Source organism: Spermophilus citellus, assembly GCF_964194105.1.
Source record: "Spermophilus citellus genome assembly, chromosome: 12".
Lineage (NCBI taxonomy): Eukaryota > Metazoa > Chordata > Mammalia > Rodentia > Sciuridae > Spermophilus > Spermophilus citellus.
The window spans coordinates 112,411,835-112,483,923 of NC_138198.1; the positions used below are offsets into that span (position 1 = coordinate 112,411,835).

The 72,089-nt window shown below is 40.8% G+C and overlaps 1 long non-coding RNA gene across 1 annotated transcript; it reads right to left on the reverse strand.

Moving 5' to 3' along the window:
* Positions 1-3,382: 3,382 nt before the first annotated feature.
* Positions 3,383-59,550, reverse strand: LOC308631872. Its single transcript, XR_014018362.1, has 5 exons — positions 59,213-59,550; positions 55,617-55,685; positions 51,051-51,224; positions 5,317-5,394; positions 3,383-4,686 (listed from the first exon to the last, which is right to left on the reverse strand). It is a non-coding gene; the product is annotated as an uncharacterized lncRNA (long non-coding RNA).
* Positions 59,551-72,089: the final 12,539 nt, after the last annotated feature.

Below are 72,089 nucleotides of genomic sequence, written 5' to 3' on the forward strand. Positions count from 1 at the left end.
TTAGAGAACACATCTAACCACATGAAATCTGGATAAAAACAGCACTGCTTATAGCAACTCCAGAGAATTAAAGGAATCACCCCTGCAATGCATTTTGTTTTCATGTATCTAACTGGTTAATTTGGACCATTTGTATTTGAAAACTGTAAAGAAGCAAACTTGGAATATTCCAGCTCGAATCTGTAACTGGATAACAGTTCTGGATACATCACCATCAGCCTTCCCAGAAAAAAAAAAAATGCCACGAAGACCCAGAAGATGAAACATCACAACAAGAAGAAAAGTGGGATGTGCAAACTCGGGCCAGAGTCCTTGAGAAAGTTCTACTAATTAAGACATAGATCAAAGCAGATTGGAAAACTTACTTTGTCACTCAGCAGTTCTGTGCCTGTTGAAAATACATACCCCTTGCCTACCAAGGTTCAGGAACACAACTTCTGCTCCAATCACAAAATTGGCAGCTGACTTTCCACTAGAGGAGTGCTTCGTTTTTAGGTTATCAATGTTTTGTCTCAGACCCTTGCCCCAGTCCATACCACTCTATGTATTTTCATCCAAAAACAGAAATGGTAATATTAGTAATGACAACAGCAGGTATTATTTAAAATTTACTACATGCTGGGCTAAGTGTTTTCCAAGCCTCCTCTGATTTAAACCTAGAAACACTCCATGTTAATAGTGCTGTTGCTATCTTCATTAGGAAAATGAAGTTACAAAGACATGAAATGATTTGACAGAATCACAAACCTTGTGGAAATAGAACTCAGATTATGAGGCTCTCAAGCAAGTAACTACTAGATCACACCATAGCCGTAATAAGCTATTTGTCAAGAAATACAGAGAAACTGAAGAGTAGCATTTACCATCATAAGAGATACTATTCTTCTAAATCATGTGCTGCAAAAGGGCAGGAAAAAGCAGAGAAATGAGAGCTCTGGTGACAGTTATGTGTTGGACATTTTCATTTTTGTACATTCCATCTTTTCAGAATGTCAGAGCCAGGAAATATGGAAAGAAATTTCCATCTCAGTCTTGAACAGTCACCTGTATATGAAATCTCACTAGACTTCTGAGAAAGAGACATAACCAGCACCAAAGAGTGAGACCAAGAGTAACCCAAGTATCCCTCCTAGATGATGACCCAACAAAAAGAAAAAGAAAATGTGAAGAATGTGTAAGTTGAGGGGCTGGGGTTGTGCCTGTTGAAAATATGTAGAGCACATGCTTAGCATGTGTGAGGCACTAGGTTCAAGTCTCAGCACCATACATAAATAAATGAATAAAACAAATGTCTATCAACATCTAAAAATTTTTTTTAAAAAATAGGTGAGTTGAATGGGAATGGGAAGGAACATGATTATGAAAAGTCAGAAGATGGAAAGACTTCTGAAAAAACATTTATTATGAAAACTAGAATCTGGAAAGATGGCCTGGGATTCTCATTTAAACAGAGAACCCTGTAACCTCCTTGAGGCAGAGGGAACCTCATTAAGAGGTAAGTAGGTGAAAAGTCAACAGGATAGTGATAGTGATATAAACATGCAATATATAAAACCTTATCCTGCGGATCCTATTTTTTTTTATGAGTTCATGTGTCTGCTATTATTTTTCACTGATTTTCTTGGAATGTGGTGAGATGTTTGACCAACATACATTTCTTTTCTTCTCTAGAGGAAGGTTTTCTTAATTATCACTTTGAATATTGTGTTTATATACTATGTTTATATATTATGTTTATATACTATATATCATGATATTGTCAGTTGGAAGATATTTCAGGAGAGTTAGAAAAGCAATAATGGTATATAAAACTACTACAGTAAAGGCAATATAAAGCATACTTGACATTGCAAGAAATTATTCAATAATATAAAGCCCAAAGTTCAGTAATTCTAGTATTCAAACAAAAATTAAAATGATGAGAGAAAATATAAAATATAAAAAATACATAATGGAGGTCAGACTTTAAAAATGGTCCTGTTGGGCTGGGGATGTGGCTCAAGCGGTAGCACGCTCGCCTGGCATGCGTGCGGCCCGGGTTCCATCCTCAGCACCACATACAAACAAGATGTTGTGTCCACCGAAAACTAAAAATAAATAAATAAATAAATATTTAAAAATTCTTTCTCTCTCTCCCTCTCTCTCTCTCTCTCACTCTCTCTTTAAAAAAAAAATGGTCCTGTTTTTGTTATTATTTTGGAAGGTGCCAGTTTAGTTTTTGATGTTTACATCCTCTTATCAATTTCCTACAACCTGTAAATGAAAAGACAAATTGACCTCCTATTGGAGGAGAAACTGCATTTCTAGACTTCCTATTGGTACTTGGATCCACCTACCTTAGCATATACATTTCCCGTCCCCTAGCTCTCTCTCTCTGTTTCCAAAGTTTGTCTTTCCCGTCCATAGCAGGCTTGATTCCATTTCTGATACTTTCCCTAAGTCTTCTGGCATCAATGATGCCCTCACAGCAGCGGGAGAGATGTGAATAGGTAAGAAACTCCAGTGCATCTTGTTGCACCCAATAAAAACATAGAATATAAAACACAATATTCAAAATGATAGTTAAGAAAACCTTCCTCTAGAGAAGAAAAGAAATATATGTTGATCAAACATCTCACCACACTCCAAGAAAATCCATGGGGAAAAAAAATAGCATGAACTCCTAAAAAAAAAAAAAAAAATAGGACCACCAGGATAAAGTTTTACAAACTACATGTTTATAAACAACAACAACAACAAATCAGTTTACACGCAGGATAAAATTCTGGCTGATGTTATAGTCTTTAATACTAAATGTTTAAAAAAGAATAATAATGAAACAATGAGTGCTGCATTTTGAAGAGGACAAAGTATAAAGCAAGAAAATTATACCCAGGGAAGTTATCTTTCCAAGTAATGAAATAGAAAGGATGTCTTTGAGAGGAAAGCATGATATATCGCTTATGTGCCCTTCCAGGGTGCTGGGGATCTGGAGATCATGCAAGCTAGGCCTACATCCCCAGTTCTGTGTGCCCTTCTTCCAAGATTACAATTAAAGTCAGAAACTCATAACAAAGAAGTCATGTCATAAAAGGACTACTAGACTGTCTAATGGGCTGTAGTTCAGAGAACCACCCCTGCACTAATGACCTAGAAGAATTGTTGGAGGCTATGGGAAATGTCTCTCCTTCACCATGGAAAGTCTTAAAATTTTTATAAGGATAGGTTGGGGATGTACCTCAGTGGCAGAGCCTCTGCTTAGCATGCAAAAGGCTGTGGGTTCCATATCCAGTTAGAAAAAAAAATTATAATGAATGTTTACTCTCAATTATTCAAAAAGATCATTGTGGAAAAGAAATCTCAGAAGTCCAAATAAATATATGTACCACTATGGAAAAAAAAATCCCTACCCACTTACATGTTAAAAGACTTGTGGAGAGATTTTGTGATCATGTTTAGTGGACATATCGTAAATAGAATATTTTTCCTTTTTTTACTCACCATATTTCCTTGAAGGAGTTCATATTATTTAATAAAAACTGAACTACTGCAAAGAGAAGAGAACATGTCCAGAATTCATCTCACTTCAGCTAAGGGATCAATATCTTTGGCTTCCCTCTGCGGGCATAGAGCTTTCCAAGTATCTATTTTGGAGAAGTAGGACACAGCTTCTGGCTGGTTACATTCTCTGCACACTGGCTGGTGTGCTAAGGGGGTGACTAGAAGTTCTCGATGGCCCCAGTTCAAAAATGCAATGACTCTTCTGGTTCAGGAAGCTTGGCCAAAGAAGCCAGCCAGTCCCCAAGGCCAGGCTTGCCCTGGGAGGTAAATCTCATCAGCCAGGGTACCGTTCAAATGCATGCTTCCCTGGATTTTATAAGTATTTTTGTTTTTTCTGATTACAAAGGTAGTCCATGCTTATCTCCAAAAATTTGGAGAACTCAAAATATAAAGGGGGAAATGGGAAATTTCCTACAATGGGGATTCCGAGTAATTTTTCATTTCTGAGACTGCTGGGAGGCAAGTCATTTAAAGGCAGGACACCGCCACATCCTAGTGGCTGCCACAGTTTCCATGGCTCCACTTTGGAAAGGAGACAGACCCACTTAAGCAAGCTGACATACGAGGACTTGAGGACTCCTCACCCGGGCTGTCCACACACTCCAAGTGCGAACACAATCAATAAGATAACACCCACGGGAGCGCTTGATAAACTCTCGAGGATTACACGCATGTTACTCGTAATTATTCTCAGGAGCAAATGGGTTGATATCTCGGTATTGTCATGATTACACAAAGGGGAGCTGCATTCCAAGGAACATTTTCTACATTTCCTGCCATGGGAGGCGGTGCTGCCATTTCGGCTTTTCTTTGTTTGACAGGCTGCTCTCTGGCATCTCATCTCCCACAAGGATCTGGCAGGGCCCGTGGTTGATCCTGGCAGACACATACATCATTTCAGGAATCCGCTGTTCTGTTCGCAGTGCCGCACGTTTATGGATGGCGTTCAGATCCGCTTTGACCCCAAATAAGAACACATCTTCAGATGCTTCCTGTTAACCATGGTTGATATTGCTGGACCCCCAGGAGGCTGCCGCAAGAGCCCCACATTGTCACAAGCAGACAATGTGCTGCTTCCTTATTGTCAGGAGCATCATTTGCCCAGTCGGTCTGTGAACGGCCGCGTTAGTGAAGCTTGAAAAAGAGCTGAAGAGGGAACATTGTAGGTTGTCAGGGTGGAAGTTGACAGGGCACCAGACGTTCTGACGGCTCCCTCTCCTCAGGCTCATGTCCCCTCAGACAAGGCTATTAGGCTGCTATCCCTTGTTCTCCAGGCTTTCCTAAAGGGCTCCCTCCTGTCGCTGCAGCCACTTGCCTGGCCATTCCTTCCTGGTCTCCCTTTTCATTCCTCCTGTGTCAAAGGGTCTCAGCTTCAGCTGCAGGAGAGCCATGCTCTTATCTGATGGTTTCCCAGTGTATCCACAGCTGAGAATGTTTGGAACTGATTAGATACTCACTAAATATTTTCAAATGAGTTAGTGAATGAATGAGTGAGTGAACGAATTGCTGATAAACCCTCTGTTTCCCCAATTCAATGTTTCCACATTTCATTCTCATGCCCAGAGCCTCCCATTGTTACTAGGATATTCCACTGAATAGGATTCATGGATCCACTTGTAACTCGAGTCCCAAGGATTCCCACCTCCCTTTACAGGGCTGCCTAAAATTCTGTGGCCCATAGATGACCTGTCTTGAGATCAATTCTTATCTGAGTGTTCACCTCCAGACTCCGATATTCTTTAAAATCCCTTATAAACGGGACGTGGTGGTACATACCTATAATCCCTGCTACTTGGGAGGCTGAGGCAGGAAGATCCCAAGTTTGAGGCTCAACCTGGACAGCTTAGCAAAACCCTGTTGCAAAATAGGAAATAAACAATTTTAAAATTGCTGGGGATATTGCACCCCTGGGTTCAATCCCTAGTACTTGAAGAAGAAAAAAAAACTTGTGATCCCAAGAATTATAGCATTTAGGCAGGCAGTGTTTGCCCAACCTTAATCAGGGGAAGCTGTACATCAATTCCAAACACTTTGACCTTCTGGGAAATCTCCCCAATATTTCTCCTGCATTAGAAAACCAAAATCTTTCTGCAGAATGGGATCATGTAAAATCACCAGTTTCAGAAGACCACTATCACTTGAGGGTAAACCAGGTTATTTTCTGAGCCTGGATTCCCCTTTGCTGAGGCTGGTGTAGTGATATCAGACAGATTACGTGAAGAAATGAACCAGAAAGGGTCTAGGATCACAGCTGCACCACAAGACTCATTGAAGAGGAGAGTCAAATTGATATCCTAACAACTCCCATGTCCCAGGCACATTTATGTTCTCATCCAGGGAACAGGAAGTAGAAAATCACAGTAGGGATACAGGCATGCAGGAGCTGCCCTGAGAGAGGAGCCGGGGGAGTGGTGGTGGAAAGCGGCCTGTAACGAAGATGAAAACCGGCCATGGAGCCCAGTGTGAGGCCTACAGCAAGAGAGACAGTGACTGGACATAACAACTCGTTTTCCACCCTCCGGAGCAGGCTCAGAGGCAGCTCAGGCCTCTGTACATAGAGAGCTTCCAGAGGGCCAGGTCTTGGGGAAGAATTTGAAGGAACCTCTGTAGCCTCCTTGAATTTAGTGCCAGGGGCACCTTGCTTGCCTCATCTTGGGCCCTGCCCTTTCCAGTGGGCACCAACCTCAAAGAATGATAAAAAAAAAAAAACACCTTCCTCCATGTCCTTTATGTCCTGGCTCATCATCAGCTCTAAAACCATCTCAACCCACACTGTGGGCATCCGTGTGCTACAGACCAAAACTCACAGTTAGGTGTGACTGGCAGAGTGCTGTTGCCATCTTTGTATTCAAAACACCAAAGCAATGCTGTTTTATACCAATTAATGTTTTACTACCTCTGTGCAGGGGGAGAATCTGTCCTGTATTTTCAGCCTTCCTGAGAGGGCTAAAAAGAAAGAAATACGCTAACCTAGCAATAAACCACCGATCTAATTACCTGGGAAATTCACACAAAAAAATGCACCTGGCTTGGGCGTTACACCTGAGTGTCTGCAATCAGCCAGATCACAACAGACTTTAAAACTAATGAATCAGGGCTATCAGCAAGAGAAGCAATCTCACCGAAGAGCACAGCTCTCAGCCAAAAAAAAAAACACTCAATATATTGAGGACCCAGTAACCACCAAGTTTGTCAATGGGAAAAGAAACAGAAAAATTTAATATCCTTTCCATTTCTTTCTTTATGGAGTTCTTTTTTTCTTCTTTGATAATTGAAACTTATCAAAAGGCCAAACTGTGATGAATTTGAATATCAGACATGCTTAAATTGGAAAGAATCTTCCACATTGTCAAGTGTATAGATTTTATTTTAAGAGTTTTGGAAACTGGGGCCCAGAAAAGGGTGTGTTCCTGCTCCAGCGGAAGGCTCAGGTGAGCCAAGACAGGAGCTCTGGAATCCCAGACCAGCAATCTTCCAGCACCCTGACAGGCCCCACCTGCTTCACACTCCTGCATTAGGAGGTTTAAGTCAATACATTTTTCTCTGCAGAAGTTCACTATAAATTGAAAACCAAATCATTTGCCATAAATAAAAGGCAACCTTAAACATAAGCAGAAAGAAAGTGAAACATGTTAAATTCTAAGTCAGAAGGCCTGAGAACACTTCTGCTTAAGCATTGATACTAAGCACCTACAATGTCGTTCGTAACAGCAGAAGCACTGAAAGACCACTAAAAAGACCTTTGTCTCTGTTTGTGACTCTGCCATTCGTGGCTGGGCTCGTGTACCACCCACCATGCAGTCACACTCTGGGAATCCCTGCGGTACCCCCTAATACCAGCCAGGAGGCTCTGCTCCTCCAAGTACCCAATAGAATCTCAGAAGAGGTGGCTTTGACAGTGGACTACGTGTCACTTTGGCAGTGCGTTTCAGTCAGCTTTTTAGCTGCTGTGACTAAAAGAGCCAACCAGAACTATCATGTAGGAGGAAACGTTTCAGGAAGCAGAAAGAAGGACTCCACTAGCCAAATACAAATATGTACCCAAAGCCTCTCCCCCAATGCCCCACCTCCTCCAGCCACACCCCACCTGCCTCCAGTCCCCACAGTTAATCCCATCAGGGATTAATTCTCTGATTCGTTAAGGATCTCATGACCTGATCATTTCCCCTCTGAACCTTCTCACATTGTCTCACACATGAACTTTGGGGGACACCTCATATACAAACAGTAACGCAGTGGCTACACGCTCTTCCCCATCACCTAGTATGGAAAATTGAGAACTGTCAGTGTGAATTGTTGAGAAGGATCTCTGAGGTCCAGGTTCTCATAAGGAAGCACTTAACCATAAATAACTAGTTTGTGCCAGGTGGGACATATACTCATCCAATCTTTCAGTAACCTTAGAAGACAAGGTTCATCAGCTCTATTTCACTTATGAATAAAGAGAGGCTCAGAGAGGCTAAGCAACCTATCTCAAGTCACAGGGCCACTTGCAGATTTCAACCTGGAACTTTTTTGACAACTCTGGGTACATGTTTAGATCATCTGGGAGCTTTTTCCAATGGCCAGTGTCAGAGCTTCACTCACATTGATTTCAATTTTGTCTGATACGGAGGCTATCATAGCATTTCCTTCTAAGCTTTCTGGGGGGTTGTATGCACCACCAGCTTTGAGGGACTCTTGCTGTATAATCTTCATGCTGGTTGTTATTACCTTGCCACTTTAGTTTTGTTTTTGTTTTTTAAATCTGGTTTACCTCTATTTCCTTTGTCACTTCCTAGTGATATTTCAATGAGCAGGGAAGCACAAATCTATACGAAATTAGATCCTGCCCACCCCAGGGGAGCCTCCAGCCTCCCCTGGGGAGAATGGGGAGCCCCAGGCCCAAGCCTCCTTCTGCTCTGATTTAGCAGGGACCTTAGACAAAGCCTTCCACCCTGATTCCTCATCTGCAACACGAAAGCACTTAGACTTAGGGATGTTTAAGCTCCCTTCCAGCTCCAAGTTCCTGTGATCAGCTTCCAAACACTGAGAGTTGGCTGCAAAGCCCTGTGGATGTACAGTCCCTCTGCTTTTCCAGTTGGTTTGCTTTCTTCTTCCCTCAGATCCATTTCTACTTAAGGAGCTCTGGCTTGAGTGTGCCCTGCCTGTCTTCCCTGGTCCTCTTGGCCTGCTTCTAAGTCCCTAGCTTGGTTTTTGCCATAGGAACTCTTTTTTCCCCCTCTCTCTACAAATTTGCTTCTACTTTTTTTTTTTAATTCAACTCCAGTTCCCTCCAAGTTACAAGAACTCTCAATATACCCAAGTGTCCCTCCTTGGATCTTAATTGGGCACAATAATTTTTCTTAAAGCTCCTCCCAAAGTGAGCATCAAGGCCCAGTGCATAGGGATGGGGGAAGACAATACAGGAAAAAGGAAAATTCAGTTCATTACAAGATGAATGTCATTTTCATGTTCACCCTAGAAGGGGAAGAGGAGCTAGCATTCAAGCTTCTGTATGTGCAGGTAAACACACACACACACACACACACACACACACACACACACACACACACATTTTTTTCCAAATACATTTCCAAATTTTAAAATACTTCCAATATCTGTGTTCTGAATCTATTTTCTCCTATAAAGTATTTAAGATAGAAGAGTCTTTCAGAACGTGGATCATCTCACTTCATGGAATTCTGGACTTATTTTGTTTGGGTATTTATATTTTGTTTCTTGGGACATTCAGTCCCCAAGCTACATTGCCATGGAACATTTCAGAGAAACTCAAAACACAGCTTAATACCTGCTCCTGATCTATGGTTCCACGGAGTCTACGTGTTTGGATGATGAGGAGTTCCAATGGTCTAAGCCAATGCAGGGGTTGGTGGGAGCCAACCCCTGGTCCAATGGGCTCCCGTCCCTTGGGGTCCACTTTGTCTCAGCTTGGACTCCCAAGACTTTTGCCACTGGCCCTGAATTTCCTCTAATTGCAACAGGCCTTGGAAAATTTGTAACATTAAATCTGAGGCTGATTATTCCACAATGACACTCAGAATTTTCTAGGGCATGACAGGCTTCATGAATCGTTTGAACAACACCATGTCCCACAGGAAGAAAGACAATTTCCAGGATGTGCCAGGACAGAGTATGGGGGGGCATCTGACAGTTTTTCTGAAGGAAACAATTCTGTTGATTGGAACAGTGTTTTGCAAATGCCTACTTCGTTTTCATAGGTCGCAGCTTTTTAAAATCTCCTAACATCCGTTTTACATTTATCCTTGTTGATGTTGCTTTTTTTAAGTGGAACTAATAATCAAGCCTTTTAGGGCAAGTTTATTGTTGAGGATACAACTGTTCCCCATCCAAGTCCACATAAGTACCTTCCCACTATTAGGTGGAGAGAAAAGTTTTCGGTGCCTTTCATTATTCCTCCTCTGTCATAAAGCCATTGGTGTGTTTTTGATTTCCCGGGAGAAAAGAGAGTGTGTTTATGGTTTTGACTTTATTTTTAGACTTCGCTCTTCAATTCTTCTTCTAACAGTGTATATTGTTATAGCAATCTCAAGTTCTAATTTATTTATTGTTAAAATGCTAATTATGCATTTGCCTTGTTTTTGTTGAAACTAGGTACAAAGTTAAACTCAGAATGTTTCCGAATAGCCCATTGAGCTCCAAATGCAAAACCAAGTCTTGCCAGGGAGCAGGACAGGAGCCTGGTCTGGATCTCTCTTGCAGGGAACCACTTGGGGAGGACGTCACTAGCCATTTCAACCAGCACCAGACTTCCTCTGGGGGCTGTTTTTAGCAACAAGGTGGAACCGCCAACCCCTAGGAACCACAGGGGGAGCATGAGGGCCTCAGTGATGGCCCACCTTCAGAGGACAACAGCAACCACCATTAGGGAAAAGACAGGAAGTAGTTGGCATTTTTTGACACTGGGTGTGATGAGAGAGGCTCTTGAAGACACCCTGACCACTGTGTCACTAGCTGACCACTACAGAAAGCCCACCATGAAAGCACAATGCCAGAGCAGAATGGAACTCACAGGACCACTCAGCCCTGATCCTTAGCTTACACTTGAGGAAACTGAAGCCCACAAATGGAAATTGACAGGCACAAACACATAGCAAGTTTGGCTGGATTAAAGCCCTGACCTCACGACTTTCAGGACAATTCTCTTTCCAAAAGTGAGCCCCAAAGCTTCATCTGCATGTGGCAGCAAAGAACCCTACATCCTTCCCAGCTAGCTATGAGATAATAAGAAAAACACTCAGCCCTTGTTAACCCCTTACCACACACCTTGTTCTGTGCAGAGTGCTTTACCCACATTGTGCTGAATTCTCATCAGAACCCTGTAAGGTAGGCACCATTGCAGATAACTGTGAAGCAGAGATCTAACTGGTCCAAGGTCCTATGACTGGGAGACAGCAGATCCAGGCTGACCTCTGGGGTCTTCTGTTCCCAGAACCCTTCGTCTAACCGACGACTTTGGTCTGTCTCCTCTGCTACTTTGCTCATCACTTTGATTCTGACATTTCCACAGTGTGGCCTCCCTGGCCACAGAACTCCAACAATGGGTCTTGGCAGTGAGCACATATCCCCAGATCTCAGAAAGGTGGGCCTCTCCCCAGTTCCAGGAAGTAAATAATGACTGATCTATCAACTCACAGTGATCCCATTCCCCTTACAGTGACTATCACAGGATAGATGTGTGATACTGTCTGGCCAATGAGCAGTAGCAGGATAATTCTCAAGGCTCCGTTTACTGTCTAAAAGACAGAGGTTTCAGGAGATATGATTTTTAACTTTTGTCCCTCAGTTTCTGCTTAGGACTGCTTGAGGAATCACCTCCAAGAGGTAATACCTGGAGCTCAAGCAGCCACATTGTAATGATAAGGTGACAACCACCAGAGTAGGAAAAAAATATACTGACATGGCTCTTATGGTTTGGATATAAAGTGTCCCCTACAGTTCCCATGTTAATGTAGGAACGTTCAGAGGTAAAATGGTTAGATTATGAAAGCTATAACCTAATTAGTGGATTAATCCATTTGGTCAATTAGTAATTTGAAAGGACTGAGTGGTAACTGTTGGTAGGTGGCGCTTGAATGGAGGAAGTAGGTCACTGGGGTCATGCCTCTAGAGTTCATGTTTTGTCCTTGGCACTTTGATCTCTCTTCTATGCTTCCTGTCTGTCATGAATTGAGCAGTCTTGTCAACTGTGCCCTTCCACCAGGATGTTCTGCCTCACCTTGGGCCCAGAACTGGGGAGTCACTGACCATGGACTGAACCACTGAAATCATTAGCCAAAATAAACTTTTACTCCAAGTTGTTTTTGTCAGTCCTTTTGGTCACAGTGACTGAAAGCTGACTAACACAAGGACTGTTGGAAAACTCACGACTCCTGGATGACTGAGGCATTGCTGAGCCATTGCACCAACCCAAAAGTGCCTATCTTCTAGTCGTCATTTTCCAAAGTCAAATATTTATTGATCAGTCCACCCTTAATCAGATTCTCTGTTCCTGAAAACCAGAAGCATTCCTGACTGATGTGAGGTTCAGAGATGCGTCAATTGAGAGCCATGTTCAGTCTCACCTTCGTAAAATGTGTACTAGCTGGAACCATGCCAGGGTTTCATGCTCAGCACCAATGATCGTGCATCTTGAAGTATTTTTCATACACTAATCTATAGTCATTTGGAGTATGAACTTTTTTATGAAGAAAAATAAGCCAGGCACAATGGCGCACACCTATAATCCCAGTGGCTCAGAAGGCTGAGGCAGGAGGATTGCAAGTCCAAGCCAGCCTCAGCAACTCAGCAAGACCCTCAGCAACTTAGCAAGACCCTGTCTCAAAATAAAATATCAAAAAAGGGCTGGGGATATTTCTCAGTGATTAAGCACCCTGGGTTCAATCCATGGAAGGAAGGAAGGGAGGGAGGGAGGAAGGAAGGAAGGAAGGAAGGAAGGAAGGAAGGAAGGAAGGAAGGAAGGGAGGGAGGGAGGGAAGGGAAGGGAAGGAAATCCTGATTCTTTGAGTATAAAATTCAGACATTGGAGCACATACCCCACATGTCAACTAAAAAAAACTAATCATTCTGGTTCTATGGTGGGTTGGTAAATTACAAGATGACTCGGTACTCAACAGCAAATTGGTTAGTATTCACAAAGACCTCAAGTTTCATCCTTCAAGCCCAACCTAAGCCACATACACCAGGTACACCTTTGTCTGCAGATCACCCAGAAAGAAAAAGGCATTGCCAGCTGATCTCTACAGAGGCACATCCATGCAATGCTTCTCTGCCCAAATCTGCAATTTTTTTTTCTTCTACCTCTTTATAAGCATATCTGAAAATTTACAAATTTTGAACACACCCAGAACTGCGAGGGCCCATTTTCTCTGCTCTCCTCAGGGGAGAGACAAGGGTCTGAGCAGAGCATCTAACTCAAATACTATAAGACAATTATATTGTACTTCTTCAGCTGGTTTCTCCTCCATGAGCACAGGCTAAAGAGAAAGTACATCATCCTTGTTATCTGGACTTCTTGTATTCATCAGTCTTTGGGGAGAAAAATAGACAAGAGATGAGACAACTTGTAGTCTAAAGCCCACTACAAAGAGACTCACCGAAAAGGCTGTTTCTGACTCATTTCTGCATCCTCAGTATCTAGAATGGTACCCAGGACAAAGAAGTTGCCCAATAAATGTGTGTGAATAAGCATATGAACAGAGTTTATTATTACTAGTGATCTTTTTTTATTTTCTTCATCAATACTTATAATATAAAGGTAGATTCAGCTTTTCAGCTTTCATTTGGGATAATTGTAGATGACAAAATATGGTCTCTAATAAAATCTGGTATTCTGGTCCAGTTTTTAAGGTCTGAGCTATGAAAATACCACCACACGTAGAACTATGTTGAAATGACATCTTATTTTCACCATATTTCTTAAAAGACCTGGAATGAAAACTTAAATCGGGGCTCTCAACCTTGTTAGGGAGGGAATTAGTAGGTGTCTTTTGAATGCAGTCTGGAGTGAGAACATCACATTGAAGACGCACCCACAGCGCTGGGATGTCTTTAAACAGCCCTTAGACAAAAGCACCTGATGTTTCCATCAGGCATTGTATTTGTCAGAGTGGATGATTGGGGTAGCACTGACAGAAATTTTATCACATTTAACATTTGTTCATTTCACACTTCGGGCTTTCTCTCGATGGCAGAATTTGTTTCATTGGCATTTGTCATATCTCGGCTATCTTCTTTCACCACTTTGTGGATGGTGGCTTTTTTAGGCGACTTTTTCTGAGCTCAGGTTTTTCTTTTTCTTTCTTTCTTTCTTTTTTTTTTCTTTTCCTAGGATGCCAATCCAAGCTGGTATTTCAAAATGCCAACACCGTTGGCCCTGCTGGAAACCGATTAAACAATTTCTATGCCTAACAGCTCTTTTCAAGTTGCTGAGTTTTTGATTTTCATTTCTTAAGGCTAAATTTTCACACACACAAAAATTGCCCACTCTTTGCATGCAAATGAAGCAGTTTAGAAATGGAAATTCAAGCACAGTGAGCCCTGCATTAATTTACAAATCCATGGCATATTTAAAATATTTTTTTCAAATTGCTTCACACGTTTTGGGTGTGTGACACATCGCCATTTAACTTAGTCAAAGTTATTTTGCTGATAAACTTTAGATAACTCCAGAGAAGGAATCTCTGTGAGAACTCTGGTTTTTGTTCCATTATTTTCTTTTCATCAAAATAAAATGCAATCAACTTGGGTGGGCTAGAGCTCTCCAAAGGCAGGACTTCCTGGCCCAGGTGAGAAGCTTGACTGAAAGGAAGAAGAAAGTGAAATTGGTGTCCCTGTGAACCCATGTGTGGTCCCTTCTGGTTCTTGTAGGGAAAGAACCCAACACGCTTTCTCACCTCCAAAGATGAAGGTAAGTGGCATCTTCAGCAAAGGATGCCCTTGCTTTCTGCCGGGTGCCTGCAAAGAAACAGGTCTGAACTGTGGTTCTCTGTAGTCACACCAATAGTAAAGTTGCTGTAGCCTGAGCCGCCCTGGTCCACCAGAGTCTCATGATGGTGCAGAGATGGGTGCTGTAAGTCAAGAACCAAATTTCTCTTGAGCTATCTTCGGCCCTCTAAGAGCCAGTGACCTTAACTTTTGTGTCTGTGTTAACATTCTGGTGACTGATAGGTAAACTTTTCAGAATGTACCATTAAGCTTAGCACATCACCAACCCCAAAGCTAAGATGCTATAAGGTCCATGCAAAACCCATAGAAGAGATTCCTGCCTTGCTGCATCAGGCCTTCCTGATGCTGGCACCAACAGATTGAGTAAAGGCATTGATTTATGAATTTCTCTTGTTCTGTGTTCATTTAACCTCTTCCACTGTGGAACATGTCATTCAGGGTAACTTGAATCTGTGTTCCCAGGGCACAGTCACTCTTCTGTGGCTCAAAATAAACTATTTCCTTAAAGCAGCATTGTTATTTTATGTCAACAAAGGAAAGGACACTGCCTTATCCTTTCACTTTCTTAGACTGTGTGTACGCCAGTTCATTTGGAACTGACATTCTTGAGGATTTTTTTCCTTTTTTTTAAGGAAATCTTCCATTTATCAATCATCCTGGTCATGGTCAACTCTGGTTCCACTCAGGCTTGAAAACAATAATGTGCCCCACCAGATAGAAGACTATTTTAAAATCATCATAAATAAGACTGTGGTGTTGGAGCAGGAGTAGACCAATGGTCCATGGAGCAGAATTCTCCCTGAGAAGACCCACACGTATATAAATAACCTGACGTTGCAACAAGCAGAAAAGGGAAAGACACTTTAGGAATGAGGATGATGGGTTAGCAAGAAGCAAAAGCAAGGAAGGAAGAAATAAAGGGGGAGAAGAGGAGAGAAGAAGAAGGGAGGAAGGGAAAGAAGGAGATAAGATAAGTGTCCAATATGTACACTCCGAAAAATGAGAAATTATACCCCATCTATATATATCAAAGTATATAAGTGCATTCTACTGCCATAGATAACTAATTAAAACAAATAAAAATTTTTAAAAAAAGAAGTAAAAGAAGGGAGAAAAAGGGAAGGAGGGAGGAAGGAGGAAGTGAAAGAAAGAGAATAAAGGTAAGGAAGGACAGACAGAAAGGTAGAAAGGAGGGATGGAAAGGTGGGTGGAAAGGAAGAAACAGTGGATCCCCCACACCACTCCTTAAAATCAACTCCAGATAGATCAACGGCATTTGGGAAACATTATAATTTTTAGAAAAACATTTTTGTTGCCACAGGATAACAAAGGTTAGGAAAGTTACAAGAAGAAACTATTAAAAAAAATAGAAAGAGTTTCAACCATATTAATGTCCCTGTATCAAAATATCCAGAAAGAGAGTCCAAAGACAACATTCAAACTGAGAGAAGGTCTACACACTACCTACAACTAACAGAGGGATGGTGGCCATAAGACAGAGAAGCTCCTACAAATCAGTAAGAAAAGGACGATCCGTGTGGGTGAAAAAATTCCATGGGTAAAAATATAAAGAGGCATTTTACAGATGAGCAAGACAAATGCACACTGAACGTGTGGGGAAATGTTCATTCATCCTCGGGAAAATGCATAATGAGGCCACAGTGAGACACTATTCACTCCCACAAGGTGGGCAAAATTTTTGAAATCTGACAACATCAAGCCTCAGGAAGATGTGAAGTGAGGAGATGGTGATGAGCACGCCCATACACTGCTGCTGGGAGCTGAGACCATTCCTCCCACTTTGGAATAGCATTGAGCATTACCTCGTAAAACTGAACCCAGGCACACCCACAATCACGCCAGATATATTCCCAGCTGTATTCTCTCTCACTCTCCCTTTCTTTCTCTTACATATTTGCAAGAGAAGTTCACGCACATATTTACCAAGCAGTATATATAAGAAAATTCACAGCAGCATTGTCCTTCAGAGCAAAACAAGTCAACATCCATAAACTGGAGGATGCATGAATGAATTATGTATTGTGTAATGGAACACAGTGTCCACGCCTGGACATGGTGCAATTCAAAATGTATAATGTTGAGCAATAAAAAAAGCAAGTTTTAGAAAAATATATGCAGTATAATTAATTTTTACCTAACATTCTAAAACTGGTTAAACCAAGTAGTTTGTTTAGGAATATTTGTCTTAAGAAAAGCAAAGGGGCCTGTAATCCCAGCGTCTCTGGAGGCTGAGGCAGGAGGATCGCAAGTTCAAAGCCAGCCTCAGCAAAAGTGAGGTGCTAAGCAACTCAGTAAGACCCTGTCTCTAAATAAAATACAAAATAGGTCTGGGGATGTGTCTCAGTGGCCAAGTGCCCCTAAATTCAATCCCTGGTTATCCCACCCCACTCCATCCCCCAAAAAGAAAAGAAAAGAGGTGATCAGGATAGTGATCACTTCTGGAGAGAAAAAGAGAGGATTACAATTTGGAAATGTCATGCATAAGACTTCAAAATATCAGTACTGTTCCTCTTCTTACTTGGTTCTTTATTCTTAACATATACATAGATGTTAGAAATACTATTTTTAGCTATTATATATCTAACATTTTGTTTAAGTTTTAAAACCAATTTTGATATGTCAGAGCCAAGTCAAGGGTACAAGTACACCGCACACCAGCCCCACACCACACTATTCCAGTTTGCTAAACTGCTCTCCAGAGGCCATGTGAACTTCCTCCCGAGCATTCTTTGTGAGGTTCAACAACCAACCTGCTGGTCCCACAGCATTTAGGATATAGGTCAAGCTCAGGCACACCTGTGCTCCTCCCTGATGCTTCTATTCTCCATATTGCTTTCTTCCATGTCCAGACAAAGGAAGAACAAATCCTTTGAGGGTTTATTGGCTTGATTCAGTCACCCCATAAACTACTGTAGCAGGTGATTTTGAAAAATATCTCCCACAGAAAATCTTGCCCTGAAGTCCCATTAAATAAATGTTTTAAAAGCAAGCACTAATAGGGTTTTGTCGGGGAAGCAACTTTACCTCCTATGTATGCTTAGTCTCTGCTTGTTAGACCCCAAACTTCCTTATGAGGTTCCAAGAAAATGATGGATGTGTATTGCCTCAAATCGTAAATACACTTGCTGGAGCTTTTTCAAATTCTCTGGGATTGGGATTCATGTGCCATCCATGGCATGACATAGTTTCATGACACTTTTCTTTCTTTCTTAGCAGAAACACAAAATACAAGTTATCTTAAAGTCGATAACTTATTGAATTCTCAGAAACACCAAGTTTCTATAAGGATACTCATCAACCAAAGGAGGGAAACAAAGTAAAATTCCCAGAACATGACGAGATCAGACACTCCCTAGAAATGACTGCAGCAATCCATCCCTTCTGACCACTCTTGTGGGCGGGAAAGCAGAGGGTCCAGGAGGAAGAAAAAACGATTCTCTTTGAACCAAAATGCTGATACATGTTTACTTCAATTTTTTTGTGTATCCATTTCAAAACACCAACACACAGAAGTGCATGAAAGGCCAACTCTCAAGGACTATCTGTCAAACCCTGCCTTCAGGTCATTCCAAGTGAGGCTCAAAATGTTGAGCTGAAATAGACATACAAGTGGTGACAGGTGTAGCAACAAAGCTTAGTCACATTATCAGGAACCACAGACAATGCCAGCAACAGGCATGAGAACAAAGTTCACTATGGCCACTCCTGAAGTCTGAGGTCAGAGTATTTTTTAATGCAGACAGAAGGAAAGAAAAAGTGCATGTTTCTCCACCTTTTCTTTAAAAGCCAAGAGAACTTTAGATTTATTTTTCCTCCTATGGGTTATCTCTGCACCCCTCCATGTGATGGGTGATTGCAAAACTTGAACGGAAAAGGCTCCAATGCTCTTCAGCCCCTGACCTTGCATTTATTCAAACCAAGAGATCCATTCCACAAACACCAGGACCAGACCCAGCACCCAGGCGCTCAGTGGTGGAACACAAATCCCACTGAGGCACATTTGACTAAGCTTTAACTCAAAAACCAATGAGCCAAGGGACATTTTTGCCATCCACAGTGCTGAGAAGGTAGAAGCAGCTCTTTATCAAAATCACTGCTTAGTCTTTCATGGAAGATGGCAGCGGGAAGTGAGTAAGCTGCTCCGTGCTCGTTGCGGCGTCTTAAAGGACGAAGTAAAGATCATTAAAGGAGATCTGTCGACAAAGACTCAGCACCGTGTCAAGAAAGGGGCCTAGGTGGAGTGAATCCGCCACGACTCCAGCCAAGGTGGAGTGAGTCCATCACGACTTCAGCACGAGCAGTAAGGCTGCAGCCCCTGAGCTGCCCGGCTCCCTCGGCCCCTTCTCCTTCTCCTCTCCGCCTTTCCGTTTTGCTTCTCCCCCACCGTCTCTCCTCCCACGCTCACTCCCTAAATCTAGATCTCAATTTCTTTCCCCCACCCCGCCCGCTCTCCCGCGTGTCCAGTACCCGGCCCACGCAGGCCCCGAGGCGCTGCCTCCCCTCCCCTCCCCCAGCCCGTACCCCCTCCCCGGGGGTCCCAAAGGCCACAGCTGGGCCGCCGCCGCCGCCGCTGCCGCCGCTTCCCACGGAGCACCATAGAGCAGACTCTTCACCACGTGAGTGAGCTGCCGAGTTAAATGGAACAGCTGATGAGATGAGTGACAATTTAAAATCTAAGTGATCCAACATGGCGGCGGACGCGGAGAGATCAAGTCTCTAACCCCTTCAGCTGCGCGAGCATAGGGAGAAGTAAACTGTCAAAATACTGTTCGCTCAGGACCACTAGGCACTGTTGAGCTGAAGGGGATCCCGGGTGAACAGTCTGCCCCTCTCAGAACACACCGAGCCCGGATTGGGCTGCATTCTAGTTCTGGTTCGCCTGCTTCTCGTGACTCCGCACTAATGATCCCGCTGAAATAACTAGTCGGCCCACCTGAACTCACAGAGGTAAAAGCCAACTGAGCACGATAGTCAGACCCAGGGTATCCCTCTGCTGACAACAGAGGTCCCTTGCACCAGCCACCAGGGGAGTTGCCACCTGAGGGCAAACAAATTCGCTGGGGGTCCTCAGCCCCAAGCCCTACAAACTTAGGGTCTGAGGGAGGCAAACAGAAAGGGTGTGCCCAGGCATCCATGGAAACAGGGCTCCCAGGAGCAGCAGACCCTGCGTGTAGCCAGTATTGTGGTGAGCGTCACAGGTGAGCGGGGCCTGGCTTGAGGAAAAGGGGGGAAGTGACTAGACACAAGAGAAGGCCCTAGGCACTCAGGATTGGAGACCTGCACAGTCTGGGAAGAAGAGCTGAGGCACAGTGATTGGTTCCCACCCATCAAGAAGAGAAGCCTGGCCCAGTGGGCATAGCTCCACCTACTGGAAGAGAAGTTAATTGATCTCTATGACTGCATTTATTATTATTATTATTATTATTATTATTATTAATGATTATTATTGGTATTTTTTAAATTTTATTTTCACTTTTTGTTGTTGATGTTGTTGTTGTTCTTCAACTTTCTTATTAATGGTTTCAATTTTTAAAATTATTTTTATTCTATTATTATTACTATTATTTTTTAAACTTTAATTTCCATTTGTTTATTATCATTATAATATTTTTTTGGTTTTAAATTTTTATTTTTTCGTTTTTTCTTTCTTTCTTTAAACTTTTTTTCTTTTGTCTTTTCATTTCTTTTCAATTTTCTTATTCCCCCTTTCTTGAATTCTACCTGCCTACACTCACTCTCTTTAGTGACTTCTTCCCTTTCCTTCTAATACCTCTCCTCCCAAGCATCAAATAAATTTATAAGAGTAAACAGTAACTCAGCAGTCAAACAGAACAAGAAGTATCATGAGCATAAAAAAGCAAGGAAGAAAAGGAGTACAAACAATGAAGGACAGCCTAAATATTCAGGAAGACCTGGAGTCATCAGAAAAATGGCCATATAAAGAACTCAAGGAACACCTTAGACAGATGGAAAGGAACCTTAAAGAACACATTGAAAATGAATTACATAAACAGATAAAAGAAGAAGTTAAGCATCTTTATCAGGAGATAGAGATTATAAAAAAAAATCAAACAATAATTCTAAAAATGAAGGAAACGATAAACCAAATTAAAAACTCAATTGAGAGTATCACTAACAGAGTGGAGCAAGTAGAAGCCAGAAAGTCAGATAATGAAGACAAAATATATCATCTTGAAAAGAGTCTAGCCAACTCAGATAGGCTAGTAAAAAATCACGAGAAAAACATCCAAGAGATTTGGGATAATTTAAAAAAAAAACAAACTTACGAGTCATCGGGATAGAGGAAGGCACAGAGATTCATACCAAGGGAATGAGTAACCTGCTGAATGAAATAATTACAGAAAACTTTCCAGAAAAAAAAAGGAAACAGATATACAAATTGAAGATGCATACAGGACACCGAGCACACAAAATCACAGTAGACCAACGCCAAGACACATTGTTATGAAGATATCCAATATACAGAACAAAGAGAAAATATGAAAAGCTACAAGAGAAAAGAGGCAGATTACATTTAGGGGTAAACCAATAAGGTAAACAACGGATTTTTCATCACAGACGCTGAAAGCAAGAAGATCCTAGAACAACGTATTTCAAACACTGAAAGACAATGGATGCCAACCAAGAATTCTGTATCCAGCAAAATTAAGCTTCAGGTATGACAACGAAATAAAAATCTTTCATGATAAACAAAAGCTAAAAGAATTTGTAGCCAGAAAACCAGCATTGCAAAGTGTCTTGAGCAAAACTCTACACGAGGAAGAAATGAAAAACAATAAACAAAACCATCAGCGGAAGTGCCTCAGTAAAGACAGAGGACGGGGGGAAAGCTAATCAAGGAGAAACAAACTAAATTAGAAAAAAAAAGAGAGATAAATAATCAAACATGGCAGGAAGTACAAACCATATATCAATAGTAACTCTAAACTTTAATGGCTTAAACTCTCCAATAAAGCGACATAGGCTGGTAACATGGATTAAAAAAACAAACCCAACAATATGCTGCCTCCAGGAGACACATCTGATTGGAAAAGACATACACAGGCTCAAGGTAAAAGGTTGGGAAAAATTATACCACGAACACGGTCCTCGTAAGTAAGCAGGGGTGGCCATTCTCATATCGAATAAAATCGACTTCAAGACTAAGTTAATCAAAAGGGATAAGGAAGTACATTATATACTGTTAAAAGGAACCATTCACCAACAAGACATAACAATTATCAATATTTATGCACCAAATAATGGCGCTGCGACGTTCATAAAACAAACTCTCCTCAAGTTCAAGAATCAAATAGACCACAACACAATAATCATGGGTGACTTTAACACACCTCTCTCACCATTGGACAGATCCTCCAAACAAAAGTTGAATAAAGAAACTATTGACCTCAATATCACAATCAATAACCTAGACTTAACTGACATATATAGAATATATCAACCATCATCAAGTGGATATACTTTTTTCTCAGCAGCACATGGATCCTTCTCAAAAATAGACCATATATTATGCCATAGGGAAACCCTCAGTAAATATAAAGGGGTAGAGATAATACCATGGACTTTATCAGATCATAATGGAATGAAACTGGAAATCAATGATAAAAAAAAGAAGGAAGGAAAAATCCTACATCACATGGACAATGAACAATACGTTACTGAATGATCAATGGGTTACAGAAGACATAAAGGAGGAAATCAAAAAATTCTTAGAGATAAATGAAAATACAGACACAACATATCGGAATCTATGGGACACAATGAAAGCAGTTTTAAGAGGGAAATTCATCGCCTGGAGGTCATTCCTCAAAAAAAGGAAAAACCAACAAATAAATGAGCTCACACTTCATCTCAAAGCCCTAGAAAAGGAAGAGCAAAACAACAGCAAATGTAGCAGAAGGCAAGAATCAATTAAAATCAGAGCAGAAATCAATGAAATTGAATCAAAAGAAACTATTGAAAACATTAACAAAACAAAAAGTTGGTTCTTTGAAAAAATAAACAAGATCGACAGACCCTTAGCCATGCTAACGAAGAGAAGAAGAGAGAGAACTCAAATTACTAACATACGAGATGAAAAAGGCAATATCACAACAGATGCTACAGAAATACAGAAGACAATTAGAAATTACTTTGAAAACCTATATTCCAATAAAATAGAAGATAGTGAAGACATTGATAAATTTCTTACATCATATGATTTGCCCAGACTGAGTCAGGAGGATACACACAATTTGAACAGACCAATATCAATGGATGAAATAGAAGAAGCCATCAAAAGACTACCAACCAAGAAAAGCCCAGGACCAGATGGGTACACAGCGGAGTTTTACAAAACCTTTAAAGAAGAATTAATACCAATACATTTCAAATTATTTCAGGAAATAGAAAAAGAGGGAGCTCTACCAAATTCATTCTATGAGGCCAACATCACCCTGATTCCGAAACCAGACAAAGACACCTCAAAGAAAGAAAACTACAGACCAATATCTCTGATGAACCTAGATGCAAAAATCCTCAATAAAATTCTGGCGAATCGGATACAAAGGCACATCAAAAAAATTGTGCACCATGATCAAGTAGGATTCATCCCTGGGATGCAAGGATGGTTCAATATACGGAAATCAATAAATGTTATTCACCACATCAATAGACTTAAAGATAAGAACCATATGATCATCTCGATAGACGCAGAAAAGGCATTTGACAAAGTACAGCATCCCTTTATGTTCAAAACATTAGAAAAACTAGGGATAACAGGAACTTACCTCGACATTGTAAAAGCTATCTATGCTAAGCCTCAGGCTAGCATCATTCTGAATGGAGAAAAATTGAAAGCATTCCCTCTAAAATCTGGAACAAGACAGGGATGCCCCCTATCACCACTTCTATTCAATATAGTTCTCGAAACACTGGCCAGAGCAATTAGACAGACGAAAGAAATTAAAGGCATAAAAATAGGAAAAGAAGAACTTAAATTATCACTATTTGCGGATGACATGATTCTATACCTAGAAGACCCAAAAGGGTCTACAAAAAAACTACTAGAACTAATAAATGAATTCAGCAAAGTGGCAGGATATACAATCAACACACATAAATCAAAGGCATTTCTGTATATCAGCGACAAAACTTCTGAAACGGAAATGAGGAAAAACACTCTATTCACAATATCCTCAAAAAAAATAAAATACTTGGGAATCAACCTAACAAAAGAGGTGAAAGACCTATACAATGAAAACTACAGAACCCTAAAGAGAGAAATAGAAGAGGATCTTAGAAGATGGAAAAATATACCTTGTTCATGGATAGGCAGAACTAACATCATCAAAATGGCGATATTACCAAAAGTTCTCTATAGGTTTAATGCAATGCCCATCAAAATCCCAATGGCATTTCTTGTAGAAATAGATAAAGCAATCATGAAATTCATATGGAAAAATAAAAGACCCAGAATATCAAAAACAATTCTAACCAGGAAGTGTGAATCAGGTGGTATAGCGATACCAGATTTCAAACTATATTACAGAGCAATAGTAATAAAAACAGCATGGTACTGGTACAGAACAGGCGGGTGGACCAATGGTACAGAATAGAGGACACAGAGACTAATCCACAAAGCTACAACTATCTTATATTTGATAAAGGAGCTAAAAACATGCAATGGAGAAAGGATAGCATCTTCAACAAATGGTGCTGGGAAAACTGGAAATCCATATGCAACAAAATGAAACTGAATCCCCTCCTCTTGCCATGCACAAAAGTCAACTCAAAGTGGATCAAGAAGCTAGATATCAAATCAGAGACTCTCCGTCTGATAGAAGAAAAAGTTGGCTCCGATCTACATATTGTGGGGTCGGGCTCCAAATTCCTTAATAGGACACCCATAGCACAAGAGTTAATAACAAGAATCAACAAATGGGACTTTCTTAAACTGAAAAGTTTTTTCTCAGCAAGAGAAACAATAAGAGAGGTAAATAGGGAGCCTACATCCTGGGAACAAATTTTTACTCCTCACACTTCAGATAGAGCCCTAATATCCAGAGTATACAAAGAACTCAAAAAATTAGACAATAAGAAAACAAATAACCCAATCAACAAATGGGCCAAGGACATGAACAAACACTTCACAGAGGAGGACATACAATCAATCAACAAGTACATGAAAAAATGCTCACCATCTCTAGCAGTCAAGGAAATGCAAATCAAAACCACCCTAAGATACCACCTCACCCCAGTAAGATTGGCAGCCATGATGAAGTCAAACAACAATGAGTGCTGGCGAGGATGTGGGGAAAAGGGTACTCTTGTACACTGCTGGTGGGACTGCAAACGGGTGCGGCCAATTTGGAAAGCAGTATGGAGATTCCTGGGAAAGCTGGGAATGGAACCACCATTTGACCCAGCTATTGCCCTTCTCGGACTATTTCTTGAAGACCTTAGAAGAGGACACTACAGGGATACTGCCACATCGATGTTCATAGCAGCACAATTCACAATTGCTAGACTGTGGAATCAACCCAGATGCCCTTCAATAGATGAATGGATAAAAAAAATGTGGCATGTATACACCATGGAGTATTACGCAGCACTAAAAAATGACAAAATCACGGAATTTGCAGGGAAATGGATGGCACTAGAGCAGATTATGCTTAGTGAAGCTAGCCAATCCCTAAAAAACAAATACCAAATGTCTTCTTTGATATAATGAGAGCAACTAAGAACAGAACAGGGAGGAAGAGCAGGAAGAAAAGATTAATATTAAACAGAGACATGAGGTGGGAGGGAAAGGGAGAAAAAAGGGGAAATTGCATGGAAATGGAGGGAGACCCTCATTGTTATACAAAATTACATATAAGAGGTTATGAGGGGAATGGGATAACAAGCATGGAGGGAAATGAATTACAGTAGATGGGGTAGAGAGAGAAGATGGGAGGGGATGGGAGGGGGGATAGTAGGGGATAGGAAAGGTAGCAGAATACAACAGTCACTAATATGGCAGTATGTAAAAATGTGATGTGTAACCGATGTGATTCTGCAATCTGTATTTTGGGTAAAAATGGGAGTTCATAACCCACTTGATTCTAATGTATGAAATATGATATGTCAAGAGCTTTGTAATGTTGTGAACAACCAATAAAAAAAATCACTGCTTAATAAAGAATTTATCATGCTGCCCAGGTGATTTTGCACAGATAGTAGCATGTGCAGGAAGCAATGTGATTGAATGAATGAGTAGGAATTCATAAATTCCAGAATAACAAAACCCTCAAGGAGCAAAAAAAAAAAAAAAATGAATAATCTAAGGGGGATTTTCCCCCATCTCCAGTAGCTAACATTACCCTGGCTTAACTTTTATTTCTGTAATGGTCATTGAGGTATAACACTAAATTAAGGATTTACCCAAAGGATATGAATATGTACTTTTTCTATAAGAATTCTAAAAGTTATTTGTTTCTACAGATCCTTGGAGCATTTCAGAACTACTTGATAGGTTGCAATTTAGGTATAATATGCTGTGTTTGCAGGGTTGGACACCAAGTTTTCTATGTTCAGCAGGAATTGCATAAACTTGTGGAGGGGTATCTGCAGCTTTCCATCTGTTCTTGTCAAAGCCTCCTTAGACAAAGTCTCTAGAAGAACCCATTTAAATTTGTGTTATGGGTACAGCCATGCCCAATACCACATACACATGGCACCTAATACGTACACACCATTTATACTTTAAACAGATTTGATCTGGGGAGAAAGGAAGAACAGGAATCCATCAGCATGTGCTTGGCTTTGGTTTGGGAACACAACCTTTGTCTGAGCTAATCTGATTCTGGTTGATGTTATCCATCTTGCTTGAATTCAAGGCCCAGGGAGCTGGTATCCCACATCCCAAAAAAAAAAAAAAAAAAAAAAAAATCCGGATAAAGATTCTTACAATGTCCTCATTGTAAAGGAAACTTCAACAGAGAGAGAATGAATGAAGTTAAAAACTCCATTCCCAAGGCTGAGCAGCTCTTTGCCACCTGGCCATTAAAACATCTTCAAGTCCCGGCAGCGCCACACTTTCCTTCCACACCATAGAACAGAGTGCAGAAACAGATCCTATATCCTAGATTGCTTCCAGTGCCCTGGTATGTGACAGTTTCCTGCATGGGACTTTTATTCTTATTTGGCATTTGGATTTTTAAATGACTCAGTGATTAATGCTTCGATGCTGCATGTGATAATTGTCTTGGCAGAAGAAGATGTCTTTGTTCTTGCCCACTCACCTTTTGTATGGTGTTTCCCACTCCTGTTCCCTTATTTATGACTTGTTGACGTGCATCTATATTTAGCAAGTGTTTTGCTAATATCCAAGGAGTCATCAAAGGTGCAGCTGCTTCATCTCTACAGGAAACCCCCGCGTTAGGGGGCTAGCTCGACTCTAGGAGGATCTGCTCCGGAACATTCCTCTGCATGAAGATGAGAAATGTACTTCTTAATTTTTAAATTAGCTGGCTAATGCTTTTAGCTTTTGCCTCTGATTTGGGCTCGATGAACTCATGTGTTATTCTTGGTGGATTGTCAAGTCAAGGAGGATGTTTTCCTGATGGCCTCTATGTGGAGTTAAATTTGGTTGGTTTTTTTTCCTCCTTTTCCAGAGTCTCCTTTCTTCATCGTGTGGACACATGACCTTGTTTTTAGATTTTCAGTGTTCCAAGCTAGGAAACTTGCAAGAGTCCTCTCCTGTTCCTTCCTGAGTTACTGGTTTGTGTCACACATGCTGGGCTCAATTCCTTCATGTCCTTAGACAAGGGGATCCTTCAAAGGATGCCCCTACGGATGCCTCTCTATCAGTGTGTGAATCTTGCAGAAGTCAATAAAAGTCCTGCCCTTCTGGAATGCCATCCAAGTCTGGTTAATTAGTAATATGCTCCAAAGACCCTATTTGAAATCAATCCTATAAGACCAGGTCATTGTGAAGTTCTTTCAACATTATGAACTGCCTCTTCCCAAGAAATGCTCAAAGATGAATTCCATCAGGCCTTGTTGGTCTCTCCAGCAACCCATTTCTATTCATCTTTAGAAACAGAAAATATTTATTCTCCTTTGGTCTGGGCTTTCAAAAATTAGGAGTGAAAATAAGATCACCCTTTTAATATATATCTTAAAACCAATAAAATAAGTAGGGGTGAGAACTTTGGAATAGATCTCATAAGTAGTTTTGAAACTGACAGGGATATTCCAGAGGAGAAAAACTAAACAGAGAAAAATGAGAATGGGTCGGAGGAAGAAATACAAGGGGCATATTATACTCAATGTTCCTTTCCAACTGATATTCAAATGCTCTCTGGAAGAATCAGAAGATGGACGGGAAACCAGTATTTACTAGCAGGCTGTCCCATGAGATGCTTGAATACACAGTTTGGAAAGACATTGTTACAGGGATCAAGGATTCAGGCTCTAGAGCCAGATTTGAGTCTTATGTTTACCACTTATAGGTTTTGAGTTCTTAACCAGTTAATTTAATTTCTCATTACCTCAGTTTCTTCATCTGTAAAACAGTAATCCTAACAGTTCATCTCCATGGAGTTATGAGGAGTCAATGATCTGATATTAAAAGTTCCTGGCACATATTAACCCCTATATAAGCATTGGATAAGCCTAAAGATTAATTTAAACAAATTAAATAAATAAATTCACTCATCCATGTGATTTTCATAATCCTCAAAGCTACATGTTTGTTGCAAACATCACTGGGCATCTCTTCTCAAAAGCCACTTGCCCTCTCCCCTTCTTGTGGGTAGGACAACCTCCAATTGATAGGGGCTGCAAATCCATATGCTGGCCCTTCCAGCATTCCTTGCAGCTAAAGCATAAACAGGAAGTGAATTTTGTCCAGTGGAACCTGAGGAAATTTTGGCTGGGGTCTTTTAGCAAGATTTTGGTGTCTTACAAAAGAAGAAGTTGGACAAGGAAAAGCCAGATTCCATGCTTCCTGTCTTCTGAAATCATTCTGTAGCAGTCAATGTGGTTTTACTGAACCAACCCTGGAACCTCCACATCAAGAGTTTTTTTGAGGTAATACATGTCTTTACTCTTTAAGCCACTTTCAGTCTGGTTGTCAGTTACTCATATCCAAATGCATCCTAAAGAATACAAGATGAGCTTATATGAGGAAATGGAGGGTTACAAAGTTTAAATAACTTTGCCCGGCCAGACTGGTGGTGGAGCTAGAAGTAGACCTAACCTCTACTTCTAACTCCAGAATTTGAGCTCTTACTGCTGCACCAGGAAGCCACCACCACAGTGCTCACCTACAAGACCAACCAGTCTAGTATTTGGAGCACCAAGGGACCATGTTTGCAGGGACAACTGGGTAGAGTAAAATATTTTAAAAAGTCTTCAATTTGTGTTGTGCATTTAATTGTTTGCAATTCACTTTTACCTCTAGGAAGCAGAGTTGAAGGGAGCTCATAGACCATCCAGGCCAGATGACAAAACTGAGATGTCCAAAGTCACATACTTTGTCACTAACATACTGGTTAGTGACAAAGTTAGATGAGTCATGACCCATCATTTTTTGCCTGTACTATTAACTCATTTTTTTCAAACTTTCATCATGAAATAAGGAGCTTTCCAATAAACAATTGGACTTTCAATCCTGGAACTCAGAGAAAAATCAGAACTAAACATATCAAAGTCACTAATGTGCCAATAGTACCTTAGAGCCCTAGGCCTGGTTGAGTTCCAAGAAGAGAGGAGGAAATCTGGAGGACTGACCCCTGACCTACTGCTTATCCAATGCTTACTATATGCCAAGCACTACACTAATTATTTCATAAGACACTGATCCCTTAGTTCTTATAACAAACAAGGAGGCAGGTAATGACCCCATTTTGTGGATGGAGAAGCTGAAACACAGAGAGGTCTTGTTGTTGCTGTTTCTTTATTTGTTTCTTTATTCATACATTGTCCAATGTCACAAAGCTAGTACATATGTAGCTGGAATATAAACTCAGGAAGTCTGGCTCCAAATTCTTGATCAGTATAACATCTACTCTCAAGTGCTCTGGCTTTTGTATCTTGGGCTTAGCTTGTAGAGACGTGCTCTCATAATTTAGAGGATGACTACAATAATCAATACCAATAATGCCAATAAGCTCGTCTCTCCGAGACAATGATCTATCAGCCTGTTCAGCTGACACTGTAACCAGCAGATCACTGCTGATATGCAGTGCTAGATTACTCAAAGGGCACAACAACTCCTGTGAAGAACACCAATGAATTAGAGGCAAATAGAGCAGGAGAAAAATTTCAACTTCAAAGAATATACATAAATTTTTGTAATACAAAACCTTTTTTATTTTGCATGCACATAAGCTTGTGCTTTATTATTTTAAGTTGTCTTTGTCTCTAATGTCACATGGTGGGAGCATTTGTAGGTCTGAATCCAGCCTCAGGAAGTCCTGAGAGAAGACACTGATACAAAAACCCTGTTCCAGGATCTCATCTTCTTTCTACACATTATTGCAAGAGTTCTTAACCATCTGCCCCTCTCTCATTTCTCTTTCTTGATTTCACTCTCCAGAATGCAATATAAAAAAGTTATCAAATATGAATTTGAGCTTGTCTTTTCTATTGAAGTGGTCCCAATCACTCCCATGATGAAATCTAGGTTCCTTTAGCCTAAGATTCAACATTCTTGGTGATCTGGGTCCTGCTCATGCCTCTGGCTTCATGTGGTGACCCTTCACACATCAAAATACCAAAGTATTCCTGGATATAGCCCCACACACTCATACAAACCACGTTTCTTATGCCTTTGGATCTTTGCTTATGCTGAACTTTCTCCTAGATATGCCTTCCTACCCTTTACCTTTGCCTGTACTAATTCAGAGTTGTCCAGACTCTTCAAGAAATCTCACTGCACCACTTATTGCTATCTCAACAAATTACCTAAACTCTCTGAATCTGCTTCCTCATGTTTAAAGATGAGCTCATCTAACTATATCCTGTCTACAAGAAATTCACTTTAAGGACATGCAAGGGTTGAAAGTAAAAAGATGCAAAAAGAAATTTTATGCACAGGATCCGAGGGCCTAAACATGGATGCCTGAGGCTCTTCTGGATCCCAGAGCCTAAACATGGATGCCTGAGGAACTTCCCGATGCTAGAGTCTCAACATGGACGTGCACCAAAGGAACTTCAAGATCCTAAACATGGACGTGCTCCTGAGGAACTTCCAGATGCTACGGCCTAAACATGGGGGACTTGAGGAACTTCTGGACCCAGAGCCTAAACATGGATGCCTGAGGAAGTTCCGGACCCGGGGGCTTAAACATGGATGTGTACCCAATGAACTTTCTGATCCTAGGGCTTAAACATGGATGTGCGTCTGAGGAACTTCTGGATCTGGGAGCCTAAACATGGACGTGTGCCTGAGGAACTTCCGGATGCTACGGCCTAAACATGGATGCCTGAGGAACTTCCAGATCCAAGAGCCCAAAGATGGACATGTACCTGAGGAACTTCCAGATCCGGGGGCCTAAACATGGACGCCTGAGGCACTTCTGGATCCCAGAGCCTAAACATGGTCGTGCACCTGAGGCACTTCCGGATGCTAAGGCCTAAACATGGATGTGCGCCCAAGGAACTTCCGGATCCGGGCGCCTAAACATGGACGTGCACCTTTGGAACTTCTGGATCCGAGGGCCTAAACATGGACGTGTCTCTAGAACTTCTGGGTCTTTGTGCCTATAAAGGGCAGGGCGTGACTCTCAGAAGGGATGTGGCCCATGTAGGGGAAGGGAGTATGGGGCCTGTTGGGAGGCAGACTGAGCTGTCGCACCCTGAACTTGAATGTGATGGTAGCCTCACTTCCCGGCCTTCCCCTGGGTGTCACTTCCTCCCCTTCCAGGCAGTGCCGGGGAGGAAGTGAGACCAGGCACATGGGCCAGGCCCTGAGGAGGGACACCGTTTATCTCCTTGCTTAGGTAGGCGCCTGGCCTGGCTGGGGACAGGGATATCTTGTGACACTGGCTGCCTCCTACATCCCTACCCCAGGACCTCAGGGACCTGGGGACAGTCGTTGATTCTCCCCTGGCCGCTGACCCTCAGTCCCAGGGTCTGCCCAGGGAGAGCTCTATCTCCCAGAGGGTCAGGGGGCCCCTGTGACCTGCTGCTCCTTACCCACCGTCATCCTGGGCAAGCACAGGTCAGGACACCAGACACTACTGAGAGTGACATCTCCTAGATTGGCGGCTGGGGATTTTGCCTCTGTCCCCAGGCCTCGGACACCGGATGATCCTCCCCCAGAGACAAAAAATAACCCCACACTGCCCAAGACTTATTTTTAAGCTTTGGATTCTGAAATTTTCCTGCTGCCACCTTCTTTGTGAAGCCAGTTTTTCAACAGAGACAATATTCCAGGGTGTGTGTGTGGGGGGGGGGGGACATGGAGTTAATCAAACCAACTGACACATCTGGTCCTCCAAGAGAAATCTGGATTAGGGGAGAAGAGCCATTCTCAACTGGCGAAATAGTGAAGTTCCCTTGTCCTTATTTTGTGTAAGAAAAATAAATAATCTGATGTGAACTCATCAAATTATTTTTGATGAGTGCTTGGCTCATAGGAAAACTGATTCTGTTTTATGGAATGAAGTGTTACCTGATTTTAAAATTAAAAATGAAGCCAATTAGGATTGTTAAATTTTTTAAAAAAAGAAATTTTATGCAGAGAGTAACCAAAAACAAACAGTTGTGGCTATAGTAATATCAAAGAATTAAAGTTGAAAACAATTACAAGAGACAAACAAAGAAAGGCCTCATATACTGATAAAAGGGTCAATTTTTTAAAAGATAAAACAATTAGTAGCATAAATGCACCAAACATCAGCGCTCACTGATATGAGAAGCAAATCTGCAAATTTGAAGACAGATGTAGATACTTGACAATAACAGGAAACTAAAAAAAATCTCACATTCAAGGATGGATAGAACAAAAAGAATACCAAAAAGGACAAAAGGACTTGAACATATGGAGCAACTAGACCTCACAGACATATACTGGACATTCCACCCAACAACAGCAAAATACACATTTTTCTCAAGTGCACATAGATCATATGATATCCACAAAACAAATCTTAATAATTTTTATAAGTTTTTTAATACCTCAGCTATCTCCTCTGCCTACTATGTTTCAAATATAATGCCAGGCACCAGGAGTAGCATAATGAACCACACAGAGACCTGCCCTCAGAAAGATTAGTCAAGAAAGAGTTAAAGGAATATAGTTGCAAGGCAATATGGTACCTGATTACATTTTATAGTGTATTATTGGAATTATTTTCAAATATAACACCTTTGTATTAATGGTATAGTCACCTGATATTGGGCCTGAACTGTACATAGCTGTGAGTCCCTCTTAAAGGTTATAATTGAGCTGCTCTACATCAAATTTTATCACACCAATAACCTTTTGGATACTATGTAGGGCAGATTTAAAACATAGCCAATTATTTGACACTATGATGAGACAGTAAGGTCTGTCCTTTCTCATTGGATCCGACGGCCTGACAGCTGTGACTAGTGGACTACAACAGAAGTGATGCTATGTGACCTCAAAGACGGCTTTCCCTTTGTTCACTAGAGGTTGTCCCCTAGATATCCTAAAGCCAGCATATAAGTCATTCAATTTCCCTGAGACTTCTAAGCCAAAAAGATCTCATGTAGATGTGCTGGTCAACAGTCCCAGATGAGCCCAACATTCAGGTCCCAACCTCCAGTCCAAATTGAGCTCCCAGTCCAAATACCAGACATGAGTGAAGACACCATCTTGAGAGTGGTCCCACTGAAGTTACACTAACTGACACCCAGACATCATGAAGCAAAGAAGAGCCTTCCTCGAATTTCTGAATTCACAAAACCTGTGAGCATCATTCCTGAAGTAGTAAGTTTTGTGTTAGCATCAGACTCCATAGGTTTAAAGACAGGGTCCCCAAGGAGATTACCTTCCCTTCATATGTTAGTCACAATTTCAGGGGTGCCCAGGCCACTCACATTTCTGACCAATTGGCTAAAAATTCAAGGAATTTCCATGACCTCCCTCATGCCCAATAATTTGCTAGAATGATTCACAGAACTCAGGAAACCACCTCACATATAGTCATAGTTTCCTTATAAGGATACAAATCGGGAAAAGATAAATTAAGAGACACATAGGGGAAGTTTGGGAAAGTCCCAGCCTGGAGCTTTTGTTCTCTTAGCCCACGAAATCCGAGTACATCACTGTCTGGCACATTGATGTGTTCACCAAGCAGGAAGCTCTGAGCTTTGGTCACCAGAGTTTTTATTGGAGTTTAATTTAAAAGGTCTGGTTGATTAAATAATTGGCCACGTGGTTAAACTCAATCCCCAACCCTGCTCTCCTGCCTGGATATCAGATTGGCTCGAAGCTCCTGCCCTTAATTCCTTGGTTGATCTTTCTAGTGAACAGACCCATCAAGTAACCTCATTAGCCTAAACTCAGGTGTGATCCAAGAGGCTCATGAATAGCAAAAGCCTATTGACTCAGGAAATCGCAAGAAATTGGAGTATCACTTCCAGAATTCAGGGACAAGCCAGCCAAATGTTTTATTATACAATCATCTTTTCCCAAACACTGTATCACAATATTAAGGCGGAAACTCTGCAAATCATATTTCTCTTTTGACCTTGGCTTCCTGATAGGCTTTGCCAGAAGAGTTCTAGAAGACTGGAAATGGGGCAGAAAGGATTGATTGCTTTGCGTCTGCTTCCTGTTTTCTTCCTGTTCCTGTGAGCATCACCATCTAAGCCACACTTTCCACCTCTGCGTAAGTGGGCATAGTAGATGGTAGGAGGATTTGGGGCACCGACATGAATACTTGAATAGCTAGCAAACACAATTATACACAGAAATAACTGGAACCATGAAAATATATCCAACTAAATTCAAATATAAATGTATTCTTAACTTCCTTTTCCAAAATATACCAATGGTTACTCCAACAGTGTTGCAAAGGAGACCTGCCAACAGAGCCAAAGTGACCAGAGGAGTTCATGGCCACAGATACTTGTGATCCCACAGGATCAAGAAAGTTGCACAGAGTTAACAGGTAGGAACTTATTAGAGATAGTGGGATAAGAGAGGTAAGCATACAGTCCAGGCACTGAGCAGATCAGACACTCTGGAGAGAATGAATGGGTGGCTCTTACAGAGTCCAGGGATTGTAAGAGTTTTGGATTCCTTTGTTCTTGCCTTAGTTCACATTCTTGCTCTAAGAGTTTTATTACCCTTTCTACAGCCCTCAGCAAATTTCCTGTGTGAAGGTCATAATGACCTAGTCACAAGGGGAGGGGTATGAAGACCTGGTCACAAGGGGAGGGTGTGACTTGATCTTGAAACAATAGTTCCTTTAAGGGGTTATATTTAACTGTGGCAGGGGGAGTTCTGGCATACCAGTTCCCATTTTCCAGATGTTTCTTTTGATAAAGTTCCCTGTGACCAGGACTGGGGGACCCTCTTTGATGTATATGTCTGATGTCCTCCCTGTAAGTTGTCCTTCCCCATCCACTGGTTTATGGCTCACTATCCACCTCAATGAATACCATCTGACACAAGGGGAAGTGTGACTGAGGGGAAGTTGGAATGGAAAAATAGTGGTCTTAACTGATTGCGTTAAAAATTTTTACAATTGTGTGTGCCACTGAACTCTTGAGGTTTGCACAAGTCCTTCTTCTTGCTCACAGGGAAATTCAGATGTTCTTTCTGCCTCACCTGTGTTGGAGAAGACTCAGGGAACTCTAATAAACCCCCTCTGCACACATGTCCCACTACCGTTTCTAACTGACTGTTTCAAACCTATGTTGAAACAGGTCTTCTCCATAAGAATGCTGATTATCTCACCTCCAGCCCATGGTTGGAGGACCCCTAAACCTATTTGGGGGTTCCTAAAAGTTATGGTTCACAGAATTTTGTCCCCAGCCTAGGGTTTGGTCTGAGGGGACGGGAGCATGCCATCTAAGTCTACCTGTATCCAAACTCTTCTGCTCTCATTTGCTTCCTGCTTTTTCTATTTCCTGTTCAGCATGAATCTCATTTGGGACCGGAAAACCTCTGTCACATTAGCAGACATTCTCCACTTCTCTCTGGTTTAATTGTAATCTCTAACCCTGAGTCCTGCAGATTGTTAGCTTTTTGGAGATCAAAACCCTTTTTCTTCTTCAAAAAGCTCTAGTCTTACAATTGAAAAATTCCGTTTTCCAAACTCTTGTCTTCTTTGTGTATGTAAAACACCTGTTTATGCCCCCTATTGACTTGTTTTTGGCTAATTCATTGAATGTCATTGATTCAATAAGTGGAGGACCGTGGGCATTAAGAGAATTTTTATTGGGGGGTGGGATTATTTTCATTATCTTCGTGTTTTATCTAGCCACATTCTTTTGGGGGAAGGGCTTAGAATTTCTAGTTGCAGTTAAACTTTTAGGGAAACTTGCTAAATGGAATTACCAAATTATTGCCAGCTATATAGCATTAGTAACTAATTTTCAAAATGGTGTATATAGTATAATTTTTTTCTATTTATTCATTGACTCAAAAACTGTCTAGTTTTTGAATCAATGAATAAATAGAAAAAAATTTTCTAGTACACACTATGTTGAAGCTCCATAAGTGTTCCTGCTCTGTTAGGGTTACACATGTGAAAAGACAACCATGAAAAGAAAATGCAATGGTCAGAATTATTAAAATGTAGAAGTGTGGAGATAGTTAAGGTAACAATTTTTGAGAACAGCACACCAGCTGACCAGTTCTAGTGTCTTTGAACTCAGAAGAGGCTCCTAGAAGACAGTGATGGGTAGGAAATCTCTCTCCCCTGCACCATTTTGTTTATGGAAAGAGCTAAAAGAAGACACCATCCTGTTCTTCCATATTCTAGATCAGGTGCATTCTCTCTCCCTCCAGGTTCCATGAGAGTCGGGAATGGCTCCATTGTTTCCCCACCTCCATAATCTCCTAGGCTCCTCCTCCTTTCTCTTCTTTACTAATGGATGTTCTCTTTATTGCAACAGGTGGATGAAACCACCTCCTTAACTGCCCCATGCATTATGCCTTTAACACTGTTTGTTCTCATTGACCAGTGACCCCAGACTAGCTGGGTTTGGAGTTATGCTCACATAACCAAGATGCAGGGGACATATAAGGGATCTGGACCACCCCTTCTATGGAGAGAACTGTTCCAAAGTCAAAAAAACAAATCTGCATATTTCCAAGAGATGAAAGTTGTGTTTTAGAACCCATAGATTTGAGGAAATAAACCATGAGCAAAAATAATTTCCCCAAATTTTACAGTAGTTTACAATAAGTTTTGTTTTATGAATCCCAAGAGGACTCTACATACATTTGATAATTCAAACCTATTTCCACATCAAAAGAGTCTGTCCAGAGTCATGCTTAGTGTCTTCACACCTTCACACCTCTGTGACCCTCAGAGACATGTAGACCACAACTTGGGAACAAATGACTTAATTTCAGATAAAAACAAAGATGTGAAGAAAGAGGGGTTGCCTTGGCTAGTTAGACGCTATTGTAGGCTGTGCTATCCCTTTGAAGGGAGATCATCAGGCAGGCCTCAGGAAGGGGAACCATTCTCCCCATCCCCCTCCACTCCCAGACCTGGATCTGGAAAGACAGACCAAGGCCCCCTGGGCTCTCCTCATTGAACCCAAGGAGTGGAGTTACCCCAAATCATCTCCATACCTCCAGTCTCATCAGTGCAACCAGACACACTCACTCAGACACTTATACATTCCCTTACACACACACACACACACACACACACACACTCATTCACATACTCCCACCCATGCTCTCAAATGATATACACCCCTTCTCTGGTTCCTCACTCAGGACCCTGCTCCCTGATAACCTTCATGCTTTTAGAAGAAGAAAAAGAACAGCCTTTTATTCTTTCCTTGGAGAAGGTCAGAGACCCCTCTCCCAGGAACCCACCTGAGACAGGAGAAAGCAGGAGTGAAGAGGCAGCCAGAGGCCAATCGGAGCTGTGCTCTGTATCCTGGCTGCATCCCGCCTTTGCCACCAGGTGTCTAGCCTGAGTTTGAAACTGCCAACAGGAAAGGAAAACCTAAATTTGAGAGAATACGGATGGCAGGTTGTGGATATTTCCAATCTGATTTTAAGGTGAGAAAATCTTATAAATATCACAAGAAATATAAGGTGTTGGTCATAATTGGAAGACTATAGAAAATGTGTGTGTGTGTATACACACACACACACACACACACACACATACATTATGCTCCCTAAAAAGCACATATAGACAACCTCCCAAACACTTTGAAAGCCTCCGGAGGTGTATGATTAATATTAACTTAATATCTAGTCAAAATATTAAAAACCAGATTTCATGCCATTTAAAATATATGATAACACCATGTTTAATGTTGGTCACACAAGTATTCCAAAGTAGAATCTTTATCATCATTTCATAAGAAGCACCAAACTTTATGCAGGATTTTATTATAGATTCAAAAATTGCAAAAGTAAGTTAAGACACTGTCTAATATTTAAAACTAAGCAAATATACCCACATTTTTATCAACCCCTAAAATTCAAATGGGGGGAGAGGGTATGCTTAAAAGTTTGGGTTTTGAAGCAATCCTGACAATTTTGTATATCAATGTCTGAATTTAATTTCCTTCCCTAAGATCAAAGTGCACATTATTATGATGGGTGTGGAAAGAACTGAGTGTGGTTAGATGAAAATGTCCTCTGTGTATATTAGTGATTTATGCTAGATACGGAAATGAATTGTGATTTTATGGACAGGAATTATTTTTCCTTCTGTTTAATATTTAGGCCATGTCTCCTCTGGCATCAGAGCCCGTTATCTTTCTCCTCCTACTTCACACTTTCCATAAGCCTTCTGGTTTCACAGCAGACACATTGTAAATCTTCTCCTTCTAAGTGTCCCACATATGTTTCATTAAAAGTGTTTGTTTCTTTGATCAGCTTGACGTTTTTAATGTGAAGAAAATAATAACTCTGTTGCCTGGCACTTGGAAATGTATGGGCCCCAAGTGAAGAGCCATGTGCTGTATGTACATGTGCCAGGGGTCTTGGTGTGGGCCATTTAGACTCCGCCAGTGTGTGGACCCTCCAAGGCCATGGTTAGCGTAGATGGGATGAGATTAAAAAATAATTCTGGTGTATTAGTTTGCTAGGGCTGCTATAACAAAGTATCACAGGCTGGGTGACTTAGTAACAGAGATTTACTCTCTCACAATTCAGGACACTAGAAGATCACAAGATCAAGGTGTCTTCAAGAGTGGTTTCTTTTAGGTCTCTGCTCCTTGGCTTGCTTTTGGTTGTCTTCTCCTTATATCTTCACAGTCTTCCCTTTGTATGTGTCTGTGTCCTGATCTCTTCTGTGTTATAAAGGCCCCAATTGTATTGGATTAGGGTCCAACCTGATGATCTCATTTTAACTTGATTCCCTCTTTAAAGACTCTATCTCCATGGGTCTTAGAGGTTAGTCTTCAACGCAAGAATGTGGGCATACAGCAAGTCAGCCCATCATACCTGGTATTTGTTATACTTTGGCAAAATTTATGAGGAAGAAGGAGGGAAAGGGCAGCCAAGGACAGGTGGTTATCACAGACCCTTGGCATGGTGGCGTGGACATAGCTTTGGTCTCCATCTATCTACTAAGGGGCTTGCTCACTCTTGCACAGCACTTCAGCAGGAAAACTGAGCCTTTACAGCAAGGGCAAGGGGAGCTCTGAGTCATGGAGGAAGGTCTATTTGGGTCTTCTGACCTCCAAGGCAACCCATTTCCCAGCAGGAGGGCATCATGCAATGCAAGATAAGGCTGCTAATTTCCCCCTCTCCTTCCTCCCCCTCCTCCTCCTCCTCCTCCATGCCATCATTTCTGGTGGTGAGCACAGGATAATTGTACAGAAGCCACCATTTACTTATAGCCCTTGCCCCCAGGGGTCCAAATGACTAAGCTTCCATTATAGCTCCAGAAGCATAATTTTTACTGCACAAAAGGGCATGCCACTAAACCACTCTGTCCCTCCCTCAGTGTGACTTTCTTCAGAGGGTAGGGACACACCACACCTCGGAATTTCTGGGTTCTATACTGTTCTCACCAGTTGTTAGCACATGGAGATGTCACTCTCAGTTACTATTTTTAATTTGGCTCCTAAGTCACCATGGCTCCACAAAATTTGACATGAGTGTCAGGAGTTACTTCACATGTAGAATTGGACTTAATTTGTTTGGATCAAACCGTTAAATTTTTCAAGTCTATGGGGAGTGTTGCTTCTGATTTTGATTTCTCTTTCTTCTTCTATGGCTAAAGCATATTCTCTTTTTACTTTTGGCTCAAAAGTATACTCAAGGTTTCAGGAAAACACATGGCATAAGTGTTATTATAATCTATAGAAAATATAGGTGCTGGTATTAACCTAAGTAGGTTAAGGAAGAAAAGAGAAGGGAAAAGGAATATTTTTATTAGAAGCATCACTTCTCAGACACAACCATACCACTCTCTGTCCTCAAGGTAGACACAGTAGGCATGCATTCTCTCACACACACCTTTTCTGATATAAGGGAAAAGGCAGAAAAAGAGCAGTACATTCCCTTCTTTATATGTGACATTTCACAGCTCTGTTCATCCAATACTCTCTCACAAAAACATACTTCATTTCTTTTACTCTGTAAACATAATTATCATAACTATTATTGTTACTAGTCAACCCCTTTCCTCATTAACATACATCATTACAAAAAAGGGAATTTTTTTATTATAAAGCACCTTTTATATGCAATATATGCAGACAGGTGGGCAGCCACCATGACTGACAGTCTTGCCAGAACTAATGGAATAGGAGCAGGATGGTTTCCCAAAGGAAGGGATGCTGTGCAGACAGAAACCTCAGCCCAGTCAGTGGGGGATGGTTTCTGTGGAAGGAAGAATAAAGCCAAATAGCTTGTCATTGTTTGCTATGAGATTTCTATAAATAGAGGGGGGAAAAAAGATTTATTTATGGGGCAATGAGTTCTGGTCCAGACATTACCATTACTTATAAAACCTTAACAATCATCTTCCTGTTTAGGCTTGTTTATTTGTCTGGGACACGAGGATATTAAACTACATTGTCTCCAGATGACTGCTGGGCCTCAGATGATCTCCTCGGGAGACTGAAAGAAGGTTTGACTCTAACATCAACTAGCTGCATGAACTTGAGAAGATTGCTTAACCTTCAAACCTCATTTATAAATCAGGAATGGCAATGCCTTAAGTTGTTAAATGAGATTGCGAGGACAAAATCACACGAAAAAATTAACAGCATTAAGAGCTGCCAGTTATTGCATGTCTTATATGCAGCAATTCTACTTAGAGCTTTCTTGTGGCTGTATCATATTTCCCAATTCTGTTTATCCAGTGCTACCTAATAAAGATCCATCCTTCACTTTCTTCTTCTTTTATTCTAATTACTCTACAGTTTTCTCTGATGTCTGCATAGATGACAATCACAGAATGCTTACCCATAAGGGAGTCAGAGAAACTAAATAAATTGTCATCCTTTAGAAAATGATAAAGGGAAAGGTTATGTAATAAGGACAAAAAAATGTATAAAAAATAAAAGACCAAGATGATAAGAAGTTAGAATGAGATAACAATTAATCCTTGAAGCAAAGAGTGCAAGAAAAAATTTAAATGCAATATCAATATTTACATGTTTACTGGCACTAGTGAAAAGTGATATTCAAAGCTGGGGGAAATTGAGTGAATGATATGGAGGACACACTTGAAACACTTTCCTGGAATTTGCAGGAAAATTACATATGGATGAAAATAATGAGAAAAGTCTTAGGTTGTTTTTAGTCTTTCATATAATTAAAAATATGTGTGTAGAAAAGCCTATAACTCTTTTTTTATTATTGATTGTTCAAAACATTACAGAGCTCATGATATATCATCTTTCATACATTTGACTCAATTGGGTTTTGAACTCCCATTTTTACCCCAAATACAGATTGCAGAATTACATCTGTGACACCCTCACATTTTTACATAATGGCATATTAGTGACTGTTGTATTCTGCTACCATTCCTATCTCCTACTATCCCCCCTCCCCTGCCTATAACTCTTGAAACAAAGAAATAAATGAAGATAGAGTTATAGAAAATATTGTGAGCCTGAGAAAAGGCTTGAATGTTGAAAGGAGCTACCACATTACAAACAAAATCATAAAGAGATAACAATAGACTTTTGTTATATTTTTTAATTATAAAAACAAACTAAAACACCCTACCAAAATCTGGGAAGACAGGCTGGGATTGTCGCTCAGCGTTAGAGTACTCACCTAGCACGTGCAAGGCCCTGGGTTTGATCCTCAGCACCACATAAAAAGAAATAAAATATTGTGTCCAGCTACAACTAAAAAATAAATATTAAAAAAAATCTGGGCAGACAATTAGAAAGCCAGCAAAATCACAGAAGGTGATTAACTCATTTGCAACATGAAAGAGAACAATGAAGTAACAGCTAGAATTTTGAGGTTGAAAGTTGGAAAACATGAATTTTTATATCAAGCCAAATTATTAATTTTGCATAATAGGAACCTAAGACAGTATCCGATATGTATAAGGTCAGGACAATATAACCCTTATCATCCCTTTAGGAACTACATATTACAACTGAATCAGTAGATAAAAGGATAAACCAAAATCAATATTTCAAAAACTGAAAATCAATGATATGCTTTGAGCTCAATGTTGGTGCCTCCCTCACTCCACATTCATGTCCAAACCTAACCCCCAGCGTGATGGTGGGGTTAAGGTGGGCCATTGGGGGGTGATTAGAGCATAAGCGTTCTGGTTCCCTTATAAACGAGGCTTGAAGAAACCTGCCCCTTCACCACCATCACGTGAGGCCTCAGATGAAAGGCATCATCTGGGAAGAAGAGGCCCTCACCAGACACCTGGTCTGCAGGCACCTTGATCTTGAACTTCCCAGACTCTAGAACTGTGAACAGTGTGTTTCTGTTGTTTATAAATTGCTGGGCTGAAGGTATTTTGTTACTACAACCTGAACAACCTGGGATAAAAGGACGGGATTTCTGCTTGTTAACCTATTAAGTCCCAAGTTTTCAATTCTGTGAACAAAATACCATATGTGGCATACTTGTTGCTCAATTTAAGTTTTTCCAGGTGTTCCATATCTGGATAATGGCACAAAACAGGTCATGAGGGACTGCCGCCTAACCCTGACGGAGCAATGTGGGAGAGGGCAGCATTTGAAAGATGGATGGCTCCAGTGGTGGGTTCCAAAGAAGTGATTCAGAAGTATCAAGGAGGACCAGGGGAGGGCTATGCTGAAGCGTCCCAGAGTGCCCTACTCCCTTTTGAACCACAGAAGCTCCATGTTTATGTCTTCTATGTAACATGGTTCTGTTCAACATTTGGGTGAAAAAAAAGTTTTAGTTGTTAAAAATAAAAATTAATACCCATTTGAATAGTAGAAATGCCAGATAGAGGGGTAAAAAAAAACTGGATTTAAACCCCAACTCCGCTACCTACCAATAATATAACCTTGGGCAAACCATCAGCCATTCTGACCTTGGAGTCCTTCAGTTATAAAATCATATCCTCTACCTTATAGGTTTCTTGTCAGGACAAATTGAGCTGAGATGTGAAAGACATTTTTAATATGCTATTCTTACTCCCTTGGAGAGTTACAAATCTTCAGGGGAAACTGCCTAATGACTTATACTCTAGGGGGTGGTCACACCCAGTTGGCGTACACTCACACTCATGCCACAGACAGAGGTTTGGAAGGGAGAGAGTTTGTCATGTGGGGCAGGACTTCCCAGCCACTTTAACCTTGTGACACATATAGAAAATGCTGCCTGGGTAAATAGAGACCGAATCTGGAGCATGGGAGCTCTAGCCACAGATTTCTCACCCAGACACCTGGGGGGATTAAGAAATGAGTATCTAGACTCACCTGTAATCCACTAATGACGCCAAGAGGAAAGTTCTGAGGCAAGGTCCTCATTTCTGCCCCTTAGTGGAGCATGTTCTAGACTTTGTTATATTAGAAGCATCTCTCAGAATGCCACAACTCTGTTGACTACCTTGTCGGGTCTTCTAGAACCTAGCACACCCTTTTATCCCCAAATTAATTTCCCCTTGCCAACCGAAAGTTCTCAAGCCCCTCATCTTTCCATACCTTCAGCCCATCTACATGTCACTCATGCAGAGCGCCCACCTAGCCACACAGGGTCCAACAGCTCAGCAGCACATCACTACCATGTCCCCGTGCCTGTTGGTACCCCCAGTTCAACACCAGCATCTTAGGGGAAAACAACATTTTTCAAGAATTTTAAATTACATGAAAAATGTTGTTGCTAAATATGTTGGGGGGAAAGAGATAGAAATGGCATATGTATTGTAAACTCAAATTGTAGATAATTTACATTGAAAACAAAATACTAAAAATTCAATATTCCGGGTTAGCAGAGATATTCTCTGAATAATAAATGGCTTTTTTTCTTTCTACCTTCTGTATTTTAAAAATATTTTATGAGGAGTAGCATTTACTTATTTTTAATGAAGTATAATTTACATAATGGACACAAATCTCAAATACACAGTTCTCTGTATATTTCCATCTGTTTACATTCAGGTGATCACTGCCTAGACAGAGGCTACTTCTATCTTCCCACAGCTCCCTCTTCCCCCTCCCAGTGACACCTCCTAAAATTAACCACTCACCTGATTTTAATTACCATTAATTGGTTTTTAAAGATACGCAATACTTATATAATTAAAAATAAATAAAATTTGTTTTAAAGTATTAAAACAATAAGAGATTTAAGCAGCAGAATATCAACAGCTTAACACATACAACTTTATCTTCAAGTGTGACTAATAATTATTGTTTTGTGCCTGAATGATAGATAGATCTGGAAAGTGGCCACCATGAGAGAAGGTGACCCTCAAGGGCTGTGCAGGTTTGGTTCAGAATAGAAAGTTCTGTCCTATGTGGCACATACAAAAAGTTAATATTCATATGTACTTGCAGAATTTTTCAGTTCCTCTGGAGAGGCCCTGCATGAACAGACTCCCCTTTGAGATTCCTGATAATTATCAATTCTCAATGAGCGGAACTTGCTTGCTCTAATACCGTCTTTCTAAATATAGTTGCATGAGTTTGTCACCTTCCCAACCTGGCCAAAGCCTAAAAAGTAAACGAAGAATATTTTTAAATTTCCCCTAAAGTATCCAAGATAGTTGAAAACCCATCCTCTCTGTACAGTTAATGCCATCATCTTCTCTAGAGAATGTGTGTTCATAACTTCTTCCAGATCCGGTGTTACTGGGACAGAGGAGTCTTCTTTTGTGTGATCAAGTTCAACATCACAAACGGGTTTAGCCCTGTCTCTCTAGAGTCTCCTTCATGGAGCCAGTTGGTACTGTCGACGTGCTTTATTTGATACACCTTTCTGTACCTGAAAGTGAGTGTCGAAGTTTTCCCTCTGATATCACTTATTGAGTTTAAATTATTTACTCTTCTAACTTTTCCATATGGAAATGATTTTGTTGGACTTCAAACATTTTGGGCTCTCTGTCATCGCTCTCCAGATCCTCCACATGTGGTGAGGTGTGGACAACAGTTGCAGGGTGAACCTCAGCTGCATTCATAAAGGACAGGGGATGGTGTCCTTGGACCACGGCAGCTCCGTTATCCCTACATCACGCACCCTCTTCTGGGGGGTGTGGGTTTGCTTACTGACTTCCACTCTGCTGCCGGATCTCTTCTTTTCCATACTAAACAACATTTGCTTTTCTTGATAGTGTTATTTCTGGAATCTGAACATCTTCCCTCCAAACCCTGATAGATCCCCTGAGGGGCTTCTCTTCCCTTTCCCTTGTCTCAAAGTCACTTCCTTTTCCTAAACATGTTTTGGCCAATATTTTTGTTCTGTTTTTCAAATCTGGCTCCTTGACCCTGTTGGATACCTCCACCCTGCCCCACCCCTCTGATCACTGATAGATCTTCCAAGTGGTGTCCCTACTGGATAGGACGTGGCTCTTTTTAAAAGCAAATCTCTCCCACATCCAAAAGCTAGTTCTCTCCCTGCTTATCAGTGGCTGTGCAAACAATAAGAGCTAATATCCTGATTGCTCTCCAACCCATGCCTGCTGTGCTATTTTTCTGGACACATAAACACTAGCTGAGAAGTAGTGATTTTCTTTATTGTGCCTTAGATATTCAGTCTTGCCCCCACATAATATTCTACCCACATAACAGACCTACTGTTTCAGTAGGTTCTCATCATATAGCCAAAGATCTCACGATATTCAAGCATGAGAAAAAGAAACAGGGTTTTGAAGGTAAGCAGACTTCGTTTCATGTCCTAGTCAAGTAACAACTTCCTGGGACCTCAGTTTCCTTTTCTCAAATGAAGATAATTAAAACTTCCTCACGGGACAGTGCATAGATAGAATGAGAAGACATATGTTCCTATACAAAGGACCTAGCATAGCGTTTGACAGATAGGAAGAGGTGTTTAAAATTCTGTAACCATCTCTTTTTCTGATTTTCTTTAAAAATATAACATTGGCATTCATAGATACACACACACACACAGCAACACACACACACTCACACACACACTCACACGCACACATACACCCCTAGGATTAACCTAATTCTGTGGACTGATGGACTAATACCAAATTAAGTCATCTCTCCTTTAAGCTGCAAACACTGTTTCTTACTCCCTTTCTTAAAGCCATCAACAGTGATAAAATCTCTCTCCTGCCCTAAACTCTGGCCCTGCTCTTCCACTCACTCTAGATTTATAGAGCCTCCTTCTCTATCCCACTGATAAGATGCTACCATGTGTTTTGGTCACTTCTTGACTTGACAAATGTAACTGTTGTCCAGATGGCCTATCCTCCCTCTGTGCTTCTCAAGTCTAGTAAATATTAGAAGCTGCTGCCAAGATTCTCTCCCTCTGGTCATTCTGAACCAAGTTCAAGTCCCTACTGTTGCTTTGTATTCATATTTCACAGAATCCAACATCTCTGCCATCAGAAGTCAGAGCAAAGGGTCTCCCAGACATGCTACTTCTTTTGTTCTAAATTTTTTAAATTTTGTAGATATTTCTACTTCTTCCCATTTTTTTCTCATTCTTCACACATAACCTGGGTTTTTCCATCATGCTATAAACCTTTCCTTCCTCATTCAAATGTATTCCTAAAATTCCACCTAAAATGCTAACGATACTTAAATTATGACATATCTAGTGAATAGACACAGTGGAACCTTTAAAAGAATAAAGTGGTTATTCTGTATTAAGTCTCCCAGGTACACCATTAATTGAAGGAGAAAAAGAAGAGGGATCTGGAAAACTGTGTATAGTTTCATCTTCTAGTGTAAAAAAAAAAAAAAAAACATATACATCTGTGTGATGTACACACATACACAGAGAGAGGGAAAGAAATTTGCATATTTTTCTGCAAGGATATACAAGACATTATTTTAAATGTTTACCTTTGAGGAGAGGGACCTTTTCCTACTATTTGAATTTTCTAGCTATGTGCCTTAGTTACTTTTTTTTTTCCTAACATCATCAAGAATTTTCTAGGCAGAGAGAATTATCTGGGCAGAGGGACTTTGGGAATTAATTGTTTCAGGATTTATACTACTCAACATATTAACATCTGAGAAATGTTATATTTGAAAAGTAAAAGTAGTGATGTTCCCGCTCCAGAGGCTCAAACCTGAAGAGCCTAGTACAGGAGGCAAACACAGATTCTTCACAGTCCCTACCCTGGGAGCGTCGCTTATTTCTAAATGGCATGAGACCTGTATTATGTTAGGCAGGGACCTGGGAAAATGCAAATGTAGATGGGAAAAGTGGAGAAAATATAAATGAATCCACCACAGGGCCTGCCCTCAAGGAGTTTCTGCCTAAACAGCGGAATGATCGATACAGTTAAGGCAAGACCAGATGTCCCTCATTCCAACATCGGAGGCAGAGTTCTGGTAACCCAAAGGGCCATGTTGAGCAGCGTGCCCACCACTGCTGGGCCCTGGCCTCTTTTTCTGGTTCCTGAGCCCTGTTCTCACCTGTGTTGAATCATGCCCCTCTGACACTTTCTTCTGCTACCCTCTAAGTGTATCATCTAATGCCAGGCTCCACCCGGCTCAGCTCTTCAACTTTCTCCCAAACAAAGGACTACAACAGAAACCCAGGGAAGTCAGATAAGTTCAAAGCAGCTTCAAAAAGAAATGCCTCTGTTGGGACCCCCGGGCACTGTCAGTGGAAATACAAAATGGTATACCCATTGTTGAGAACAGCAAGGAGTTTCTTCAAAATACTAAACGTAGCATCACCACATGCTTTAAAAATTCTACTTCTGGGTATATACCCCCAAAGAATTGAAAGCACAAATTCAAACAGATATTTATGCATCCAAGTTCATAGCACCATTATTCACAATAGCCAAAAGGTGAAAACGACATCTTTCTTGAAGCATCCTTCAATATATGAGCCAAATGTGGTGTCTATGTACATAATGGAAAATTATTTAGCCTTAAAAAGGAAGAAAATTCTGACCTTGCTGTGGCATGGATGAAACTTGAGGACATTATGCTAAGTGAAATAAGGCAGTCACAAAAAATTTTACTGTAGTAAAATTTATATAACAGAGGTTTCCATGTGGAGTGGCTGGAAATCCAGGAACACAGCTGTTCACACACAAGACCCTGCTCTGGACTAAGGGCAGCCTCAGGCAGGAACAACGGAGATTCTGTTTCCATGTTTTCCTCCAGCAGCCTGGTTTTGAGGTTGAGGCCATGTCCTCAAACCAACACATCTTTCTTTCTTTCTTCCTCCAACTCAGGGAAATAAAATCTAGCAACATCTGAATCAAGATGCCTGTCTTTTAATTTTAAAACAAATATAAACTTTCTTTTGGCTATCCCTCGTTAACACATCAGTTCCTGAAATCTATTGTATTTCTTGTTTTTAACCTGAAACCCAGGTTGTTGTCACAAATAAAATCAGGATACTTGGAGCCTGATTGACCTCATTACACAGTAGGTGCAAAAAGTCCAGAGAGAAAGGCACATCACCCCTCACCTAGTCCTATCTCCTGCAGGGAGATGGAGCTAGAGGGACTCAGCTCCAGCTGTTGGTAGACACTCCTCCCATCAAGCAGCATATGTAGACAAGTAAGTGCCTTAACAAATTGTTCTCCAAGTGTGGTCCCCCAAACCAGCAGCATCAGCATCCCTTGGGAGCTTACCAGAAATACACACTCAAAGGCCCCACCCCAGAGCTCCTGAATTGGTAATTCTGAGAATGGTCTCCAGACACCTATGTTTTAAAAAACCTTCCAGGTGATTCTGATGACTGCTTATTATGAGTCCCAAACACAAATAAATGCTGAATGTGAGAAAAGCAGATTTAGTAAGCTAGAGGCAATGCAGGAAGGCACGCAGGACAGCAGTTGTGTATAACAAATGCAGCCGGGAGGATGGGCAAGACCCAGCAGCGAGGAGCCAAGGAGCAGAACCACTCTGCGGACGTTGAGGAAGTCTGTAAGTAGTAGAGCAGCTCTCGTTTTCTGTATGGGTTTTGGAGACAGAAATTCTGTCCCATGAAGATGGAAGGGGCAGGGGTGGAATGTTGGACTAGAGAAATTGGAAAAGGGAGGCCCAGGTAAGTCAAAGGAAGTTGGGAAGGTTGTCAGGGGAGGCATCTAACCTCAGAGGACAGCAGAGAGATCTGGCCACCAGGACTGGAACACAACTCCCAAAAGTTAGTCTTAAGAAACCAACTCAGGAGCCAAAAAGTGAGCCAAGCCACAACTTCATGAACTCAAATTGCTCATGAGTGAGCATGGCTGGCCCTTGGTCTGGTTCTACAGGTGAGATCTACCTGGGAAGAGAGAGAGGGGGAGGAGGATCCAGCACATTCTGAAAGAAGGAGACCACCCGAGGGGCTGAGAAGTTGCCAGCTCAGAGTTAGCATTGGAGCCTCATAAACAATGTGTTCCAGTTTCCCCTCAGTCTTAACTGAAACACAAATTCATTTATGTTCATTTAAAACATTTCTACCAGGAAAACAACCAAGGCAGTTAATCACACCCTTAATAAGCCAGGTAAGTTTTTATGCCTACACAGTTACCCCCTACACACGCCCAGACTGAGGTTTTATACAGCATTAACAAACAAAATCTTCCCCGGGGAATTTAGATTAGGCGTGAGGAGCTTTTTTATTCTTGTTTCTCTCTCTGTTCTGCTTCTTCTGTGTTCCAAGCCACAGTGGGGACGCCAAGGCAAAAACAGCCTGGCTTCTCAGGTGAGCGTACCCAGGTAGCTACTCTCTTCTTTCCTAGGGGTTGTCCTCAACTCCCACCTCCCTCCAGATAGGGAGTCCTAGAATAAACCCTTGTTATATCACAAATCAGTTATAGATATGAAGCAGGAAGTCAGATAATTGGATATAACTTAATTTTTATGATTTCTTTTTAGGACTATGAACCAATGGTAATAATATAACAATAGCTATGTGTTACACACACACACACACACACACACACACGCACGCACACACACACACACACACACTCCCTCCCCGGTCCCAATTCTCACTGTGTAAGAAGGGACTCTTCAAGTTGTGATATCTTAGCCCAAAGGATCAGAGTCCCAACAGGAAGAATATGAAATATTTTGTCAGCTTAGTTGGGTAGAGAATGGAGACACAGAGAACACTGAATGATCTTTCCATTACATAGAAAAGGAATCCATCCACCCCCAAACGTTTGAATTTCAGAGAAGTTTGCAAATCTCTCCAGGCTTCAGCCCTGCTAGGAAGGCTATCCTGGCTATTTATTTAATTTATTTTACTTAATGATTCCCTCTGAGCCACCTTTAAGAGAAAAGACGTAGTTGCAAAGTATTTCTTTCAAATGAATGGCTCTTTATCTCAAAGAAAAACAAAATTCTAGCCTGCAAAAAGTTTCATCACACAAAGAGATACTGTTGCTCTGCTTCCAGAACTGTGGAGTAAATTTGGAAAGAAAGAAAGGGAGGGAGGGAGGGAGAGGGAAGGAAGGAGGGAAGGAAGGAAGGAAGGAAGGAAGGAAGGAAGGAAGGAAGGGAGGGAGGGAGGGAGGGAGGGGGAAAGAAGGAAGGAGGAAAGAAGGAAGGAAGGAAGGAAGGAGGGAGGGAGGGAGGGAGGGAGGGAGGGAAGGAAGGAAAAAATATACTCCAAAAATTATTCCAGGGGCCAGGGTTGTGGCTCAGTGGTAAAGCGCTTGCCTAGCACGTGTGAGGCATTGGGTTCAATCCTCAGCACCACAAAAAATAAACAAATAAAATAAAGGTATTGTGACCATTAAAAGACAAATCATCCCAAATGGAGCATCCTGTAAGAGAATTCTCACCAAGGCAGCTAAACTCCCAGAAGGCTCAAGACATCTAGATTGAAGAGACAACCTTGTCCCTGCCGTGTCCTGGGTTGTCTGCCTGGAGAAGCAGTGAGGGAGTGACATCCATCAAGCCCAAATTGCTCCACAAGGTCCCTGACAGCATGATCTTCACACAGCATCTGCTCCTTCCTGTCAGAGGGCACAGATGATGAACGACCAAGGACAATAACATCTAATTGCTACTTTCGAATACCTGGGATTGGCTTTGAGGAATCCTCAATTAAAAGTGATAAAGGGCAATTCTAATACCCAGCCAAGTCCTGGGTAGACGGTGAAAGAAAGGCAAATGTCCTGGTCTCCAACTCTCTGCTTTTTGTCATCTCTTCCCCATCTTTTTCCTCTCCTCTATCCCCTTTACCTACCACTCCAGCCCCCCACCCAGGAACCTAGTGACTTCAGTACTCTTCTATCCCCAGGCAGCTAAAACAGACTCCGCACAGGAATGGTTAAAATGGCAGAGAATGGCAGTTAAAGCAGTTACGGAAAAGCTGGAATTCCCGGGTTGAAATCCTTCTCTTCTACCTCCCGGCCGTGGTGATCTTGGGATTACTAATCTTTTAGAGAGGTGTGTCCTGGTTATCTCATATGAGACTAGGGACAATAACAGTAATAGCATCCACTGGCGGGGGAGGGGTGTGCTATATGAACAACATGTGTTGTCAATCAAGAAGCACTGAGCTAGCACCCATAGTGTGGCTCATGGGGGAACAGGTGCCATGGAAGTCACACCTGAGTGGAGCTGCTAATGCAGCATGGGCTTGTGCCAGTCACGAAGCCCCCAAATGGACTCTTCATTTCCTTCAAAGATGGCAACTTTCCTTAATTACTACCAATGACTTGGTCATAAGTATGCACATAAATTCTGTTCCGCTGCTTTTGTCTGAGTGTTTACTGCTGTTTCTCTTCCAAGCTGACTATGGGTTGACTCTTGCCCCCAAAATAAAGAAGAGGACATTTAGGCATCCAGTCAGACATGTTCCAGAGTTTTCAGGAGCAAGGAAGAGTGGAGTACGGCAGAGCACACAAGCTCACCACAATTCTCCCTTCAAACCTGCCCTTCCCTCGCCATCTTGCCTCCAGTCACCTCTGCCTGATTTCTGAAACGCCTCTCTCCAGTCAAGAGGCATTTGATGGGAAATTGAGTTTTAAGACAGAACTAAGTTCAGCATGTTAAAACTCCACGTGGAAGCTATGTTCTCCACCTGTGAATCTTCAACAGCCAAAGCATCTGAAACTCACTGTGTGCTCCAGGCAAGGCTGGGCTTTGTGGAGGACCTGAAGGGAGCATAATAGATGCTGGTCACCAGTCATTCTCCAATGAGCTCCAGAAGACACACGACCAGCTAACTCCATGCACACTTGCCTTCAAGGGCGTGGGGAATTCAGAGGAAAGAAGAATAAATAGTAGCTGTAGCCGGGCATGGTGGCACACGCCTGAAATCCCAGCAGCTCAGGAGGCTGAGACAGGAGGATTGTGAGTTCAGAGCCATCCTCAGCAACTTAGCAAGGTCCTAAGTAACTTAGTGAGAAAATATTTTTAAAAAGGCCTTGGGATGTGGTTCAGTGGTTATGCTCCCCTGGTTCCATCTCCCATACCAAAATAAATACACAAATACATAAATAAGAGTAGCTATAATCAACACAATGCCTGCTGAATAGAATGGGGAAACAGGGGCTAACCTAAGAGGTAGGGACATAACCTGAGATATAATATTGATCACAATATGTTTGTGGAACAGTAAAAACAGCCTGCCCGTTATGGAGGATGAAAGTTGGGAGTGAGTGAGAAGGAAACATGGGGAGAGAGGGTTGGCATCAGTTTACAAAGGGCGTTTGAAAGCTCAGCTGGGAAATATAGATTTGATTAAGTGCTAAATGAACAAGATATTCTTTTCCACTTGCTCTCTTGGAAGCTGGATAAATATATTCCCCAGCAGGGCCTCTGGGAAGAGCAATTTCTCTGATAGCTCCCATCCTCTCTTTTCGGCCCTCCCTCCCCTCATCCTACCAGACCTGTTGCCTCACCTGGACTTCGGGAGACCTGTCTCTTGCCTGCACTCTCTGCCAGCTCCAGTCCATCCCTTGGTGGCTGTCAGTTTCTTCTCCCTAAAGCTCAGCTCTCATCAAAAGTCATCAGTGGCTCTGCACTGCCAATTAAATTGCTCCTTAGCTCTTCATTCATGAATTTGGGGCCAGGACAGATCAAACAGGGGTACTTTCCCATCCTTGCCTGCTTGGCCATGTATATGATCTCCCCAGCTGCAAAACACAGCAAGAAGGAAAGCACCCTGAGATCATGCAGACAGGTCCAGGGTAGGCAGACAGTGGGGCTAAGGAGGGCCTCGGGAAGTACCAAAGGTGGGCACATATCCAGAAAGAGGCACTGCAGCCTACTGGTTATGAATACGAATATAGTAACCACATACAGACTGGACTCACACATGGGATTCAACCTCAGAAAAATGACTTAATATTCTAAGCTTCAGCTTCCTCATCTAAAAATCAAAGTTAATAACAGAATCTTTCTTACAGGGTTGTCATTAAAAAATAAATGAGTTGGCATCCGTAAGCACATAGCACAGTGCTAGGGAAATAGCAAAAACTAACCATGTGCTAGTGATGTCCTAGGCAAAGCTCAGTGAGAAGAGACTGGAAGCAGACAGGTGCATCTCTATTTCCAAATGTCTCCATATTTACCCTTCCTCTTCTCCTCCCCCTTCCTAAAGCAAAGCCCCTCCAAGTTCTTCCAGGATCTTCTTTCATTGTATCTACAATCTTTAGCTTTCTATTAGAATGTTCCCTTTTTTGCCTGAAAACACCTTATTACATCCTTGAGCCTATCTGGCCCCATACCCTCCAGCGCCTTCCAGACATGTTTTATGGGACCTGCCCATGTACAGGCTGAGGGAGGGAGAGTGAGGAGGTGGGGTGTGGAGGTGAAGTCAGGGCAGGGGTGGATGTGGAAGATGTTAGCAGAAAACTGACCTCATTGAAACAGAGAAGGTCTCTAAAGAGAGAAAACACAGAGAGGAGCAAAAACCTGGGAGAGAGACCTGGGAAGTGTGCATCAGAGACGAAGATTCCTGCATGGGAAGTCAGGTTATTCCCCTGGGTCTTCCTGACTCATCCTAGTGCCCTCCCTCCCCTACACAGGTATCTGGCTCATCTCCAACGTGCTGTTCTGGGCCCTCAGGTCCTCGCTCTCTAGACTCTTCTGCTCTCTTCCACCATGGCTACACAGACGACACCTCTCTCTCTCTCTCTCTCTCTCTCTCTCTCTCTCTCTCTCTCTTCTCTCTCTCTCTCTCTCTCTCTCTCTCTCTCTCTCTCTCTCTCTCTCTCTCTCTCTCTCTCTCATCTCCACCCACATATACAATATCACCCAGAAGTCCCTGACCTAGAAGTACCATAGTTATATGGAACACATCTTTCAATATTGCTCCTTGAAATGTTTGGAAAAAAAGAGGTGGTCATCAATGTTTATAGCAGCACAATTCACAATAGCTAAACTATGGAACCAAACCATTGCCCTTCAACAAATGAACAGATAAAGAAAATGTGATGTATGTACTATTACTCATTTGCTGGTAAACGGATGGCTCTGGAGACTATCATGCTAAGTGAAGTAAGTCAGTCCCCAAAAACCCAAAGGCCCAGTGTTTTTTCTGAAAGGCAGAGGCTAAACCACAATCAGGGTGAACGGGGAAGAAGAGAAGTTCAGTGGATTAGACAAAGGGGAATGAAGGGAAGCACAAGGTTTGGGAATAGGAAAGACAGTGGAATGATCAAAACTACCAAGAGCATTCTTATATGTGTGTTAGTATGCACTCGTTTATTTTATTAATATATCTCAAAGTGGAACTGCCAGGTCATAGGGTGAGTGAATGTTTGATGATTAGACACCTCAAAATATGTTCCAAAGCAGTCAAACTATTTTATATTCCCACCAGTAAGGTCTGAGAATTCTAGTCTCTCCATAGTACCATCATAGCTCAGTCTTAATCCAAAAAGATTGCATGGCTGTCTTGACCTAAGAATTTCAGTGCCCATTTTTCTTCCAGATATCATGTATTCAAGCAGGATAAACTTATTATCTGATAATAATTATTTTTCACTGCTTCTTTCTATGAAGGATTGAGGAAGTTGATCCATAGGCATGCACCTACAGAGAAAACTAAAAAGAACTATGAACTAGTAGAGTCAAAATCTGATTTACAAGACTTCTGGCTTAGGCAAGTGTCTTAATTTGATACCTATCACTTAGGCCACCCACTTACCTTTCTTAGTTAAACAACAGCATTTGGTAGACAGAAAGCAATTGTCTCAGAAGACGTCATCGCTAACAGGCGAGCAGACATCCAGCCAATGGACGCTTCTCAAACTGCCCTGGAAGACACTCTCACGTGGATTTTGGCACAAGTGGGCTTTTTGTTGTTGTTAGGAGTTTTCCTCCCCCTGGCTGTTCAGAAGTTTCAGATGAAATTTTTCTGATGTTTTTAATGAAAGATGGTATTTGCTTACCCATCATAGAAGATATTTCCTCGGCAGGAATGCTGTCGAACATGTTGCATTCACAACATGACACGAAGTCTAAAAATCACAGAGAGACTAATTACTGGAGGAAAATTACACCAAAAGACCTATTTCCTCATAATGAAAATGACAGCCTGGTGCCCCGTTACCTGGCCTGATCAGGCAAATAGCCTGCGCAACATTGTTCCTGCGCTCCGAGCTACAAGCCGCGGCAGAGGAAAGAAGCACTTTGGTCCTGTGATCAGCTCAGTGAGAAATCAAGGTGAGCTGTCAGTTAAGTGCGGTCTAATTATAAGTCTCATTTCCACTATTTATGAATGTGACAGACAGTAACCGGAGCCTACCTGCATCTATACATGAGGCCACTTGGGCAAGTCCTTCTCTTTTGATGCCAACATCTGAATTATCATCTCGAAGCCTTGATATTTAGTGTTGACAGCCGGGGCCTGCCCCAGCCAAACTGAAGGCAGGCCGGCTGCTTCTTGCTACTCTGCTTTGCCTCTGCTCCTCTAGAGACCAAAGGGTCTTTCCTCCCCCATCACAAACCTATTTAAAGGGATAGAAGTAGTCTTTGCCTCCTAAATAGGAATTTAAACCACTTTAGATCACTCCTGTTTTCAGACACCAAAGAACACATGTTGTATTATTCCATTTATATGAAATATCCAGAATAGACAAATCCATAGAGACAAAAATCAGTCAGTTTGCCCTGGGACGGTAGGACAGAAGGGAAATATGGGGTGATTGCTGATGGGAATAGGGATTCTTTCAGATGATTAAAATGTTCTAAAATGTCCTGTGGTGAGGATTGTGTGTATCCATGGATATACCCCAAAACACCAAATCGTTCTCTTTGAGTGAGTGAACTGTGTGGTATGTGAATTAAATGTCATTAAAACTGTTTTAAAATCACTTCTCTCTGTGGCCTTTTTCTCAATGCAGATCGTATCAAGCCTTCAAGAAGAGGTGAGGGATGGGAATGGGCAGGAGAAGGCCTGAGTCTTACGGTTCTCTGAAATCACACTTAGAACGCCCATTTGCTAATTACATGGAAGCTGGTCCTGCTGGATGCTAGTCAATCAGTGTTACCCAAATGTTATGAATCCACATGTGATTTTGATAAACATAAATATCTCATGACTTCTTTTGCATAGTTTCAACTTTTAAAATAAATTAAATCACATGATGACAGGCTCATCAGAGCAGTGGTAAAGCACCCCCGAGAGGCAATGCTCGATGTGTTGGGAGCTCCTGGCAGAGACTGAGCATTGTTGCAATTGTTTCCACAACTGCCTGTGACTTTCTCTCCAGGTCAAATCAGATCAGAACTAAATGGGACCTTACGGTGCTTTTTTTATCTTTCAAGATACACACAGTCCCAACTCACATAGTTTGACTTAAAAAATTTCCACTTTATGATGTGAAGACAATGTGCATTTTGTGGAAGCCATGGTTCAAAGTTTGATTTTACATTTTTCCCAAGCTGGCAGACCGCAGGATGATACTCTCCCTCAATGCTGGGCAGCAGTAGCTCCCAGTTGGCCACATGATCGTGGGAGCAAACAAGCAGGACCCTACAGTGTGCTGTTGCAAAGCCACATGGTGTGTAGGCAAAGCGTACTCAGTGCGTTTTTTACTTCCATGATAATTTCGACTTATGATGAGCTTGTTAGGATGTCACCCCATCATAACTTGAGGAGCAACTGTGCTTATCTGCCAGGTGTGCACATGGAACTGGGCAAAGGAGAATAGAGGGGGAGGGGGTTCTTGATGAAGGTTGGGAAGGACAGAAGGAAGATTGGGCATCACAACTATTACAGAGAAGGAGTTAGTGGGTGTTGACCTGCCATTGAGGAGTGGTTTAGTCAGCTTTTTTACTGCTGTGACTAGAGGAAATGATCAGAACAATTATAGAGGAGGATCAGTTTGTTGGAGGGCTCAAGGTTTCAGAGGTCTTAGTCCATACAAGGCCGGCTCCTTTCCTCAGGGCTGAGTTAAGTCTGAACACCATGGCGGGAGACGGTGGCAGAGGGAAGCAGCTCACATCATAGTGATCAGAAAACTGAGACTCCACTCTCCAGATACATATATATACACCAAAGCCATGCCCTAATTCTCACCTCCTCCAGCCACAATCTACCACTTCAGTTACCACTCAGTTAATCCCTATCAGGGGTTAGTTCACCAAATGGATCAGGACTCTTACAAACCAATTGTTTCTCCTCTGAACCTTCTTGCATTGTCTCACACGTGAGATTTTTGGGGGGACACCTCACATCCAAACCATAACAAGGAGTAAGTTTGAGAAGAATGGGGTTTGTAAGTAAAGGCGGTAGCCTTATCTTTTAGAAATGCATACAGAAATATTTATAAATGAGATTATACAATCTATGAGATTTGTTTCAAATAAATTCAAATAATCTCCCTGTGAGAAGCAGGAGGTATTTAGATTAAAGCATCTTGGACATGATGGGATCAATTATCATTCTCTCTACTTATCTGTATGATTTAAATTTTCCATAATAAAAAATATTTTAAGAAACACAGTGTTCCCAATACTGGGAACATCTGAGACTGCATTTATCCTCCTGCTTGAGAAAAACTAGAAAAAGAAGCATATGAAACAATTGTTTTCAGACATTGAATGATAGGCAAGGCTTGATGGAAAACAAAGTGAGCCCTGCAATTGCTGAAGGGTTATTGCCTGGAGACAGTTTCCACGCTGTTGTACAGAAAGGAGAACCTAAATGAAGCCCAGTATTCTCACGAAAGGGTAGAGAAAAGATTGGAGTTTGTGGAGGTCAAGGCCTGTAGAGCACAGAGAGAGAGAGAGCACTCTCCAGAAGTCTGTAAAGGAGATCTCTTAGCTATGCATGCATACAAGGAAATGACCCGAGGTCCATGAGAGAAAGACTGCAAAGTAGGTTTGAACGATTCCTGAAGTTCACAAAGAGCTTGGAATTGTTTATACTTCCACCAACCAGAATAAAAAACTGCATAATGCATGGGACATAATGCATAGTCCTCAGAGGGGTGCTGTCTCAGCAAGGATTGATTAACCCAAGCTAAGGGCAGATATTAAACACAACCCTTGCAAAGATCAGAGCCATTCCAAGTAACCCACTGCATGCCAGAACAAAGCTCAACGAGTTTAGAGAAATAAAACAAAACCCAGAATACAGCCATATAAAATTCACAATATCCATCATCCAACAAAAAGTTATCAGGGATGCAAAGAAGCAGGAAAATGTGATCCATATCCAGGAGAAAATCAATCCACAGAAACAGAACAAGAAATTACAGAGATGATATAATTAAGAGGCAAGAATGTGAAAACAGGTGTCATAAATATGTTTTACATGTTCGAGAAGGTGGAAGAAAATATGAGCATCACAAGGAGAGAAACAGAAGATAGAAAAAGAATCAAAGAAACTTCTAGAAATGAAAACTAAAATATCTGAACATTTTAAAACTACATTAGATTGGGTAAAATGATCAGTAAACTGAAGACATAGGAAAATAAACTATCCAAAATAAAACAAAGAGAAAATAAAACTGAAAGAAATGAACAAAGAATCACTGACCTGTGGGAAAATTTCAAAGGGTCCAACATACTTGGAGTTGCAATAAAGGCAAAGAAAATAAAAATATTTGAAGAATTAATAGCCAAATATGTTCCCAAATTTGCTGAAAACTATAAATTCACAGATCCAAGAAGCTCAGCAAACCCCAAGCAGAATAAAAGTGAAGAAAAACCACACCAAAACTCATCAAAACAAATTACAGAAAATCGGGGGTAAGAATAAAATCTTAAAAAACAGCCAAATTTATAACACACCTTACATATATAGGAACAAAAATAAGAATTACAGCAGATTGCCACCCAAATCTATTCAAGTCAGAAGGCAATCCAGCAACATATGTAAAGTACTGAAAACAAAAAAGAATAACTGTCAATACCCCCAAAGTATATTTTAAAAATGAAAGTGAAATACTTTCTCAGACAATAAGGCCTCCCTGCATTTCATGTACCTAATCACTTTAGGCAGAGGGAAAACTGATACCAGATACGGAGCAGATGGAAATTTGGACCCCTACAAGTAAATGAAAAGCACCAGAAGTGTCCACTACTCCTCTCAGACTCACCCCTGCCTATTTCTGTCTGCGTACCTTGCTCCCTCTGTCTGGAAGGTCCTCAGTCCCCTTGCAAAACTCCTGCTCGCCATCTCCACATGACTGAAATGGGAGCCTCTCTGCAGAGCCCCCTAACCTTGGTGGCAGCGCTCCATCCTACCTATCCTTCTGAGAAGCTCAATTGCTGTTGAGTGAGTAAAGCTTGGATAGACGGCACCTGAGGGGAAGGACATTTATTTACAAGGATATTGAGCAAGTCTCTATCCATAGTATTCCTCATTCATTCATTTATTATTTTACACAGTGACCTAAAACTCACGGAGAAAAGAGAAGGTTGGTCTGTAAATCTACACATGGAAAACAAGCTGACATTTTTCTGCTATCTCTAGTGATATAAACCTACACCCACCAAGTCCATGCAACATACTACTGAAAGAGAAACGGCACTGCAAGAAAACTTTCTGAGAAATGGATGAGGTTAATGGAGGGAAAGGAGATTGAGTGAGCAAACTCTGCTCCTTTGTTATAGTCAAATTGGATAAAGCACACACATTTTTTTTTAAAGAGAGAGTGAAAGAGGAGAGAGAGAGAAAGAGAGAGAGAGAGAGAGAGAGAGAGAGAGAGAATTTTTTTAAAATATTTATTATTTTTTAGTTTTCGGCGGACACAACATCTTTGTTGGTATGTGGTGCTGAGGATCGAACCCGGGCCGCACGCATGCCAGGCGAGCGCGCTATCGCTTGAGCCACATCTCCAGCCCAAGCACACACATTTTTCACATTGGAGTTGAAGACTCTTTTTAACTTCTTATTTTCTCTACATTATGTGTTGAGTTTATATCAGAGGTAAAATGTTTAACATAATATTCTATTTCTTTAATATAAAATAGCAAATATATGAAGAGGTTTTCAAGAAGCATAAAGTTCAAAAGTATTTCTTTGCTATTTGCAATCATCCCTTGGTATCTATAGGTGTTTTGTTGCAAGATGTCCTGTGGATGCCAAAACCCACAGATGCTCAAGTCCCTTATGGCGTTAGTATTTACATATAACCTACATACAACCTCCTGGATGCTTTAAACTGTACTAATAATGCCTAATACAATGCAAATGATATGAAAATATATCATTTCAGAAATGACAAGAGAAACAAGCCTGCACATGTTCAATATAGATCCACGCATGGGAACCCATGGATTTGGGGGGCCAACTATAAAAACTTGTTTCTCATTCCTTTTGCTCTGTTTTCCACTTAAAATAATTATCAGGTAATTAATATCCTATTTACTTAAATATAAATAACTCCATTTAATTTTGACCAGCTCAGGAGAGTCTCAGAAATAAAATGTTGCTAGCAACATTTAAAGGACTTTTAACTTCCCTGTTGTGGTTGTTTTTTAAATTAAGATCATAACCTACTTAAGAGGTTGGTGGTAAAGTGATTGGAAGTAGCTTTTACAATTGTTTTTAGAGTTTTTTACATGTAATCCTTATTTCTAAGTAAATTGCTTTTTGAAAGCAGAAAGCCAATGGTTTTTAAGTAATTTCCTCCACATAGATTAAGCAGTATTATTCTCACATATACATATTTAAATACAGTGCTTCATTATTTTAATAGCATTTCTGATGATTAACATTTCTGTAGTGTACTTGGTTTCTAGAGTGGAAGCTTCAATGAGGCAGACAGTTTTGTCTATTTTTATTGGGGTTTTTTTGCAATTTTTTTATTTGTTGTTTTTAAATACACATGACAGTAGAGTGTATTTTGACATAGAGTACAACCCACTTCAATTAGGATCTCATTCTTCTGGTTGTTCATAATGTGGAGTTTCAGTGGTCATGTGTTCATATATCAGCAAAGGAAAGTCAGATTCATTCCATCATCTTTTCTATTCTCATCTCCCCTCCCTTCCCTTCATTCCCCTTTGTCTAATCCAATGAACTTCTATTCTTCCCCTTGTTGTGGGTTAACATCCACATATAAGAAAGAACATTTGGCCTTTGGTTTTTGGGGACTGACTTGTTTCACTTAGAATGATATTCTCCAGTTCCATCCATTTATGGGCAAATGCCATGATTCTATTCTTCTTTATGACTGAGTAATATTCTATTGTGTACATTTACCACATTATGGAAAGCCATATGGAGATACCTTAGAAAACTCAGAATAAAACCACCATTTGATCCAGTTATCCCACCCCTCGGTCTATGCCCAATGGAATTAAAATCAATATACTACAGTGCCATAGCCACATCAATGTTTATAGCAGCTTAATTCACAAAAGCCAAGCTATGGAACCAACAGATAAACAGATATTTTTACTGTTGTTAATGTTCATTGCTGAATCCCAAGAGCCCACAAGAGGACCTAGCACAGACTGAGCACTCCATAAATATGGTAGAATGAATGAATGAATGAATGAATGAGTGCTATCCAGACCATGACAGCCCAGAATATTTCCTTGGACAATCAGCCTTTGGAATTATGTTTGGAAGCAATCTCTGGCCATCTGTTCTCCCTCATTCTGTCCACCTGATCTTTTTGTTTATAGTATGCTAATTTACTTGATGATATTATCCACCTTTGAATAATCATTTACAAATGGACCCCAAAGGTTCTTAAGAGGGGAGAATAATGTAGTCTCTCACATTGTGCAGAGAGACTGGATGTGCTATCGGGCTCTCATATTCCCCTCCTACTTTCAAAACAGTCATTTCTCACTGCCACCATTGACTCTGAATTCAGATGTTATCTTGGGGTTTTGGCACTGTTTTTCATTTGTTCTTGGAGACCTTAACCTTGAGAGTAAACCACAGCCAGATTACAATCCAAGCAGAAGTCTCCTCAGGCCAATCCAACCTAAACTCCGTAAGAGCAGATAGAGGGACCCAGACACCAAAATCCAATGCTGGTCTGCACAGTCTCGCTGGCTAGCTTATGTGCCAGGATCAGAGAAGTTCCACAGTCAAGGAAGTTTTCCTGAGCCATGGTGTTTACCTAATAACCTCTAAAGGGATTATTCTCTGTCCCGAGTTTTCTGACACAGGACTCTTTACCAGACACTGAGCCATAATGAGACTGGTCAGAGGCATACACCAGAATCAGCCCCAGGATTTCTCATATTCCGGCTTACATTCTTAAGAATTTACAGACCCTAATTATAGAAGGGATGTGTCAATAGCCTATTAAGTCAAGAATTTAAAGATATAAATGGGTATGAATGAATCAGTATCTTTTTAAATGCTCGTAATGCAGAATACCAAACACTATTCAGAACACTTTTCAAAGCTGCCGACAAGAGACTTCTGTTATTTGGTGGTAATGATACTAATTTACTAAATATAATTTCAAACCCTCATTTTTCTTAGCATGATCATACAATCCAAAAAGTACACTTATTTCAGCAAGGTTATTATGTTTGGAGGAGTCTTTAAGACTTCTAGTCAAAGATAATTTTTGCTGTGGTTGCTAAAACCCACCCATCTTCACTGGAAAAAATATTTCCAAGCTATAAATAAAGTTTTTAATAGAGCACTTAGGGCACCTATGTTTGAAAAAATATCCTTCCGTCTTTTAAATGCATTGCTCAAAGGAAATGTGAGCATGCACACTTTAGGGTCATGAAAGTAATGACCACAGAGCCGTGTAGCATTTTAAGGGGAAAGGGCTTTCCTTACTAACGTGTTTTCAATAATTTGTATCGTTTTTCTGAATTAATTGGATAATACCACATTGGCTACCAATCAATACCAGTTGGATGTTACCGTATTTTTATAATCTTCCTTTGGAAGGCAAGAAATGGTATATATTATTTATTTCACATTATATGCTTTTATATTTTTATGCAACCTATAATGGATTTCTCCTAATTGCATAGAAGATAAAGGTTTCAGGAAGTTATCAAAGATGATAACTACTGTCTTATTCTAGAATTTACCTGCCTAGATAGCTTAAGAAATATGCTTTTATAATGATAAAATTCCTACCAAAAGTGAATGTATAAGTATAAATCCACTTTCCAGACTTGCTTCCCCTGTAATATCTGTAATAGAACAATCCTGAATTAGCTGCTACTTTCCATAATTCTTGTCAGCAAAATCTATCAGTAGTTCTAACTCTGATTATACACGCTGGTAATGTAATTAAACGTGTTTTAAGCCTATCTCTGATGTCACAGTTTCAAATATAGCCACATAAATTTTAGCTATGAGTATTTCATACATAATTTATATATACAAATGTGTTTGCATGTGTACCTGGATTAAGTATAATAAATGTAAATTATATAATTTATATCTATATATGTTTAACTGTGTTTAGTTTCAATCAGACAATGGTTTGATATATATTTTTAATGAGGGAAAATCCTACTGCAATATTAAGATTTTGTGTTTCGCAGGCTTCATTTCTTAGTATTTTTTTAATTAAAAAGACAAATACATTTCAATGTTCTTTTTAGTAAATGTTATGCTTCCTATTCCAAAACAACCTTGAGTTTATAAATAAGAGTTAATGAATCCAAGAACCATGTTATTCCATGAGCTTGTGAACAGTTTAAAGTCAAACTAGAATTCTTTCCAAGTTGGATTTTCACATGATACAGTTTATAAACAAGTTTCAGGAGTAGAAAGACTGGTTTGGTCTTGTTTTGTTTTTCTAGATTTTTAGTAAGCAAAATAGAAATTCTGCCATTGAGATGACTTAATGACTAGCCCGTCATGTAAATCAGCTTGTGCTACACTCAAGGACTGCTCCTGCCATCACACCCTCACCCCAGCTTTGTCTTCCTCTGAGAACATTCTAGACAGGTGCATGAATGGTTCTGAAAATGGTGTGTGGCATCACACCATGCGGACTTCTTTGAAGAGCAGGGGAGGCTGCGCAGCATCCATTCCCAGACCTTGATCAGAAATAGACCTGGAGAAGTAACTCTACCCTTGGACTCTGCCACACTGTAAATTGCCTCTGTAATTGTCACAGACACTCCCCCAGATTCGCTCTTCCATAGGACTCCCATGATCACTTTATCCTTTCCCTCTTGGCTGCCAAATAGAGTGGAATTCCCAGAGTTTTGACACCTTGTAAAGACATTCCAGTGGATTCTAGCACACCCAAACAGATGGTGTGAAAGGAATACAGGGGAAGAAAATGGAGACCTCTGCCAGATTCTCATGTATTCTAGGTAACATGGTGTTCCAGAAGAAAAAAATATATATATCAAAAGGAATTGATATCATTGTTACTGCTGCTTTCTGAGCCAAGCTGCCTGCTTCTGCCAAAGATAACAACGTCTTGAAGATGGCAACAGAAACTCCTAACATTGTGAAAGGTAAAAGAACTAGACCTGTGAGGGGTTATAAAACAATAATCCTTGTTATTGTTATACTGTGTTACATGGACGCTTACATAAAACACTTTTTTGTTGTTTGTTTAGCAAGGAATGGCATCCACCTCCAGTGAACATATCTACTTCTTTTCCTTGTCCAGTGTATTGGAAATCCCTGTGAGCTTCTTCTCTGTGGCTAGCCCTGTTTTTCCATTGTTCCTAGAGACACAGGAATACTGTACAGAGGAAAAACACTAAAGAGCAATTAAATGCTTTTTTTAACCCAGATACAACCAGATGTTTAAAAGTATATATACACAAATAAGCTCATTGAAGGATGTTTAGCGTCACTAGCCAGGAGGGAAATGCAAATTAAACTTACAGTGAAATACCACTGCATGCCTATCCGAATGTCTAAAATAAAAAAGAGCGACACCACCAAATGCTGGTGAGGATATGGAGAAACTGGATCACTGTCACATTGCTGGTGGGAATGCAAAGTGAGAACAGTTTGGAAATTTGGAAAAATAGTTTGGCAGTTTCTTTTAAAAACTAAACACAAAATTCATATACAACCTAGCAATTATACTCTTAGGAGTTTATCCCAGAGAAATGAAAACTTATGTTCACACAAAAACCTGTGGATGGATGTCCATAACAGCTTTTATGCATAATAACCCAAACCTGGAAACAAACAGATGTCCCATCAGTGAGTGGTCCAAACGGTTGTTAAACAAAGCATGGGACATCCTCACCACGGAAGGGAGGTGGATGTGGCTATAAAAGGGCAAGAGGAGGGATCCCTGTGAAAGAAATGTTTTTTTGTCTTACTTTATCAATGTCAGTATTCTGGCTGTGATATTGAACCATAGTTTTACGAGACACTTTTATTGGGGGAAAAGTAGGTAAAAGGTACAACGAATCTCTCTGTTTATGTATTAGAACTGTATGTGAATCTACAAGTATCTCCAATGTTTAATTAAAAATACACTGTTAAAATGAAGAAATTTTAATCAGCTCAAAGACTATTATGCGCTGATTGGTATCTCCCCCAAATCCATGTGATGGAGCCTTAACCCCCATGTCACCGTACCTGAAGATGAGCTTTTGCAAGGGAAAGTTAAATCAGATCCTAAAGATGCAGCCCTAATCTCAGAGGTCTGTGACCCTATTTCCAAGAAGGGAGCTCCCACCAGAAACCAACCCAGATTGACTTGGATCTGGGGCTTTAAGTTCCAGAACTATGAGGAAACAGATTTCTGTTGTTTAAGCCAACCAGTCTATGAATTTTTTGTTTGTTTGTTTGTTTGAGGGGGGGATGTTTTCATTCTGTTTTTATGGTATCCCAAATTAAGACAAGCACAGAGCAAAAATATCTTCGGAAAAGATGAATTTGAAGGCTGCAGTAAATCAAACAAGTTTCTGTTAAGCCTTCACATCATGAAGGATTATGGAGTGTGTGTGTGTGTGTGTGTGTGTGTGTGTGTGTGTGTGACAGAGAGAGAGAGAGAGAGAGAGAGAGAGAGAGAGAGAGAGAGAGCATGTGTCTGCGTGACATAGAGACTTCTTGGATTTAATGACGAAAGGAGTCTCAGTCTCTCCATCAACCTACTCAAAATCTCCTGATCAGAGGAGGAAAACCACGGGTACTCAACAAGGGTATAATGGATGGTACAGAAAGCAGAAATGTGCAATCTGGGTGGGCATCCTTCTCTGCTCACAAATGCCGCCTGTCCACGTAACTTTCACACTTTCTCGTCCGATGTCCCTTGGCTCCAGGGACATAAACTGTTGAACAGCTAACCAGAATTAAGGTATGGGACATAAGTTAAAGCTGGCATGTCACCACACAGATATAAAATCCATGGCCTGCATCTCATTGCATTTCTTGTTTGGCAGACTACTCATATTTTGTTTTGAGAGAGATGGAAAGAAGAACCTGAAAATCCTTTGGTTCTTGGAATGCGAACCCAGTGTTCACGTCCATAGCTAGCTGACCTTGCTGGCCTTTTCCCCTCCTCTGGCCCTTCCTCCTGTGCTTCTTTCCTTCATATTTGTTCTTTTCCCAGAGTCCTCTCTGGACTCATCCTCATTCTTCTCCTTGCATAGACAGCCCCAGCCTCCTCTCCAGCCCAATGGCCCCTGCTGGGCCATAGTTTCTCTTCCTTGCTACATAGTTATATAATCCAGGACTCAGTCACACAGTAGGTGTACCTAGAGAGGAAACCATTTGTTTCCTACATAGATACTTAATTCTAAAAAATTCCATAAATAGAACAAGGTTTTGGTTTTTGTTTTTTCCTTTCAAATTGTACATGAGCCAGGCATATTTACTCATGCCTGTAATCCCAGAGGCTCAGCAGGCTGAGACAAGACGATTGCAAGTTCGAGGCCAGCCTCAGCAACTTAGCAAGGCCTTATGCAACTTAGTGAGACCCTGTCTTAAAATTAAAAAATTGAATATATAAAAACGCTGAGAATGTGGCTCAGTGGTTAAGCACCCTGGGTACAATTCCAAGTACCAAAAACAAAAAAAAAAAAAAAAAATAATTACACATGACATTTTCTTCAACTTTCCAAACACTTTTCACTCTGGAACTTTGGCCCAGAAAAGGATGAGGACTTGCATCTTTCCAACTGCCTGCCCTACATCTGTTTCTCTTCTCCTTTCTATACTTCCCCCTTCCTCTTTCTGGCTTGCCAGGATCTCTGTTATGTAAAACTTCACAGTTTTATGTTCCTTACAAAAGCACCATATCAGACACTCTGGTTAGAAACACACACACACCCAGCAGCACAAGGAAAGAAACCAAGGGGCGAGTGGGGCTAAGGTTGGCCCCATTCAGAGACTCTACTTGTGACTTTCAATCTTATTATTCTTACATATAAATTTTCTCCTGAGAATTAAATCCTGAGGCTAAAGGAAAAATCTGAGGCTTACTAATAAATCCAACCTCCTTCTTTTTCAAGAGACAACACTGATTTGGGGTGGATTTAAGGAATTTTGCTCAAACACTGGAGTCAGAGCCAGATGAGAACCATGTTTTCCTGTCCACATTACTGCTTCCCCATCAGTAGCAACGAGCTGCCCTGCCATCAAAGGCCTGAGTCTTCTCTCCCCAAACTCCAACACAAGCTTCCCTCTCCAGCCAAAAGCATCTGCTAGCAGGCAGAAGTCAGCTATAAAGTCCGGAACATGGGGCATTCCAGGGAGAAAGACCTGGGCTGGGCACTTCAGGGAGCTTAGGATGGGGGGAAAGGAGAGCTCTGGAATCCACACAAGAGGCGTCTCCAAGCTGATCTCACGTAGGCCAGAAATTGGCCCTGCCTCTTCCTGACGCTTTCTTTTTCTAACAAACAATGAATATAAGGTGGTAACAAATTGCATTTCTTTTTTCTTATTGAATGCAAAAACATGCTATCCCTGATCACTGAATGCTGACAGAAAGTGCATTTCAAAGTCGTACACCAGTTTTCCAAGCCTTCCAAAATGCCTAAAGGACAGAAAAGCTAGACAAACTCCAAATAATGATATGTGTGTAGATTTCTATACTGGCAATGTTAATGGGCCTTGACTAAGACCACTGTGATTTTAATACATTGTATTGTTTTCATCCTACTGTATTTTAGAACAGAGCATCTCAAAACAATTAGATTAATTAAATATCCACGGGGATGCACAGAATGCTTTCTTATCACACTTGGGGACTTGACCAACTCAGCTCCTTAGGTTTTTCAGAACTTTTTAATGACCGATTCTCCCTCCCATCGGGGGCCTTGACGACTGTTTCAATCTGTCATTAAGAAGAACATTTCCATACCTGGAAAATTGTAAGACTTCTTGAGACTTCAATTTGCCAAACGTAGCTGTTCCGTTTAGGGGAAGCCGTCCTTCGCCATGAGTGGCACAATTTCAAGCTCCCTGGCTCATTGTCTGAGAATGCAAAGTGGATCGTGGTCTTGGGGAGTAAAATACAGGTTAGAAAGGTTAGAGAAAGTCACTGAGCAATTTTTATTGTCTATGTTTCATCAAGATACTGAAAGTTGAAAATTTCACCCCGTGCTAATAACACAGTATTAGTTACACTTGACTGCTTTGTTGGAGCCAAACCAACCTCACTTCTGTTCTCTCAAGCCTAAATTCCAAGAGCGGCCAGCTTTTTAAGAAAACAAAAGCTGCCATAATCTCTAGCATAGGCTGGTGTCAAACCACAGGAGTTCTAGCAAAGACCACATATTATCAAGAGCTGGAGACACGAAAGAATTCTGCTGCATGACAAGCTCTAGGGAAGGAACTCTTAAAAGAGATTCGATTTTTCTCTGCAATGTCTGCTGCAGGAGTAAACCAGCGATGAGCAAGAGGCTGGGAGTGGGAAAGAGAACAGGCCTTTCTTGGTTTCAAGGCCAAGTCTTCTTACAACTATAGATAAGGCTTCATTCATCTAAGTGTCCCTTCCTCAATGGGTGTTCAGGACGCACCATTAGGTGGGAGATGGCAGTCTTGCTGTCATCTGCTATTCTCAATTCCCATGCCTCAGTTTCTCCAACAGTAAAATGGTGATGATAACAATCACCCTGCTACATGGGATGTAAGGATTCAAAGTGCTAATGCTTTAAACAGTTTAGAACAGTGCCTAGCATATACAGAGCGTAGCTTTAAGGTATTCATACTCTATGGCTTCTCACATTTGAACTATTTCACCTTAGTTTTTTAAAAAATATTTTTTAGTTGTAGACAGACACAATACCTTTATTTTATTTATTTATTTTTATGTGATACTGAGGATCGAACCCAGCGCTTCACATATGCTAGGTGAGCACTCTACCACTTAGCCACAATCCCAGCCCATCTCCTTAGTTTTCAAGGATAGTAGAAGATTCCAAAGACCTCGTCAATCTTCCTCTATCCCAGGGTTTAATGATCCTCATTGAAGGAATTGGATTCTTAAAATGGACAAAAACCTACTTTCCCTTAGAAAGCTCTGGCAATTGCATCGCATGATAAAATAGCTTTCATTCGAGAAATGAGATTAGAAGGGAATTACAGAGAAGAATGACCAACCCTTCAACTTCTTCATTTCTTAGCTACCTGGAAATGCTGGAATCAAGTGATCTGATTGTTCTAGAAGGGCCCAACCCACAAAAGACCAAAAAACTGATAGCAAATAGCAGTTATCTAGCCCAACCATTGGTTTGCCAGAGGAGGAAACTGAGGGACCAAGAGGTAAATGGCACTGATTCCTTTAATATAGTAGAAATTATTCTTATAAACTGATAGTTTCCAAAAAAATATTAGTTTGGTGCACTCTCAGTATGTTCACTCAAGAGATTGTGACTTACTTGAGTGTGTTACCATTAGATTGTTTTTAAACTCCTTTTGCTTTTCATGGTCTGCTTATATGTCACACAAGAAAACAACTCTATGCTTACGTACCAATATTTTTGCCACCCACAAAAACATCTTCCAACTCAAGCACTCATCTTTTTACCATACTTGTATCTTTATTATTTTTATTATTTCCAGAAACCAAATTTACCCTGACATGACTGAAACATAATTCAGATTTTTTACAAAATGCAACTGGCAATTTACATGATGATTTTATTCAGGCTATTGCTATAAGAAGAATGCTCATTAATAAGGAATATCTGAAAGAAAAGGGTTCAATAAAGACACTGCCTTTGATAAGACCTATTTAACAACATGAGATAGGAATTACCCTGTAAAAATCTGCTCATAATGAAACTAATTCTTCTCCATAGAAAGCCAAAATTGCCCAGTGAAGGTTCAAATGATTTGTCTTTCCCACTGTGGAAAAGCCAGGTTTACATCTATGTAAATAATTTTATTTTACGTTCCTGAAGTCCTATAAATGTTAGCTGGGTTTTGGATTTTACCTGAAACTAGTTACATCTCTGTTCTGGGTCTCTCATTAATTAATGAGCTAAATGTATGACATGCTCACTTTTTATTTTGACTTGTGATTTTACCATTAAACATATGTATATGTGTATATATTTGTGATTTTTATCATTTCCAGAAAACAAATTTACCCTCACATGTACAAACATAATTCAGACTTTTACAAAATGCAAAATGATGATTACTTTATTCAGGCTATTGCAATAAGAAGAATGTTAATTAGTAAGAAATATCTCAAAGAATATATATATACATATACATATATATACACATGTATGCATATACATACAGATGTACATAAAGATATATATCCTTTAACATGTGTAGATAAGTTCATGTAAAGTCTTATTAACTCAAACTTTAAAAGGAAAAATATCTTTCTGATTAGAATATGTTCAAAGATAATATTACTTTATAATTTTCAAGTTACTAAGAGGTATTATCCAACAGAGATTGATGTTTTAATAAATGACCTATAGTGAGTGTCATTTTTCTATATAAATTGATACATTGATAGCATTTAAACACACATTTTAAGCATTTTTAAAATCTTCCTCTAATTTATTTATCCTGTCTTTAAAAAGACAAAATATGTGGTATGCAATAAAAGGCTTTAGCCTAATTATTCCGAATTCCAAATCAGGGAAATCTGACTTTACTAAAAGTTTATGTGTGTAAACTGATAAAACACTAACTCTTAGTCACATTAATGACTGAGACCTGGGACATCGTTAATGCAGGAATCTTCTCAATTGATCTTGGGTCATCAACCAGGCTGTGTAAACACATCTATTAATAGAGGGCTCACTATTTTTCAAAGCCAATTTCATTGTTAAAAGCATCTATAGTTTAAAAGTTTTCCTTATAATTAATCAAAATGTGCTTCCTTGAAATATTCACGCATTGGTCCTAATTACAGTTTCATTTTAAACAGATGCATGAGATCTGATTTTAGTCTCTTTTACCCACTAATGGCAGACTTCGTCTGCCATGAGGGTTATTTTGGGGACAAATTAGGTAAAAAAGAGTTATTATAAAATAGATCTTCTATATCACTTCAACTAAATTTGAAAGTTAA